Raw genomic sequence first — 64,342 nt, 5'->3', positions numbered from 1 at the left:
TTATATTCATATGTATCTTACAGGATATAAGTATGTATTAATAATCAGTAATATCAACAGGTTATACGTATTGAACAGGTTAATATCAAAGTCAGAAACTTTATGTATACTGATGGTAGGTTATATTAAAGAATTCAAATGTATTTTTCTGTATTCAACTATATTCAGTTGTATTCAGCTGTATTCAGTTGTATTCTTTAATATGTATCTTTCAAATTCAGTTAATACATATTAAAGGATACAAATTCAGATGTATTGAACAAGTTATACGTATTTATTGAAATTGTTATATTATAGCTGAGTATATAGATGTATTTCGATGTATTTTGACTAGTTATCTATATTGAACTCAGACACTGTCTATTATTGTATGTCTAAGTATATGTGGACAAGGTTGTATTCGACTGTATTCAAATTAATACTGCAACTAACTGTATACAGAATCTAATCATGTTATATATATTCAACCTATGTTTTATAATATAGCTGACTATATAGTTGTATTCAGATGTATTTTGACTAGTTATATATATAACTCAGGCACTGTCTATAATAAATTGTCAAAGTATATGTGGACAAGGTTGTATTCTAATGTATCCAACACATTACTGCAACTAAATGCATCCAGAATCTATTCACGAAAGGCATTTTAGAAATTATTACTTGACAATGAGAATCATAATTATTGACAAATCGTTGAAGCACCAATACATATCAGAGTGTCAACTAAATGCTACCTGGAGCATTTCTACACATTCGCTTGTTATGTCCTCCCTGCCCACATATGCTACATGAATGTTGATTTTTCGGCTGCAACAACTCACTTAGAGATTTATCGCGCTTCTTCTTTGGCCTTCCAGGAGGTCTTTTCCATTTGGGTGGTAGTATAACCCCCTCTGCAACATGTGCTGGTATGTTCTAATCATTTTTGTCCGGTAGCGGGTACACAGGCACATCGTATGTCATTACAACAGTATTTGATTTGTAATAGTTAGAGCAATATTCTTCTGGCATTAGAAACTTACTCTTCAATACAACCCAAACATATGAGCATGGTAATTCATCAACTTGGAACCTCCCACAAACACATTTTCTCTCTAACAGGCAGACTGTGTAATGCCTCCCTCCATCGTTAACCGTATGTAAGTATTCAGTTGATGGTACCACCTACATTTAAAAATAGAAATATAAGTTTTGAGAACATACAATTGAATTACCATATGTATAATGCTGAATTACACAGTTACATACAACTGAAATATTTGCATACATAAGAATACATCATATATTTAGACCGGCAGACTATAAACTATAATTACGTCTTATCTTATGAATACTATTACATACATCAAAAATCGGTTGTACTTTAGGCAACTGAAGTGTAACAAAAACATTAGAAGGCTGCGGCATGACAATACATATTAAAATTATGTATAATACAGATTTGTTAGTTGTATTCTGATGTATTCGAATAGTTTTGAAGCATGTTTTTAGTTGTATTAAGTTGTATTCAATTCAGATCTTCGATAAAATATGTCTTGTATGTGTTTGAATTTAGTTGTATTCATATGTATTTATGGCAGTTGTATTATAAAAAATGTTTGTATTCATATGTATTCATGTCAGTTATTTCAGAAAACAATTAAGCTATATAATATAATGATTAAAATAAAACTTACAGTCATGCGTGTAGACATTGCCTCATTCAAAGTCAGCATCTCCTGGAATTTTTTTTCCAAGCATTGTGTATGTTTGTGTAGCTTCTTTGCGGTTACTACAATTCCAACATCCAAACATCTTCCTAACTTCTTCGAGGAAGGTGTATATTGGCAATTCCCTTGCTGACACTAGTGCGACATTGATTGACTCAGCAATATTTGACGTCATTGTCCATCCCCTGTTAACAGGGGCATACAACCTAGCCTACTTTTTGTATCCAGCTAACTCTAAGTATTCTTTCACCCTAATATCTACCTTCTCCACCTTCTCCATCAGACTGTCAAATTCAGCTTGTATGTATGTTTTTGCCATCGAGAAGTATATCTCGCTCAACTTGGCATGGCTCTTTTTGAATTTCTTATATACGTTGTTCCATAGATGCCATATACAAGAAAAATGCGGTACATTTGGATACACTCTCGATACAAATTTAATGATACTCTCATTTCTATCTGAAACGATGCACTTGTTTTCCCTGTCACCGTATGCTATCTTGAATTGCTCAAAGAACCACGTCCAAGCAACATCGTTCTCTGAATCAATAACACAATATGCTAGTGGCAATATATGACCTATAAAGACAATTGAATACATATTTTTAAAACATGTATTTCAATCTTTAAAATATTAACAGATTGTATTATAATTCAAGTACTCACCTGCACCATCCAACGTGCTTGCCGAAACAAATGTCCCGGTGTAGTAAGATTTTAGGTGACTTCCATCCACAACAACAATGGGTCTACAATGATCAAACCCCTTTATAAAGGCATACAAAGATATATACACGTACATGAATTCATTTTTGGGCGATTTTACCATCCTGATGTGGGAACCTGGATATGTCATATCCATTGTATATAAGTATCCTGGTAATTTTTTGTATGAATCAGCCGGTTTACCTCTCAAAAAATTCATTTCCTTTTCTTTAGCCCTCCACGCCAACATATCGCTAACATCTACACCTAAATCTGATTTCACATCATCAATAATATCCTTTGGGGTGTATTTCCTCTTATGATTAGTAAGCTTAGGCCTAATCATACCACCTATAAGGCTGCTACTTGCCTGTCGCTGCTCATACACCTTGTCCTTCAGCGGACATGTATGGTTATCAATGAACTCTCTCACTTTGAATAGTTCTAATTTGTTAAAGCTTGAAGCCTTAAACCTCCATTCACAATATTCTGAAATACATAATAATGCATAGCTGCAAAGAATTAATCATTGTACATATGATTAGCATAAATATTTACAAAAAAATGCACTCATATACACACGAATACAATCTGACATAGATACATTCTGACATCTATATATATAAATTTTTATACTACTGAATTCAATTATAGTTATATGCATTTAAATACAATGAATACAATTGAATACAATTGTGGGTATATGCATACACTTAAAACCACAGTAGACAAAATAAGAAAATAATTAGAGACACTATAATGTAATTATACCAGTAAAATACATATGAATACATGTATTTAAGGACCATAAACAAACATATGTTAACGACATCAGTGATAATCAAGAGGAAATCCACAAATACGCATAAATACAACAACGTTAAACTTACAGCTCGAACCAATAATAGAAAATACAAAAAAAAAAATACATGCAAACCTGACAGCATTAGACCTATCAACCCGGAATTGAAACCTTTGAGATATAGAATAATTCTCCATTACCTCTTTCAATGTAGCCTTATCATTATACATTTGTCCAGCCATAACCTCCCTTTGATTAGTTTTTGAAATTATCAAATTCTTGTCCAGTTCGAACACCCCAATTGCTTCTCCTGAATTGACAAAATCTAGAGCCAGTGTATCATCTGTATCGGAATCGTACCTTTGAACTGCTTCGTCTATTTGCACAATGTCGCCTTGATTTAAACTACCTCCGGATACAAGTTCTTTTTCAATAGTTGTTATGCACAAAGGATACATCCTGAATTCTTTGTTCTCTTTTTTCAACTCTACATACACTCTGTAACCCATATCATTGTGTATTTCCATTGGCGTGCAATTTCTTTCTACTTTGTATTGAATTTTAATGGACTTTGAGCTCAAATCTATGCCCAGTTGATTAGAAATTGAAGCAACCAAATCATTAAAGGACACATACTCTTTTATCAGTATTCCCTCAATTGAAAAATCGACGTAATTGCACTCATCGTTCCACTTGCCAGAATGACGCAACAACACTATTAAATTTGCCATATGTATGAAGGAACTATACCGTATTTTGTATATAATTTGTATCAATCTAATTTTCCGTGGTTGAATTGATATCTGCAAATAGAGAAAAAGGAGAACTGAATGGAAGAACTACGAACAGATGTTGCTCTTGATTTCACTACTTTTTTTTTTTGAATCGTGTATGGAAGAATACAGATTAATGAGTAATAGTTTTTGTTCATTGAGTTAAATTAGGAGAATATCATGTTATTTGATTTCCTTTCCGTTTTTAACTAGTTTAACCTTCCAGATTTTACGCAGATACATTACCGTATTCACGATAAGACCGCGTGAATATAGTTAAATACATATCAACCTTAGCTAGAATTCCCCTTTTAACGCCTATTTTTTCTATTGTATTAATGAATACAATAGCTTAAATACACCAAATACATTGTATAAAAACATAAAAGGTATCTATAACACGTAATATAACAAAAGGTATCTATAAATGGCTAATTAGACCTAAAAGATGGTGCTTTTAGTCAGCTCAGGATTGAGATATCATTGTTATTGTTGTAACATGGTCTAATTAAATTGATGCTAGATCAGCGAAATAAAGTTTTTTAGCTATCTCAAAAATCCCATAAAATCTTTGGGATATTTACAAAGAGCTCAAGACATCAAATATTGTCTTTCTTAAAGCGGAAATAATCAAGAGATGTTATTCCTCATTACCAACTCGAAATACTGTCTGACTTTCATGGAGATCAAATATGTCCACTAAGATCCGCATTATTATACGTTTGAGAAACACGCTGCTCTAGCCCTCAAATCGCGAAAACAATCAAAGAGAAGATTAAGGAAACAAACAGGATTGTATAGAAACACGCTGCTCTAGCCCTCAAATCACAAAAAACAATCAAAGAGAAGGATTAAGGAAACACACAAAATTGTACTCACAATTGATTAATAATTTTTTTTAAAAGCATTTTATCTTGAGAAAGGGAGAATATTATGAAAGTTAAGTTGTGCAATAAAATTTAAGCCTAAGGAGAAATAGTAAGGACATCTCCAACCTTTACCCCATTTTTGGTCCCCAAAATGGAGATTTTCCCATTTTGGGGATAACTTACTCCAACCATTCCCCCATTTTTTCCTTCAAACTTTTTTATATTCTTCTCTCTCTTCTATATTATATTATTATCTTTCATTTCAATTTTATTAATTTTCATTAAACAAATTCCATCTTTTATTTTCATTAAAATAATTCCATAAAATTTTAAATAATATAATTTGTAAGCAATTATTATATATTAACAAATAATTCAATTAAAAGTGAAATCACTGTGATACAAGATTAATTAAATACATATTACATAATGATAAAATTTATTCGAAATACTATTATAGATTAATGTATTTTCATTTAATGTATTTTCAATTTTCACTTTTCAATTTTAGCAACAACTAATATTTTATATTTGCACCTTTCAATTTTAGTAACATCTAATATTTTATATTTGCACCATTCATTCTTTGAGATGATTATATATTTTTTGTACAAATATAACTTATAATAAAATTAACTTACAATTTTACATAAAAAAATAAATGCACGAAAATTAATTTATCAAAATTATACGCCAAAGTTAAGATGTAAAATTAATATTATAAAGATATTATATAAACACAATTAGGTATATATAGAGAGATAAATTAAAAGATTAAATAATAAAATATAGAAGAATAGTAATTGGGGAGATGAATAGTGTACTCCCATATTTGAGGGAACACTATTCATCCCCCATTTTAGGGGCAAAAATGAGGGAGGGTTGGAGCTTCATAATTCAAGCAATTTGAAGTTAAGCATTGCAATTAATTTTAAGTCTAAGGAAAAATAGTACTCCAAACAATTTTTAGGCATTCTACGGGATAAATTTCCAAGCAATCGTGAAAAAAGGAAAGAAAGGAAAAAATAAAATTAAACTGCCTCAATTGAGAGCTAGGTTGCTGAGATAACTTATGCATTATGTGTGATGACCTAGGTCATCACTTGTTTTTAAAATAAATTCTATGTTCCGAGACCCTAAAAAACCTCTTTTAGCATCACCTCGATTTGTGTGCGCAGCCCTAACGTGTAGCCGGAAACCCTATGTGTGAAAGTTGGTTAAAATGATAAATTTTGATTATTAAATGAATTAATTTGACTTCGGTCAACGTTTTAGGTAAACGGACCTGGACCCGCGATTTGACGGTCCCGGAGGGTCCGTAGGAAAACATGGGACTTGGGCTTATGCCCGGAATCGAATTTCGAGGTCCCAAGCCCGAGAAATGAATTTTTGAAAGAAATTATTTTCTATAAAATATAAAGGTTTTTGAAAGTGAAATGTTATGTGAAACCTGTGGTTTTGGGCCCGTGTTATGGTTCCGGAGCCCGGTACAGGTTCAATATGATTTATATGTATTGATGGTAAAGTTTGGTAAGAAACGGAATCCATTCGACGTGATTCGGACCTTAAATGCAAAATTTGATGTTTAAAGAAGTTTTAAGAAATTTCAATGATCTTGAGGTTTAATTCGATGTTCATGATGTTATTTTGGTGATTTGATTATACGAATAAGTCCGTAGGATATTTTTGAGGTAGTGTGCATGTTTGGTTTGGAGCCCCGAGGGCTCGGCTGAGTTTTGAATAGGCCACGGGGTGCATTTTGGACTTAGAAAAATTCCAGATTTTCAGCTGTGCATAGCAGGCCTACAGGCTTCGCATGCGAGTGGCTGATCGCAATTGCGAAGGAACCTAGGTCAACTCCAGTCTCGCAAATACGAGGCTCCTTTAGCAAATGTGAAACTCCCCTGTTCAGCCTTGAGTCGCAAATGCGACCCTGTCTTCGCAATTCCTATCTCGCAATTGCGAGACCCTTTTCACATTTCCCAACCTAGCAGAGGTCGGGGTTCGCAATTGCAAACCTGTGACGATCCAAAGAGTCATCACCTGTTTTTTTACTCATTATGTGCTTCCGAGGCCTTGAAAACCTCATTTAGAGTCGCTTCGATTTGTGTGCGCAGTCCGGGCGCGTAGCTGGAAAACTTAAATATGAAATTCTGTGAAAAATGTTAAGTCTTGACTTTAAAATGAATAAATTTGACTTCGGTCAATATTTTGGGTAAACAAACCCGGACCCGTGATTTGATGGTCCCGGAGGGTCCGTAGGAAAATATGGGACTTGAGCGTATGCCCAGAATCGGAATCCGAGGTCCCTAGCCCGAGAAATAAATTTTTAAGTGAAATTGTTTTCAGAAATTGTTTAAGGAAATTTGAAGTGAAAACTGATTAGAAAGCAATTGTATCGAGCCCGTATTTTGGTTCCGGCGCCCGGTACAGGTCTTATATATGATTTGAGTCATTCCTGTGAAATTTGGTTAAAAACGGACGTCGTTTGACGTGATCCGAACCTTAATTGAGAAATTTGATGTTTAAAAGAGTTTAAGAAATTTTATTGATCTCGAGGTTTAATTCGATGCTCGTGATGTTATTTTGGCCATTTAAGTACACGAATATGTTCGTAAGATGTTTTTGAGGTTGTGTGTATACTTGGGTTGGAGTTTCGAGGGCTCGGGTGAGTTTCGAGTAGGCTCCGGAATGCCTTAGGCTTAGAAAGTCAGATGTTGCAGGTTTAGGAAGTTGCAGTCTCTTAACCCTCTAGTGCGGTCCGCGAGAAATCGCGTGCGACCGCGGAGGGGCCAGCGCTGCCGCGGTTGCCTTTGTGTGGTCCGCCCAGGGTGCTGAACTGCAGGTCTTCAGGGAGGGGCCAGCGCGGCCGCAGTCGCCTTTGTGCGGTCCGCGGTGGAGGCTGTGCGGCCGCAGTCCATTTGATGCGGTGTGCACTGGGGGTCTGAGAGGGGTATAAATAAACGAGAATTTCAGTTATTTTTTCACTTTTCAAAACCCCAAAACATAAGAGGCAATTTTTCAAACAACCTTTCTTCTCCAAAACGTTGGTAAGTGATTTCTAACTCATTTTCTTCACTCCTTAACATCTTTTAACATGATTTCAACTTCAAATCAAAGATTTTCATGGGAAAAATTGGGTGTTTGGGTAGAACCTAGATTTTCTAAAATTGGGGATTTGGACCTCAATTTGAGGTCCGATTTCCAAAAAAATTATATATTTGGATTCGTGGGAGAATGGGTAATCGGGTTTTGGTCCGAACCTTGGATTTCGACCAGTTTCGACCACATGGGCCCGGGGGGTGATTTCTGACTTTTGGGTAAAACTTTAGAAAACTCATTTTCATGCATTGGGGTTGATTCATTTAGCACTTATTGATGTAATTAAGTAACTTGTGACTAGATTCGAGCGGATTGGTGGTGGAATCAAGGGGTAAAGCTATAGTTGAGACTTGAGTGGTGATCAAGGCATCGAGATAAGTGTTTGGTCTAACCCTAGCTTGAGGGATTAGGAGTTGAGTCATACTTGCTACTTGCTTCTTGTTAAGTACGACGTATAGGCATGGTGACGAGTATCTATACGTTGGTGTCAAGCATGACCGTGAGTCTTAAATTGAAAGTTGTTGTGTTCTTAAATGACACTTGGGTGTTTTACTTAATGATCTTCTATGATTGAGCATTTTCAATAATTGAACTGAATATAAGTTGAGTTGAGGTTGGTTATAGCTGATTCTCCCTTGCCGGGATGACTAATTCAATATTGTTGTTCCCTTGCCGGTAAAATTATAACATTGTTGTGTTCCCTTGCCGGAAAGTTATTATATTATTTATGTTCCCTTGCCGGGATTTCTTGTGATTGTGTGATGAAATGTAAAAAGGAGTGTTTGGTACGCCTACCACGAGATATAATGAAATGGGAGCAGGTGGTATGCCTACCACGACATATAATGAAATGGGAGCGGGTGGTACGCCTACCACGAGATATAATAAAATGGGAGCGGGTGGTACGCCTACCACGAGATATAATGAAATGGGAGCGGGTGGTACGCCTACCATGAGATATAATGAAATGAGAGCGGGTGGTACGCCTACCATAAGATATACTGAAATGGGAGCGGGTGGTACGCCTACCACAAGATATGAGAAATGGGATCGGGTTGCATGCCTGCAACAAGATGGAAATGAAAGTGAAAGTTGCCTTATTTTTCCTTACTATTCTTTAGTATTCTGTTTTATCTGCTACCCCCGGAGCATGTTCCCCCTTTACCAGCTTTGATTGCTTATTACCTGTTTACTTTTCCGCCATATAGTATATAACTGCACATGTTTATCTGGAGTTTGGTCCTAGCCTCGTCACTATCTCGCCGGGGTTAGGCCAGACACTTACCAGCACAAGAGGTCAGTTATGCTGATACTACACTCTGTGCTCTTTTGCATAGATCCAGGTCTTGGACAGTAGCAGTAGTGCGGGAGCCAGCTTTCAGTCCAGTGAGACACCGAGGTAGCCTTGCAAGCGTCCGCAGGCCCGACGTCTCCTCTCTCTTTATTTTAGTCTATTATCTCATGTATTCGAGACAAATATTTTGTATTTTTCTTTCAAACAGTTATATTTAGTACTCTTAGAAGTTCGTGAGTAATGTGACACCAGTTCTTGGGTAGAGGCATATGTTGATTTCCGTATTATTGTTCAGTTTCTTTAATTTAAGTCTTCTGTACATTTACTAAATTCCACTGTTTTTATGTTATCACTGATAATCGTTAAAAGAAGTGATTTGTTAATGAAGTAAGCTGTTATGGATTGACTTGCCTAGCTCACATTAGTAGGCGCCATAACGAATTCCAAGGGTGGAAAATCCGGGTCGTGACAAGTTGGTATCAGAGCTCTAGGTTACATCGGTCTCACAACTCACGGACAAGCTCAGTAGAGTCTGAGGGATCGGTACAGAGACGTCTGTACTTATCCCCAGAGGCTATAGAGTTAGGAAAATTTCACACTTATTCTTTCTTGTCGTGCGGATTTGTTTCTCAAATGCTAATTGGGTTTCTACTCTGTTCTTTCGCAGATGGCGAGAACACGCGCTTTCTCATCTAGCGCTCAACAGCCTGAGCCCCCAGCAACAGCTCCCACTAGGGGCAGAGGCCGAGGTAGGGACAGAGTTCAGCCCCGAGCAGCAGCACCAGTGGTGGAGCCTCAGGTTGATTTTGAGGAGGAGGTTCCGACCCCAGCAGTTCTGATGGGCCCAGCTCAGGTCCTAGAGGGTTTTATTGCTACCCCAGTTCTTCAGGACGCTCTGGTCCGATTGGTGGGACTCATGGAGAGTGTCACCCGAGCAGGTTTGCTTCCTGTAGCCCCAGCCACTTCTCAAGCTGGAGGAGGGGCTCAAACTCCTGCTATACGCACTCCGGAGTAGGTAGCTCCTTAGATTCAGACTCTAGCGGTTTAGCCAGTTGGAGCAGTCCAGCCGGGTGTAGTAGCTCAGATCGGTGATGGAGCGGATATGTTTGCCTATGATTTGTGGAGGCTGGATAGGTTTACCAAGCTCTTCACTACTACTTTCAGCGGTGTTTCTTCTGAGGATCCCCAGGATTTTCTATATAGCTGTCATGAGGTTCTCAGGAACATGGGTATTGTTGACACCAATGGGGTCGATTTTGCTACATTCCGCTTGTTTGGATCCGCCAAGACTTGGTGGAGGGATTATTGCTTAGCTAAGCTAGCCGGGTCGCCATCTTTTACTTGGGAGCAGTTTACAGTATTGTTTCTGGAGAAGTTTCTCCCCATTACTCAGAGAGAGGCCTATCGGAGGCAGTTCGAGCGCCTCCAGCAGGGTTCCAAGGTGGTCACCCAGTATGAGACCAGGTTTATCGACTTAGCTCGCCATGCTCTTGTCATACTTCCTACCGAGAGAGAGAGGGTGAGGAGGTTTATCGACGGTCTTATTCAGCCGATTCGTCTTCAAATGGCCAAGGAGGCCGGGAGTGAGATCACTTTTCAAGAGGCGGCCAATGTGGCCTGCAGAGTTGAGATGGTTCTGTCGCAGGGAGGTGGTCAGGGGTCGGATAAGAGGTCACGCCATTCAGGAAGATTTAGTGGTACCTCGTTTGGAGGTAGGGATTCAGATGATAGAGGCCATCCTCCTAGGACCTTTCAGTCATCTCTTCAGGCTTTTCACGGTACTTCAGGTGGCCATGGTCCTCTAATTCAGTATTCTAATCAGTAGTCCTTCAGTACACCACCAGCACCTATCAGTGCACCTCCGCTTCAGAGTTTTCAGGGTCGTCACGAGGCACATTGCTAAGTATTGCCCTCGGGCTTCGAGCAGTTCTCCGTATCAGGGTTCCCGTGCTTTGGTTCAGGCACCAGATGTTCCATAGCCCGCCCAACCAGCTAGAGGTGGGGGTAGAGGTGCTAGAGGTGGAGGTAGAGGTCCTAGAGGTGGAGCTCTGGCAGCCAGAGGTGGAGGTCAGCCAGCAGCAGGCCGTCCCAAAGAGGTATTTCAGGGTGGTAGGGCCCAACCCCGATGTTATGCTCTCCCAGCCAGGCCCGAGGCTGAGGCTTCAGATGTAGTTATTACATGTACGGTTATGGTTTGTGATAGAGATGCTTCAGTGTTATTTGATCTAGGCTCTACATACTTGTATCTGTCATCTTATTTTGCACCGTATCTGGTCATGCCTAGTGATTCGTTGAGTATTCCTGTTTATGTGTTTATGCTGGTGGGTGATTCTATTGTGGTAAATCGAGTCTATCGCTCTTGTGTAGTTGTGATTGGGGATCTTAAGACTCGTGTGGATTTGTTGCTTCTATACATGGTCGATTTCGATGTCATATTGGGGATGAACTGGCTATCACCTTGCCATGCTATCTTGGACTGTCACGCCAAGACTGTGACTTAGCTTTACCGGGTATGCCTCGTTTAGAGTGGAGAGGACTCCTGGTTATTCTACCCGTAGCGTCATTTCTTATGTGAAGGCTTGGCATATGGTCGAGAAGGGGTGCTTGGCCTATTTAGCTTATGTTCGTGATTCTAGTGCGGAGGTTTCCTCTATTGATTCTGTGCCTGTGGTTCGTGAGTTTCCTGAGGTATTCCCTTCAGACCTACCGGGTATGCCGCCCGACAGGGATATTGACTTTTGCATTGATTTGGCTCCAGGCACTCAGCCCATTTCTATTCTGTCGTATCGCATGGCCCCACCTGAGTTGAAAGAGTTGAAGGAGCAGTTGCAGGACTTGCTTGAGAAGGGTTTCATTAGACCCAGTGTTTCGCCTTGGGGTGCGCCGGTGTTGTTTGTTAAGAAAAAGGATGGTTCGATGAGAATGTGCATTGATTACCGATAATTGTACAAGGTTACCATCAAGAATAAGTATCCACTACCGAGGATCAATGATTTGTTCAATCAGCTTCAAGGTGCCAAGGTATTTTCAAAGATCGACTTGAGATCTGGCTACCATTAGTTGAGAATTACGGCATCCGATGTTCCTAAGACAGCTTTCCGCACTCGGTACGGGCATAATGAGTTATTGGTTATGTCATTTGGGTTGACAAATGCTCCAGTGGCTTTTATGGATTTGATGAACCGAGTGTTCAGGCCTTATTTGGACTCGTTCGTGATAGTCTTCATTGATGATATTTTGATATATTCCCGCAGTCAGGAGGAGCACGAGCAACATCTCAGAGTGGTTCTTCAAACTCTGAAAGATAGTCAGTTATATGCTAAGTTCTCGAAGTGTGAGTTCTGGCTGAGTTCAGTTACATTTCTGGGTCATATTGTATCAACAGAGGGTATTCAGGTTGATCCGAAGAAGATTGAGGCAGTCAAGAACTGGCCTAGACCAACATCATCTACAGAGATTCGGAGTTTCTTGGGATTGGCAGGCTACTATCGTCAGTTTGTGGAGGGGTTCTCATCTATCGCAGCCCCGATGACTAGGTTGACCCAGAAGGGTGCCCAATTCAGATGGTCGGACGAGTGTGAGGCGAACTTTCAGAAGCTCAAGACAAATCTGACTACCTCACCGGTGTTGGTTTTGCCCACAGGTTTAGGGCCTTACACTGTTATTGCAATGCTTCCCGTATTGGGCTTGGTGTAGTGTTGATGCAGGATGGCAAGGTCATTGCCTATGCTTCGAGGTAGTTGAAGATTCATGAGAAGAACTATCCGGTCCATGATTTAGAGTTAGCAGCCATTGTTCACGCATTGAAGATTTGGAGGCATTATCTGTATGGCGTGGCATGTGAGGTGTTCACTGATCACACGAGCCTTCAGTATTTGTTCAAGCAAAAGGAGTTGAATTTGAGGCAGAGGATATGGTTGGAGTTGTTGAAGGATTATGATATCACTATCTTATATCACCCGGGAAAGGCCAATGTGGTGGCCGATGCTCTAAGTAGAAAGTCAGCCAGCATGGGCAGTCTTGCTTATATTCCGGTCGGTGAGAGGCCGCTTTCATTGGATGTTCAGGCTTTGGCCACTAAATTTGTGAGATTGGATATCTCTGAGCCTAGCCGAGTATTAGCTTGTACGCTCGCTCGATCTTCATTATTGGAGCGTATCCGTGATCAACAGTTTGATGATCCCCATTTGTGTGTCCTTAGAGACACGGTGCAGCATGGAGGTGCCAAGCAGGTTACCTTCGGTGATGATGGAGTTTAGAGATTGCAGGGGCGAGTTTGTGTGCCTAAGATAGATGGGCTTCGAGAGTTGATTTTAGAGAAGGCCCATAGTTCCTGGTACTCTATTCATCCAGGCGCCGCGAAGATGCATCAGGATTTGCGGCAGCATTATTGGTGGCGCAGAATGAAGAAGGATATTGTTGCATATGTGGCTCGATGTTTGAATTGTTAGTAGGTTAAGTATGAGCATTAGAGGCCTGGTAGATTGTTTCAAAGGATTGAGCTTCCCGAGTGGAAGTGGGAGCGGATCACTATGGACTTCGTTACTGGACTTCTGCTGACTCGGAAGAAGTTCGACGCAGTTTGGGTCATTGTTGATAGGCTGACCAAGTCAGCACATTTCATTCCTATGGCAGTCTCCTATTCATCCGAGATGTTAGCTAAGATCTATATCCGAGAGATTGTTCGCCTTCATGGTGTGCCTGTGTCTATCATTTCGGACCGAGGTACGCAGTTTGCCTCGCATTTCTAGAGAGCAGTTCAACGAGAGTTGGACACTCAGGTGGAGTTGAGTACAACCTTTCATCCCCAGACGGACGGCCAGTCTGAGCGGACTATTCAGATTTTGGAGGATAAGCTCCGAGCTTGTGTCATTGATTTTGGAGGTTCGTGGGATCGGTTTTTGCCTTTAGCAGAGTTTGCCTACAACAACAACTACCAGTCGAGTATCCAAATGGCTCCTTATGAGGCTTTGTATGGTAGGCGATGTCTATCTCTAGTTGGATGTTTGAGCTGGGGGAGGCTCGGTTGTTGGGTATGGATCTGGTTCATGAGGCCTTGGACAATGTCAGGATCATTCAAGAGAGGCTTCGTACGGCTCAGTCCAGGCAAAAGAGTTATGCAGACCGCAAAGTTTGAGATATGGCTTTTATGGTTGGTGAGCGGGTATTGCTCCGAGTGTCGCCTATGAAGGGCGTGATGAGATTCGGGAAGAAGGGCAAGCTTAGCCCTAGGTTCATTGGTCCATTTGAGATTCTTGATCGAGTGGGAGAGGTGGCTTATATACTTGCATTGCCGCCTAGCTTATCAGTCGTGCATCCAGTATTTCATGTGTCCATGCTTCGAAAGTATCACGGCGATCCATCCCACGTGTTAGATTTCAGTACTGTCCAGTTGGACAAGGACTTGTCTTATAAGGAGGAGCTGGTGGCTATTCTAGAATGCCAGGTCCGTCAGTTGAGGTCGAAGAGTTTTCCTTCGGTTTGTGTTCAGTGGAGAGGTCAGCCTCCCGAGGCATCGACCTGGGAGTTCGAGTTCGATATGCGGAGCCGTTATCCTCATTTATTCCCCGACTCAGGTACTTCCTTCTTCTGTCTGTTCGAGGACGAACAATTGTTTTAGAGGTGAAGAATGTGACGACCCAAAGGGTCATCACCTATTTTCTTACCCATTATGTGCTTTCGAGGCCTTGAAAACCTAATTTAGAGTCGCTTCGATTTGCGTACGCAGTCTGGGCGCGTAGCCGGAAAGCATAAATATGAAATTCTGCGAAAAATGTTAAGTCTTGATTTTAAAATGAATAAATTTGACTTCGGTCAATATTTTGGGTAAACAAACCCGGACCCATGATTTGACAGTCCTGGAGGGTCCGTAGGAAAATATGGGACTTGGGCGTATGCCCGGAATCGGAATCCGAGGTCCCTAGCCCGAGAAATAAATTTTTAAGTGAAATTGTTTTCAGAAATAGTTTAAGGAAATTTGAAGTGAAAACTGATTAGAAAGCAATGATATCGGGCCCCTATTTTGGTTCCGGCGCTCGGTATAGGTCTTATATATGACTTGAGTCATTCCTGTGAAATTTGGTTAAAAACGGACGTCGTTTGACGTGATCAGGACCTTAATTGAGAAATTTGATGTTTAAAAGAGTTTGGAGAAATTTTATTGATCTCGAGGTTTAATTCGATGCTCGTGATGTTATTTTGGTCATTTGAGTACATGAATATATCCGTAGGATGTTTTTGAGGTTGTGTGTATACTTGGGTTGGAGTTTCGAGGGCTCGGGTGAGTTTCAAGTGGGCTCCAGAATGCCTTAGGCATAGAAAGTCAGATGTTGCAGGTTCAGGAAGTTGCAGTGTCTGAACCCTCTAGTGCGGTCCGCGAGAAATCACGTGCGACCGCAGAGGTGCCAGCACGGCCGCGGTGGAGGCTGTGTGGCCGCAGTCGCCTTTATGCGGTCCGCCCAGGGTGCTGAACTGCAGGTCTTCAGGGAGGGGCCAGCGCGGCCGCGGTCGCCTTTGTGCGGTCCGCGCTGGAGGCTATGCGGCCGCGGTCTATTTGATGCGGTCCGCACTGGAGGTCTTAGAGGGGTATAAATAAATGAGAATTTCAGTTATTTTTTCACTTTTCAAAACCCCAAAACATAAGAGGCGATTTTTCAAACAACCTTTATTCTCCAAAACGTTGGTAAGTGATTTCTAACTCATTTTCTTCACTCCTTAACATCTTTTAACATGATTTCAATTTCAAATCAAATATTTTCATGGGGGAAAATTGGGTGTTTTGGGTAGAACCTAGATTTTCTAAAATTGGGGATTTGGACCTCAATTTGAGGTCTAATTTCAAAACAAATTATATATTTGGATTCGTGGGGAAATGGCTAATCGGGTTTTGGTCCGAACCTCGGGTTTCGACCACGTTGGCCCGGGGTTGATTTCTGACTTTTGGGTAAAACTTTAGAAAACTCATTTTCATGCATTGGGATTGATTCATTTAGCACTTATTGATGTAATTAAGTAACTTGTGACTAGATTCGAGCAGATTGGTGGTGGAATCAAGGGGTAAAGCTATAGTTGAGACTTGAGTGGTGATCAAGGCATCGAGGTAAGTGTTTGGTCTAACCTTATCTTGAGGGATTAGGAGTTGAGTCATACTTGCTACTTGCTTCTTGTTGAGTACGACGTATAGGCATGGTGACATGCGTTGGTGTCAAGCATGACTGTGAGTCTTAAATTGAAAGTTGTTGTGTTCTTAAATAACACTTGGGTGCTTTACTTAATGATCTTATATGATTGAGCATTTTCAATAATTGAACTGAGTATAAGTTGAGTTAAGTTTGGTTATAGCTGATTCTCCCTTGCCGGGATGACTAATTCAATATTGTTGTTCCCTTGCCGGGAAAATTATAACATTGTTGTGTTCCGTTGCCGGGAAGTTGTTATATTATTTATGTTCCCTTGCCGGGATTTCTTGTGATTGTGTGATGAAATAATGAAATGGGAGCGGGTGGTACGCCTACCACGAGATATAATGAAATGGGAGCGGGTGGTACGCCTACCACGAGATATAATGAAATGGGAGCGGGTGGTACGCCTACCACAAGATATACTGAAATGGGAGCGGGTGGTACGCCTACCACGAGATATAATGAAATGGGAGCGGGTGGTACGCCTACCACAAGATATACTGAAATGGGAGCGGGTGGTACGCCTACCACAAGATATGAGAAATGGGATTGGGTTGCACGCCTGCAACAAGATGAAAGTGAAAGTGAAAGTTGCCTTATTTCTCTTTATCCGTGTTAGAAGTTAAATTGTAGTTTCCTTACTATTCTTTGGTATTCTGTTTTATCTGCTACCCCCGGAGCATGTTTCCCATTTCCCAACTTTGATTGCTTATTACCTGTTTACTTTTCTGCCATATAGTATATAATTGCACAGGTTTATCTGGAGTCTGGTCCTTGCCTCGTCACTACCTCGCCGGGGTTAGGCCAGACACTTACCAGCACATTAGGTCGGTTGTGCTGATACTACACTCTGTGCTCTTTTGCACAGATCCAGGTCTTGGACAGCAGCAGTAGCGCGGGAGCCAGCTTTCAGTCCAGTGAGACACCGAGGTAGCCTTGCAAGCGTCCGCAAGCCCGGCGTCTTCTCTCTCTTTATTTCAGTCTGTTATCTCATGTTTCAAGACAAACAATTTATATTTTTCTTTCAAACGGTTGTATTTAGTACTCTTAGAAGTTCGTGACTAATGTGACACCAGTTCTTGGTTAGAGGCATATGTTGATTTCCGTATTATTGTTCAATTTCTTTAATTTAAGTTTTCCGTACATTTACTAAATTCTGCTATTTTCATGTTATCACTGATAATCATTTTACAGAAGTGATTTGTTAATGAAGTAAGCTGTTAAGGATTGGCTTGCCTAGCTCACATTAGTAGGCGCCATCACGACTTCCGAGAGTGGGAAATCTGGGTCGTGACAGAACCCCTGTTCGCAATTCCCACATCTGAGACCTGCAACTTTTATACTTAGACGAATTTTAACCCATTTTCACATCTTTTCAAAACACAAACTCCTTAGGGCGATTTTTCAAGAACAACTCGTCTTCCAAATCGATTGTAAGTTAATTTTAACTTATTTCCTTCAATCATTAACCTCTTCTAACATGATTTCAACTCAAAATCAATGATTTTTAATGGGGGAAATTGGGTGTTTTGGGTAGAACCTAGGTTTTTCAAAAATTGGGGATTTGGACATCAATTTGAGGTCCGATTTCAAAATAAATTACATATTTGGGTTCGTGGGGGAATGGATAATCGGGTTTTGGTTCGAATCTCGGGTTTTGGCCATGTGGGCCCGGGGGCAATTTTTGACTTTTTGGGTAAAACTTTGGGAAATTCATTTTCATGCATTCAAATTGATTTATTTAGCATTTATTGATGTAATTAAGTAACTTGTGACTAGATACGAGTGAATTGGTGGTGGAATCAAGGGGTAAATCTATAATTGAATCATGAATTGTGTTCGCGGCATCGAGGTAAGTGTTTGGTCTAACTTTAGCTTGAGGGATTATGAGTCGAGTCCTATTTGCTATGCGGTAATTGTTGAGTACGACGTACAGACATGGTGACGAGTATCTATACGTTGGTGTCTAGCATGCCCGTGAGTCTTTATATTGTGATTATCATGACTTCGTGGTATCTCTCATGCCTTGGTAATGGTTTTTATTTGTTGTATAAAGTTTGTGGAAGGAATTGTGACCTATGAACATTGAGGAGCGTTGGCTCAAGTTGTATAACGAATTGTGAAGGTATAAGTGATAGTTGAACCTCTAGAGCATTGGCTCGAGCTGTGAAGTGAATTGTGAAGTAAAAGTGAGAAAGAGAAGAGATCATTATGTTGCCACCCTTGCCGGGTTATTGTTGCTTTATTTGTTATCTCCCTTGCCGGGATATTGATATTATTGATGTTGTTTCCTTGCTGAGACTAAATTGTTGAATTGTTGTTCCCTTGCCGGAATTCTTATTATAATTTCATTTATTTCCCTTGCCCTATTTTTTGTGATTGTTGTTTGGGTGAGAAAGAGAGTTAAAGCACGAAAGGTGATGTCGTGCATTATTTTTGTGAGGAAAGAGTGTAAAGCACGAAGGGTGATGCCATGTATGATTGTGAGGAAAGAGTGTAAAGCACGAAGGGTGATGCCGTGCCGCACGATGTACCATTCCGTGCCGATTATATTGATTATATGGTGAGGAAAGAGAGTAAAAGCACGAAGGGTGATGCAGTGCATATTTTTATTATATGATTGCTTTGGTGAGGACAAGAGTAAAAGCACGAAGGGTGATGCCGTGCATTTATTGATTTCTAATTCTTTGTTGATACCCGAGTTATATTGTTTCTTTCGTTTACTTGATGTCTTTCTATTCGGAATTGATATCTCCCCCGCAGCATGCTCCCCCTCCCATACTTGACTGTTTATTTATGTACTTCTTTTCCGTTATATATATTGAATTGCACAGGTTATTTGGTAGTTTGGTCCTAGCCTCGTCACTACTTCGCCGAGGTTAGGCTAGACACTTACCAGCACATGGGGTCGGTTGTGCTGATACTACACTCTGCACTATGTGCAGATCCCGAAGCAGCTCTTGGATCGTAGTTTGGAGGCTACCTTCAGTCCACGCGGAAATCCAAGGTAGACCTGCAGGCATCCGCAGGGCCTGGCATTTCCCTCTATCCCTTATTCCCTGTTTCATTTTCCTTACTTCAAAAATAGTGTACTGTTATTTCTTCAAACTTTGTATGTAGCAATTTTAGACCGTCTGTGACACTAGGTTTTGGGTGATTAAGGCTTAAGTAGTTGTAATAAATGCAGATTCCAGATATTTCATTGTTTTCTTTCGCTTAAATTTAAACTTTTGTTATTCATGCGTTATCGCCTTATGTTTGTTAAAGAGAAATAAAATTGGTAAAAAGGTAATTGTTTGATAATTGACTTGCCTAGCTCCCATTAATAGACGTCATCACAATTTTCGAGGATGGGGAATCCGGGTCGTGACATTATGTCACTAGTTGGCCTGATTTTCCTAACATATGTGGATTTTACCTATTACTTGAAGGAATACTAAAAGTAGGATCATTCAATCTTATGAATTTACGTCGCGATTGCCAGCTGAAAGATATAGATCTTTCTTTTTCAGGTGACCTTGTTTGGTTGGAAATTAGACATAATACTCTTATAAATTATATAAAGTAGGATATCATGGTAATTATCCGTGGAGTATTTACAATTGAAGTATTATCTGAAAGTCTATCTTACTTAGATAAGTACAAATTATTATTTTGCCAATCCGAAAGCTTGAGGGATAACTAGAGCATAAGCTCTTTCCTGGAAGGGGCATGAACCTCCATTGACCAAGAGTTATAATAGGTCAATTACCATCTTTTGTACGTTCTAATAGTGTAAATATTATTTACATAAAACTTCAATTCTATCAAAAATGCAACAGAATGAACTTTCCAAGTTGAGTTGCCCAACATTCATACTTCATACCTTTCGATTTGGAACCTAATTACCTTTCTCTTTGCTTGTGAGGTGTTTCCCCTTCCCAATATCTATAAGTGGCAACTTTAATTCAAGATAAATTTCTTTTCTTGACTAGAACTAGCTGATTCTTTTATCTTTAGAACATGAAATTGAGACAAGTAGCTCATATAGTTTGCATGACTTTATGTTTAAGGCACATAACATGATTAAGGCAGGCATTCTTTACCAGGCAGAGAAGTTAGTTTAGTTTATAGCCTTTTCTTTTCGTAGGGAATTTGTTTTGTCAGAAAAGAAAATCCTTACTCTGTGACATGTCTGTTTCCCAAATGATGGAAATTTCCCACTTGATATATGTATTGGGAAAAAAACTAAATTTATATTAAAAATGATGTGGCATGACACGTGGATTAGTTGAATGGTCAAAGAACAACAATTGACTAAGAGGCACGGTGAAAACAACCACGGGAAGAAGAATTTAAATAAGCACGAGACGACGTATAGATACGAGTCTCGTACCAATTTAAATTATTTGCAGCCAACGGATTAGAAGGCATTGAAAGCAAGGATCAGATGACAGAAAGGAGTCCAAATTCATTATTAAATGTCTGATACATTATAAAGTTGGTATTTAATAGGAATGATTGTATAACGGCTTATTTAATGTCATTTATTGCTCATGATTATGTCATTAAAATTGATGCTTTATTCCTTTACCTAGAATGATCTATAAAAGGAAGAAGTATCATCATTTGTAAGGACACGAGATACTATTGAGAATACACTGAAATACTTATCTATTTACCCTCTACCATTGTTCTCAAAAGTATTTTATTTTTTGTCTCCTGATTATCAGTAACCCGAATTTTTCTTTTAGCTTTGACCAAGGACTCAGATTTTTGGTTAAACAAATTGGTTCCGTTACCGGGAATCTGATAATCTTTCCTTTTAAGCTATACCTTATCTATTATTGTCACCATGTCAAACAATAACGCCGACAACAACAGTAACAACACATTGGGAAGCCATGAAAATCAAATACATCAAAATCAAGATACCGTGGTTCCCTCTCCTTTAAATTCACCACGTCAATCTCGTGAAGGCACTCCTGTTACTGAATCCCGTGCTGATCAACAAGAGCAATCTGAACATTTTGAAGGAGTTACAACTGAAGCTTTGCAAAAGCTAATCGATGCACAAGTCGGCAAAGCTCTTCAGGCACTTGTTAGTCGATTGCCTGCTGCGCCACCTACGCCGACTCCTAATAATAATACATTGGAGAACCCCCGTTCTGGTCTTGATAATTCTGGAAACGGAGCAACCCCCAGTGAACCACAAGAAGGGGGACCAGGTAATTTAAATAATTCATATTTGCAAAATTTAGTACTAACCTTGCAGAAACAACTGAAGGAACAAAATGAGCGAATAGAGCAAATCCCTGGAGTTCCACCTATAATAAAAGGAGTAGACATGGACAAATACTCACAACAACCATGGAAGCCTAGTGCTGCTCCCCTTCCAATTCCGAAAAAATTCAAAATGCCTGACATCCCAAAATATGATGGTACTACAGACCCACGTGACCACGTGACTGCATTTACAACTGGCGTGAAAGGCAACGACTTGACCAAACAAGAAATTGAATCAGTATTGGTCAAGAAATTTGGAGAAACACTCACCAAGGGTGCATTAACCTGGTATTCTCTTTTATCTGAAAATTCTATTAATTCTTTTGCTGAGCTTGCAGATTCTTTTATTAAAGCACATTCGGGAGCACAAAAAGTTGAGAAAAGGATGGAAGATATCTTCAAAATCAAACAAGGGGATTCAGAGTTGCTTAGAAACTTCGTTGATAGGTTCCAACGTGAAAGAATGACTCTACCTCGTGTGCCTGACAATTGGGCTGCTATAGCTTTTGCAAGTAATTTAAATGACAAAAGTTCTGAAGCCACGAGACGACTCAAAGAAAGTCTTCGAGAATTTCCTGCAACCAGATGGAATGATGTTTACAATAGGTATAGCACGAAGCTGCGAATCGAAGAAGATACCGTACCTAAGCTCCATCATGAAGAAAGAGGCGGCACCCGAAGGTCAGATTCCGAAAAAAGATCAGGTAAAAACAGGTACGATCCATATATGGGACCCGCAGGAAAGGACCCACGGTCGAAGCAAGATAACCAACAATACGATCAAAAGTCAAGGAACCGGGATTCTAGCTCTTCTTCAAAGTTCAGGAATGATAGGAATAGACAAGAATCACGTGATGATGACAGGAGTTTACAGGCACGATTCGGTGGATATAATTTCAACGTCTCTACCTCCGAGCTCGTAGCTGTTTTAAGAAGCATGGGAGATAAGGTACGGTGGCCGAAAGAAATGCGGTCAAACCCAAGTAGACGCAATCCGGACCATTGGTGCGAATTTCACAACGATCACGGACACAAAACTTCAGAATGCAGATTCCTGCAAAGTGAAGTAGATCATCAATTAAAGCAAGGATATCTCACTGAGTTATTTAGTGAGAAAGGAAAACAAGCTTATATGAAGAACATACAAGAACCACCACAACCTCCTTCACCCAAAAGGACAGTGAATGTCATAAGCGGGGGAGAAGATATTCATGGCATAACTTACACAGCTTCAAACAAGGTTTCTAAGGTAACAATTACGCACGGAAAACGGGTGCGACAGGTCCTTGACAATGAAAGCATTTCGTTCGATGACGCAGATAACGAAGGAGTGACAACTCCACATAATGATGCACTGGTAATATCTTTACTTGTATATGATACTAATGTAAAGCGAGTTTTGATTGATCCAGGAAGTTCTGTAAATATTATATTACTAAGGGTACTGCGGGAAATGCAAGCTGAAGACAAAATGTTACCCAAGGCGCACACTTTGTCAGGTTTCGACAACTCAAGTGTAGTAACAAAAGGTGAGGTAATACTAACAACTTTTGCTATGGGTGTTGTGAAGGAAACTAAATTTCAGGTAGTTGATATGAAAATGGCCTACAATATGATCATGGGAAGGCCATGGATACACGATATAGATGCTGTCCCATCAACCCTGCATCAAGTTATCAAATTCCCATCACCATGGGGAGTTTGTCAAATACATGGGGATCAGCAGATGGCCAGAAATGTCAACGCTGTAACAAGTACGAGCACCGTAAATAAAGCAAAATAGCAATTACAGGAAACAGTTGAAAGTAAAAGAGATCAAACTTCAACTGAACAAGAGAAAACAGATTTGGACTCAAGGCCTGACACAATTCAAGAACCTGAAGAGAACGAAAGCATCAAAACGATGATTGAAGAGCTTGATGCAGTGACGTTATTTGATCAACAGCCTGAACGGAAGGTTTATATCGGGGCTAATTTAGACACGAACATGCGAGGTATGATAATCGAATTTTTAAAAGCTAACTTAGATTGCTTTGCTTGGTCCCACGCTGATATGATAGGGATACCTCCAAATGTGATGACTCACAAACTCAACGAGGACCCTTCTTTCACACCAGTAAAGCAAAAGAAACGGAAACAAGGTGCTTTCAAGAACCAGGTGATTCAGGATGAAATCCAAAAATTATTAAAAATCGGATCAATCCGTGAGGTAAAATATCCAACTTGGTTAGCTAATACGGTGGTTGTACCCAAGAAAAATGGTAAGTGGCGTGTTTGTATAGATTATACTGATTTAAATAAAGCATGTCCAAAAGATTCCTTTCCCTTACCACATATAGATCAACTAATTGATGCGACCGCAGGTCATGAACTTTTAATTTTTCAGATGCATACTCATGATATAATCAAATCAAAATGGATCCTGGTGATGAATAAAAAACTTCTTTCATCACAGAAAGGGGGACTTATTGTTATAAAGTAATGCCCTTTGGTCTCAAAAATGTTGGGGCAACCTATCAAAGGTTGGTCACCAAAATGTTCCAAGAACATTTAGGGAAAACAATGGAGGTATATATAGACGATATGCTCGTCAAAACCCAACAATCTCATGATCATATTTCTCATCTATCTATTACTTTTGAAATTTTGCGAAAATTTAATATGAAACTCAACCCAGAAAAATGTGCATTTGGAGTTGCATCAGGTAAGTTTTTGGGGTTTCTTGTTTCTAACCGTGGTATTGAGGTGAATCCTTCTCAGATCAAAGCAATAGAAGAAATTCCGGATATCCTTACTAATAAAAAGGAAGTACAACGATTAACGGGAAGAATTGCAGCTTTGGGGAGATTCATTTCCAAATCCTCAGAAAGGTGTTTTAAGTTTTTCTCTGCACTTAAAAAGCAAGATCATTTTGAATGGAATGAAGATTGTCAGCAAGCCCTTAGAAATTTGAAAACTTATTTGTCAAAACCATCGTTGTTGGCAAAACCAAAGGCAGGGGAAAAACTTCTTATTTATTTGGCCGTATCTGAAGTCGCGGTTTAGAATTGGCATGAGAACTCGGCATAACACAGATTATAATCAAGAGTGATTCTCAACTCGTGGTTAATCAGATGCTGGGGACTTACACAGCCAGAGAGTCACGAATGCAAGAATACCTCGCAAAGGTACGGGAGTTAGTAAAGCAATTCCAAACTTGGAAAGTAGTGCAAGTCCCAAGAGATGAGAATGCAGAGGCAGATGCTTTAGCAAACCTTGCATCCCCAGCAGACGTGGCAAACAATACAGATGCTTCAGTCATACATCTATTTCATTCCGTTCTCGAACCTGACAAAAACGAGGTAAATTTTAATCATCTAACATGGGATTGGAGAAATGAAATTGTTGCCTTTTTACAGCACGGAACCGTGCCTAATGACAAAGGAAAGGCTTTCGCGCTTCGCAAAAGAGCTGCACGATATTGTTTATATCAAGGTAATCTTTATCGAAAGATGTTCAGCGGACCACTAGCAAGGTGTCTCGGCCCTTCTCAAACCGAATATGTCATGAGAGAAGTACATGAAGGACATTGTGGGAATCACGCAGGAGGACGGTCACTGGTAAGAACGTTAATTCGCACAGGATATTATTGGCCTAAGATGGAAGAAGAGGCAACCATTTTCGTGTCCAAATGAGATAAATGTCAAAGGTACGACAATAATATGCACAGACCAGCTGAGTTACTACATACTGTTTTAGTCCCTTGGCCCTTTATGAAATGGGGAATGGATATCGTAGGTCCACTTCCACAAGCGAAAGGTCAGGTAAAATTTCTACTCGTACTTACAGATTATTTCACTAAATGGGTAGAAGCAGGGGCATTTAAACAGGTACGAGAAAAAGAAGTTAAAGACTTCATATGGCGCAATATAATATGCCGCTTTGGAGTACCAAAGGAGATCGTATGTGACAATGGACCACAATTCATTGGAGCACAAGTTACAGAATTTTTTCAAAGTTGGCAGATCAAAAGAATAACATCTACGCCATACCATCCAGTGGGAAATGGACAAGCGGAATCAACTAACAAAGTTATTATCAATAACTTGAAAAAGAGGTTACAAGATTCAAAAGGTAATTGGCCTGAGGTGTTACCCGGAGTACTATGGGCTTATCGTACAACGACCAAAACAGGCACTGGAGAAACACCATTTTCGATGGTTTATGGTACGGAAGCCTTAATACCAGTTGAAATAGGTGAGCCAAGCACACAGTACGATCAGGCAACGGAGGAATCTAATAATGAAGAGATGCGGGTTAGCCTAGATTTACTTGAAGGAAGAAGAGAGGCTGCTTTGATAAGGATGGCAGCACAAAAGCAAGTAAATAGAACGATATTACAACATGAAAGCACGCCTCAGATTTTTCAAAATTGGGGACTTTGTGCTTAAAAAGGTTTTCCAATCTACAAAAGCTGTTAACTCAGGAAAGCTAAGTCCAACATGGGAAGGACCATACAAAGTTCGTGGCATTGCGGGAAAAGGAGCATACCAGTTGGAAACAATGGATGGTAAAGTTTTACCCTCACATTGGAATGCTGTCCACTTAAAAAGATATTACTTTTAAGAAAGTACCTACGGTCAGGTATCATCATGTAAAAATTCTTCTCTTGATTTTTTAATATTTTACTAACGATTTTAGATGCTAGGCTAAATATCCTAACTCGTGCCAAATGGTGAGTCACAACCTGCAAGGCAAAATGGAGTATGCATAAATTCCTAGCCCAGGGTTACAATTAATCTGATGGAAATACACACGAGTTAGGCAGTCTTCATCTATAATCACATAGTCGAGTCCCGTATGTCTTTCTGTTTCAGGAAAAGGGCCAAAGTAAAAAGAAATAAACAAGTGTTCGAGGCTTCATACTTCACCGCTCAAACACTTGGGGGACTACATATTATACACAGATAGGTGCAAAGAAACAGATACGAGTATCGAATAAAAGTCGGCCAAACTGAAGCAAGTGTTGAGAAGAAGTTACGAAGTCTTCAGCATTCATGAGAACAACAGAGTCATCTCTCAAACTCATAAACAAAGTCACCTATCAAACCCTTCTTAACATGTAAAGATAGGGTCATGACTATGTACTGAAACAGGTTATAAAAAAACCTTGTTTAGTTTATGTTATTTACAAATCTGTTACAAGAAAAACAGTTACGAGAAAAGTTGTAGATGTATTGTAATACATGTAACAGTCAAACACTTGTTAAAAGTTTATGAATGAAAACTTGCCAAAGTTGTTTCATACAAAACGTGTGTTTTCCTATTACTTTCATCGTATTTTAACACCATTATGAAGTTGAGACGTCTTCTTTATTAAGTGTCGATAAAATAAAAGGACCCTCTTTTATAAGCCTCATGTCAATAAGTCATGGGAGAATCATAAAGCATTTTCAAAGGATAAAAATGTTAAACTATTCTATAAGTCCTAAATAAGTAAAGAAAAGGCAAGAGTAGAACACATTGAAGTTTTAACAAACTTCTTGATCTAATTAAAAAAAAAAAAAACTAAGTAGAAAATTAGTCAATAAAAGTTTATACAATTGCCCCATTATGATAACTGGGGACTTTCACCAAAAAATCCCTTAAAAACTAAGGGATAAAATCATCATTCAATTGAAGGGGTTAGTACATCAGAAGTTGCAATATGAATTTCACTTTCAGCCACAGGCACGGTGGCAACTTCTGAAGAAGCAGCAACAGGAATGGTTTCAGCTGAGCTTGAGGGGATTGTCACGGAAGTTTCAACTTCCATAGACTGGGTTGTAGAAGTTTCACCCTCTGAAGCTGGAATAACAACATTTTCAGGAACTTCAAGGGCAGGAGAAGGAGTATCAGTAGACTGTTGGCTTTTCTCGATGGTGTCTATGACTTTAGCCAGTTCAGACTGCAAGTCAAAACCCTCTTGAGCAGCTTCCATCAAAGCATCACGACGAGAATTCAGAAAAGCCCAACTCACTTCTATGTTGAAATTTTCCTCTAGAAGTCCATATTCCTTTTCCCACATAGCAAGATCGTTTTTTAAAATTTGATTTTCAGCTAAATGGGAATCAAGGGAAGCTTCAAGAGAAGCATGAGAACTCTTCAAGGCTTGAATCTCGACAGAAGAAGTCTGTAAGTCAGCCTGAGCTTGAGTTAAGTTTTGCACTAACTCTCCTGCATATTCTTCCTTTTTAGCCAAAAGTGCCTTCAGCTCTCTAACTTCTTCACTAGCTCTGGATAATTGTTCTGATAAAGAGCATTCCAAAAGCTCTTTATCTCTTTTCAATTGTCTTGAAGAAGCTTTGACTGTTGCCAGCTCAGAAGTTAAACCACGGTTTTGCAGCTCTAGGAGGTTTTTATTTTCTTGCAACTCTTCTATAGCCCCTTGAGCATTTTCGAACTGCTCCTTCCAGTTGGTTGCTTCAAGTTGGGCACCCCTAGCAATTTCCTCAGCCTCGTGGACAGACTTCTCAGACTCACGAGCTTTTCTTTCCAGTGAGGAAATTCTTCTCATTAATTCCGTGCTAATAAGGTTAGCCTACAGAGGTAAGTCATGGAAATGAGAAATTGAAGATAATTTTTAAAAAAAAAAGAGAAAAAAACTTGTTGGTTGAAATACCTTCAAAGTAGAATGAACTACGTCGTTCATCAAAGTTAAGCAGCTATGACTCTCCATCTTCTTCTTCTCGATATCACCAATGAGAGGTTCAAGCCAAACATCGGCTCTGCCAGTCTTCCTCAGGAGGCTATGATTGACAGGAACTTCCAAAGTAACACTTCTCATTGACATATTTCTGCTGCTAGAACCTGTCTCTGTATGATGAACAGAGGGAAGAGGAGCAGCGGAGGGAATAGAAGGAATGGAGGGAAAAGATGTCGAAACCAACACCGGAGCAGAAGCAGGTGCGGTTGAAGTAGCCAAGGGAATAGATATAGGAGCAGTAGAAATTGGCAAACAAATGGAAGGTGTTAAAGCTGGTAAAGAAACACTTACGGTAGGCAGAGGAATGGAGGAAATAGGAACAAGTGAGGAAAGAGGAGCTTCGTCAAAAATAGGTCCGAGCTCGCCACTCTCGAAACCACTGTCAAAAAGGTGCTGAATTGATTCATTATTATCTCTTGGTTCGGCATCCTCATCAGATTGAATCAAAACAGGCTCGGTGGCGGAGGTACGAGCAGGAGTGTTTTCAATTTCATCATCAATGACTATTCGTCTCCTGGCCCTTGGCCTGGTAATTAGGGAGGTACCCTCCTCTTCTTCTTCAGAACTTTCCTTTGTAGCTTTTCTTTTAGGCAACAAGGCTCGAGCCTTATCTAAATCCAGAGCAGCATTCGCAGACATGCGAATGGCCATAGCTACTTCAGCTGTCATTCCTCTAATGCCAAATCCTGATTAAAAAATGGATATACATGATTAAAGTTGAGGAAAAAGTGCTTAACATGTAAAACAAAACTTTGTAAAAGAGGGGATACCGTGTGTTTTGACTTTCCAGCCATGTAAGGAAGAAATTGATTTCCAAGTTCTTTGCTCCCTAGTAGCAATTTTCAAAAGTGAGTCTACCCAACCACGAAAGTTGGGAATAGGTTCCACATCTCCCATGGTTGCTACAAAAAACCAAGAAGGGACGAGGTTAAAAAACAACATTCTTTTGAAATTCTCAAAAGTAGGTACGGTAAATAAGAGAAAACTTACGTTCAAAATTCCACTTCTCATGAAAGGGAATATTTGTTTCACCAATCAAATCCACTGTACGGACAACAACATAACGGATATACCATCCACGATCTCTGTCATCCTCAGGGTTTACCAAAACTTTTTTGCTCCTTGCAGTTAAGGTGAAAACCCCATGACGTATTAAGTTGGGATGGTATAGATGAATGAGATGAGAAAAGGTGAAATTGACATTGGCCTTGGATGATAAATATCTCAAACAAGCCACTGTTCTCCACACCAATGGACCAATTTGGGCCAAACAAATGGTAAAGAAACGACAAAAATCGAGAATAACTGGATCAATCGGAGGATTAAAACCTAAAGTGAAGGGGTAAGTGTAAACAGAAGAATACCCATTTCTAAAAGAAGAAATTCTTTGATTTGGGGAAGGAATTGACATTCGAAGACTATCCTTCCAATTACAATCTCTTCTTATAGTGGGGATTGTAAGCTCGGTTACTAATGTTGGGTAAGTATCGGCTCTTTCTAAATTTTTAATTTGTTTTTGAAGAGACGTTTTGTCACTTTCAAAAGACAAATCACTGGGAACTATATCATCAACTGAGGGTTCTTGAGAAGTATCAAGAATTTCCCTACTCTTAGAAGAAGGGGCTTTTGGAACAAAACTCCTTGAAGAAGAACCAGAGGAACCGCCTCGCGTAGATTCTAACCCTGTTCGAGGCCTACTTCCTCCGCCTCTTCTATGTCTAATAGGGGCGTTGGGGAACTGATCTAGAATTAGAACTTTTTTACGGTTAGGGTTTGAAGAAGACATTGTCAAGAAGAAGGTATGTGTCGAAGATTAGTGAAGAAGACAAAGGAAGACAAAGTTATGTGTAAAATGGGAACCGTCAACTTTTTAAGTATAATGATGAAAAGCCTATAATAAAGGCAGCTATCACTTCGTAAATAGTGAGAATGAAGAAGTCTCGAAGAAAGGAATGAATAGCGGAATCAATTATAAAATGACACATGGACAGAGCATTAAATGGAAAAGACTGCTGAGACGTTAGTACTGTCATGAGCATTAATTGTGGCAAAAGTTCTTTTTACATGAAGATCCACTTCCCAATTATTTAATTGATAAAAAAATGGAAAGTGGGGGGACTATCTGTATTGGGAAAAAACTGAATTTATATTAAAAATGATGTGGCATGACACGTGGATTAGTTGAATGGTCAAAGAACAACAATTGACTAAGAGGCACGGTGAAAACAACCACGGGAAGAAGAATTTAAATAAGCACGAGACGACGTATAGATACGAGTCTCGTACCAATTTAAATTATTTGCAGCCAACGGATTAGAAGGCATTGAAAGCAAGGATCAGATGACAGAAAGGAGTCCAAATTCATTATTAAATGTCTGATACGTTATAAAGTTGGTATTTAATAGGAATGATTGTATAACGGCTTATTTAATGTCATTTATTGCTCATGATTATGTCATTAAAATTGATGCTTTATTCCTTTACCTAGAATGATCTATAAAAGGAAGAAGTATCATCATTTGTAAGGACACGAGATACTATTGAGAATACACTGAAATACTTATCTATTTACCCTCTACCATTGTTCTCAAAAGTATTTTATTTTTTGTCTCCTGATTATCAGTAACCCGAATTTTTCTTTTAGCTTTGACCAAGGACTCAGATTTTTGGTTAAACAATATAAAAAATGGCAATCAGTAACGAAGATTCCTATGTGCAATCAAGTTCCAATTCTTCTTGAATAAATACGTAAAGATTAAACTGTCTAACATTGTACACTAGTAATCTTCATGTTGGAATTTGAAACACCATCTGTCTGCAATCCCAGAAAAGGGAAAAAGAAGGGGAAAAAGACAAAAGAAAACTTTGAACACACACCCCAAACTACAAACATCAGTAGGCAGTTTGTTGTTTGAAGTCAAAACAAACATAACTAAGCAGCAGCCAACTTGATGAATTTGAAACAGCAGATCTACAAGACTCAATCCTTTTAGCTTCTTTTTCAGTTTAAAAAGAGGCGTGGAAGGGAGATTTAGACAGGTTTCGATCATTTCTTTGACAAGATTTTCAATGAAAGCTGAGAATGGCCCTAACATACTCCTAATAGCAAGTCTCGCGCCTTAAAGATATCCTTCCCTCCTCCCTCCTTTTTGTGTTTTAATATCCATATCTAGTATAGTTGAAATGCCTCACACTTTATTTCTTTCTGGGAAAGTTTATGGAGACAATGCAAATCAATCACACTTGTATTAATTTCAAGAAATCAATCTACTTACAGGGGCACCGTGTGAGAGCAAAGACGAATAAATACTTTTAGTTTTCTAACTTTGGCCTGTATAGTGGAGGATCTTCCCCAAGCACGAGCGATTTCAAGACAGCTTCACACACTGCCCTGTCATACACAAGCAAGTGACCTCCATCAGGAACTTCATGATAACGAATCCAGGGGAGCCTTTGTGAGACATGTCTTTGTAATTGAACAGGCACAACTTTGTCTTCGTGGCCTTGCCAGATATGAACTGAGCTTTCATTTTGTGGGTACGGGTTACTCAGCTCCAATGGATTAAAATCCCATTTTCCAAAAGCCACAATGCAGTCACTACAAAGGGAGTCGAATACATTTCGGTCCTTTAGGCCATCCTGTTAAAGAAAGTAAAGCATCTGATTAAAATTTTCAATCTTTACACAAAATGTTCTTTTTTTTTTTTTTAAATTATTTTGGCTGAATTGCAGAATGCTACCTGAGTGAACAATTGATATCCTGGTGTGTTCTTCAAGGCATCCAAATCTTTGTCGCAGAAAAATTGAGGGTTTCCATCAAGAACAGAAGCTGATGGGAAAATATTTTGAGTCAACCACCAATGTAATAGCCCCCTAGCATAACGTGTGATCCAAATTACCCACCGGCAGAGTTGTTTCCTGTAATCATCCTTTGTCAGATCCTTAGGCAGTGTCTGCCATTTATAATTGACAAAGGGAACAACTAGAGCCACACCTGCAAGCCTGCAATGCATTATATTCACAATAGTAAAATCTAATAGGCCTAAACCTTAACTAGTAAAGCCAACAAGCTAAAACTGTCAAGTTAGTTCTGTTACCTTGCAGGAATGTGCTTGATACAACTCCAAGCCGGGTAACATCCCAACGACACGCCTATTATGTAGAATCTGGATCCTAATTGCAACAGATCAGCTAGTTCCTCAATATCAGATGCTTCACTTTTAAGCGACCTCTTTTGATTTATAGAACTCTCTCCATATCCAGCTCTATCGTAGATCAAAAGGTATATCCCCAATTCATCCAGAAGTTCCTGGGGAACTAGAGCACTATTAGATCATTCTAAACTAGAGATTTTTTGCATGCTATTCAAGAATAACATCTCTTTAGCACAAAAGAAAACACTTTCCAGCTCCCTACAATAAATTCTAACCTAAAGAAAAGGATCTAAATATGATAAACCACAAAACAGAAGGGAATTTCAATAACTTATTTTGACTTGAACTCAATTCAATTATCAGTGGAAATAGTAGTTCTAACTAGGCAATGTCAAGTTTAATTGTTCTGGAAAAAGAAAAAAGAATTTATGGATCTATTAATTTCAACACTTTCTCCTCAAATCTGTGCTATTGATACTCGATTATCAATTCTCTAGCAGTTTGATGATAAAGAATTCACTTTCAAACAGTGGGAAGTGAGGTTCAAAATCAAGAAATAATGGACATCCGAAACTTAAAAAGAGGAACAGAATCTACATACGTCAGAAGCCATAAAGCTCATTTCTTTGGAGCTGCCAAAGCCATGAACAATAATAATTCTGTATGTGGAAATGTTCTTGGGCACTCCTCTTTCCCTGTAAGCCAAGTATCTGCCATCACCTAGTTTGACTCTAGGTGAAGTCACAACAACAGATTCATCTACAAGTGGCTTTGATTCAGCTTTCTCAGGAGAAGAAGATGGTTCTGTGGGCTGACCAGCACATCCCAGACAACCCATCATCATTACTACAAGTTTCTTGAAAACCATTAATTTTCTGAAAGAAACAAATTAATCATCAAAATAACTGGTGAGCAAATTGAAAGAAAATTCAGTTTTATGGGTTTGATTTGAGCTTACAAGATAGACAAATTCTCTGCAAAAATATCTAAGAATTACTAGCCTTAGATGCTAGGTAGATGAGGGGCATGGGTACATGTACCTTTTTCCTCCTTTACCCTTTTGACTTACTTAAGATGGCTGTTTGAGTTGTTAATGTTAATACTATGTATGAGGACTAAAATGGCAGCTTGTCCTATGAGCAAATGGGGTTGGCCGCTTGGCTACAAGAAGCAATCCATGTTTGGAAAGAATAATTTTTATTTTGTCCTAATGCGTAGTATTTTGCAGGTTTGAACATTGTGGTCAAACTCTGCTTTAGATTTTAAGGTTGCTGATCTCATTTTTATGGTTTTGTATTTCAATGAAGCAATCTCTCTGTCCTAAAATGCTCACACTTTTTTTTTGGCCACGTAAAATTCGAATTAACTGAATTTGACTGATATTGGAAAATGTATTATTTTATAAATTCTTATATGAGAAAAGGTTGTCCGTTATTATTTTATGTATAGTTACTAGTATAGATTAATTCACGGCAGAAAATACTTGAACACTTATTCATAATACACATACTAAATCGGCAAGTGTATGACATCGCATAAGTTTTTATTATTTAATCTTAATTAATTGATTAATTATATACATTTTAACCATAATTTATTGCTACGTAATCATGATAAGTAATGAAAACTTATGTACTATATTTTACTTACTTAAAAGTGTTCTGCTTCTCACTGCCAGGGTGCCACTGCCAGCACATGTTGCCAATTTATGACAGGGAATTAATCAGGTATATATTGACACGTGGAATAATGTTACTCTACTTTATCTTACTTGTTTTGCTCATGTTTACAGACTTTACACCAACTTTATTCGGTAGCAATAACCCCTTATGATAGATTCTGAAGGTTTTCGGATTGATAGATCCCGATGTCAACCGAAGATTTTATCTTCGGTCTTGGTTTTCAATCCCCTTATTTTTCGTCCGTCTCCGGTTCCACATATCATGTAATCATTTAATCATTTATAAATTAATTTTACCTTATATAGATAGCCCCCCTTCTTTTCGATGACATATTTTTGTGTCATTAGAAAGTTGGTGAAGATTCCTTTCTTGGTGGAAAATTTTATGAACCCTTCTGAAAAGTTTCTGGCGCTTGATAAGACGCATATCTCCTCGTATTTAATACTCCGAACATGTGTTACCTCATGATTTAGCAATATTTTTACTGGTTCTTGAGGTAATCATGATCACGATTTTAGCCGCCTATACCTTTACTTATACGCCTCATTCTTTTTCTTTCACTTCTAACAACTTCATAAGCTTTCTTAACTTCTTTGTACTAAACTCTCTTCTGCTTGTATCTCTCTTTGTTCTTCTTCAAAAAACTTTATCAACTCCTTATCATTATGACTTCCTCTAAATTTTTCAAGAACTCTGATCTTCTCTTCGGTGGGGGTCCGAAGAGGAGTAAAGATAAAGAAGTTGATGTTGATGCTGATCCTCCTACGGTGCGCACCATTATACCCAAACATCTGAACATTGCCAAAGATTTCAAAGAAAAATTCCCTACTTCAAACCCTCATACTTGAGTTGTTGGTAGATACCCTTCTTTTATTCGCCCTTCCAGTATTTCTGCCGTGAAGGAAGATTGTGACTGTCATGCCCTAAATATCATTGCTCCTGACCTAGTGGAATGGGTGACCTTCACTAAGAAGGTTTTTATGTACATTTACACGTATGCCTTCACTTTGGGTCTGTTTTCTTTGAGCAGGGACTTGACCCCGTGATTTTGAAGTTGTGCCACCGGTACCAGGTCTGTTTGGCTAAGGTAGGCCCTTCGGTGTAGCGATCAGTGGCTTGTCTGCGGCGGCCATGCCTGGAAACAATGGAGCCCCTCGCCCTAGCACATATGATGAACATCTACTCCCCTAAAATCTTCCATGATGGAGTAATAAACTTCAGTAAGCATGGCCACCATGCTTTGCTTACCAGCATGGACGATGACAATGACCGTGGATAGATGGAGCGGTTTGGCATCATTGCTATCAGAATATTATCCTGGCCATAACTCCATCTTACCCCGAATCCTGGAATCGCTCACGTAAGCTCAAAATTTACTTCCTTCTCCGTAAAAGGTTGTCCCATGCCATTATTAACCCTTTTTCTTTCATTATTTTAGCTACTTGGTAGACACCATTACGGGTTGAAGTCCTGGACCGATGGGTTCAAAAGATTCTTGACATCACTACACCAGAAACCCGCCGGTGGAAAGAGTTAGCCCTAAAATACAGGTCGAGGGCCAAGAGCCATGGTAAATTGACTCTTCTTTCATTCCACCTTTGCAAATAAGAAAACATGCTAACCCTACCTTTTTGTTTGATTCAGGTCTCCAGCAGGGTTCTATTTCCTGCCCTGAGGAGGATATTTTAGTTGATCTCGCAGAAGCTATGAGGTTATTGCAAGAGGCTCTCACCCGGACCGGTTCCCTCGGGTTTGCTTCTGGTGCATGTGCTTTCTCTTGAAGTCCTCGGCTAGTGAACATGCAACCAAAAAAGTGGTGTTCCTCCTCAGACGTGGGTAAAAATAAGAAAGTGAAGAAAGCCATGCCCGAGCCAGCCACAGTCACTATGGTTATTGATGATGATGGGAAAGCTAGTGATGAAAAGACTTCCCATTAAATGAGACAACGATCTTCATCAGCTCAATAGAATGCTCAATCTAGAGATCTTAGAATCCTAACTGAGGGCGAGGTCCGAGCACTCTGGGGAGAATTGGATTTAGTGGAGAATACTGATTCTCCCTTTTCGGTCCCAATCGTTGCTTCTGGTCCAATGAGGTCGGGTACCGGGCCCCTTTTGCTTTTGGTTGGTGAGCAACCAATAAATAGCACCGCCTCTGCCGTAGCTGCTTCTCAACCTTCACACCATCAACTTAATCTTCCTCTACACCAGTTGTGTCTTCATTACCAGCAACTGCTACATCTCCTCCACCGGTCGTAGACGTCCAAGAGGAGGATGTCCCTCCTCCCCTGTCCCCCAGCCATGGGAATTTGGGGTACAACTATTCTACCCCTTCTGCAGATCACCAAGGGACGAGGATCATTTCTCTCTCGGTCTTAAAGGAGTGACATTTGCTATCCAGGCCGGTGGAACTTGCCAACTATCTGAAGTCGCTGGCTTCAGAGAACGATAAGAAGAAAATACACTATCTTTCGGGGGAATTTATGTTGAATAATTCCATGCACAATGCAGCAACGATATCGTACTTGCTTTCTTTATTGCTTGTCTTTACTTGACTTGTTTCAACAGGGTTTCTGACTTCAATATTTGTTTTATAGGCCAACTTCCTCGCTTCCGAGGGCCTTCAGATATTGATCTTGACAGAGAAGAACTTATGTTAGAGTGGGATCAACTGTTGGCCGAGAGGAACCAACTCGCGGCGCGCCTCCCGGTGCTAAAAGCGAAGGCTACTAAAGCTGCCGAGCTTGAAGATCGGTTGTACCAGAGTGAGCACGAGGTAATGGCTCAACGTCAAGAAGCCACTCAGCTACATGCACAACTTCAAGATGCAAAGGCTAAGTGATATGAGTCTCAAAATGTTGCTCTTGCTACTACCAAGCGCAAGTCTGCCTTCATTTAACGAGCAAATAATTTGGAGGCAACTTTGATATCCAAATCTAAAGAGGTTGTTGCTGCCGAGGAGAAGAGGGTCCGAATGGAAGATAGGTATAAGAAGATCATAGATCAAAATAAGTTTCACATATCCACAATCCGTGATCTCGATCTTAGCCTCAGCGCCATGAGGTCCGAACAGGATGGCCTTTTGACCGAGGTTGATAGGCTCAAAGCAAAACTTCAGCACCAAGGGGATTCCCTCATTATTAAAAAAACATACTCTATGTACAACATGAAGAGGAAAACCATGGAAGAGGCCATAGCGGGCGTTTTGATATCAACGATGAGATTGCCAAGGCCCGAACGCTAGAGTTAACTACTCGAGAACATCTCCAGGCTTAGCCTGATGCAACTGATTCTTCTAATCTTGGTTCCAAGTTTTCGAGAAACGAGGAGGAACTCGAAGAGAATGATGATGAAGTCCAAGATCCTGCATCGGCGGCAGATCTGCCTACTTCTCCTGGGGCTGTATATGCCTATTTTCCTCCGAGTTCTAGTGGTGGCGAAGTTTAGCCTTTTTGCTTTCATTTTCTTTCGTTGTTTACCTTTTGTATTTTTGTACTTATGCCGCTTGGCATGTATAAATAAAAGGACCTTTTGTTTAAGTGTTGCATAACGTTCATTCTTTTTGTGTCGAATTAAATAAGGTTTTGGGTGTTTTTTCTTCCAATAGCTTTTAGGTTCCGGGCATAAACTCTTCCAAAACTACCCTTTACTATGAGGGTTTCATAAAAGAGGCCCCTCTTATGTTTACGGTGCTCTTGAAGTGGACGTCTCATGTTCATTCCGGCACTAGCATTTGAAGTTTTTAGTTAACTTTCAAATGATAAATATAATTCATCGTTTGGACAAGAAACAAGATAAAAATAAAAGGACTTCATTTTATTTATTCTATCTTCAAAATCACATAAGCATTCATTCGCTGAAAGAAAAGAAATTACCAATACATGTGGCTAATTTTTACAACTTGTTTCGACGGGGCTAGTGTGCAGTTCCCGATCCCGATGAGACATTATTGTTTCTGGGTCTCGCAGTCCCAGTTTTCATGGAAATCAAGTTTCTGTATTCTCATATTATCTCCCCTAGTGTTCGAATGCGAAGAATGCGAATTGCAACACTGAGAATCTTGCACCTTTGAGGATCCCACTAATGTGAGGGTTGAATAATCTTTGGTTCGATAGCAAGCTTTGTTTCCCCTTAGGAATTTTGCCATCGAGCCAAAGATTATCTAACCATCCCCTAGTGGCTTGTTGTTTCAGTGCCTTCTCATTTAAAAAGGTCTTAATCTGATGATGCTCCTTCCGTAGTATGCTTTTCGTTGCTTCCTCATTAATAACCTTGCCAGGAAAACCCATTTGGGACAAAAATTGGCCGACGGAAAAAAGAGTCCAGCACATACCTTCAGTATAAGCAGGATCCATCAGCAGTAATACCTTTTGAGGTGAGTCAAGTTCCAGTTGCTTGGCAATTTGACTCGATGTTGATTGTATAGTTCATATGATCCCTTCCTGGTGATGGCTAAAACCCGATAGGGTCCTTCCCATGTCGAACCCAGCTTTCCTACATTGAGCTCTGGGGTGTTCTAAGTCACTTTCCTCAAAACCAAGTCTCCCACTTTAAAATAGCGGAGATTGGTCCTCCGGTTATAGTATCTTTCCATCCTTTGTTTCTGAGCTACCATTCTTATATGGTCCAAGTCCCTGCGTTCGTCAAGCAACTCCAGTTTGACTAGCAATGCCTTATTATCTGCCCTGAAGTACCACAAAGTCAGTTCTCCAACTTCTACCGAGATCAGAGCTTCTGCTCCGTATACGAGAGAAAAAGGTTTCTCCCTCGTGCTCGACTTGGCCATCTATAGTATGCCTATAGTACTCCCGGTAACTCTTCGGGCCACTTGACCTTGGCATTTCCAACCTCTTTTTGAGGCTTTGAATAATTACCTTATTGAGTGACTTCGCCAGCCCATTTGTGCTCGGATGGTATGGTGAAGATGTGATTCTTTAAATTTTTATGTCTTTAAGAAATTTTATGGCTTTGAAGCCTATGAATTTTGGTCCGTTATTGCAGGAAATCTCCTTTCGTATTCTGAACCGGCAAATTATGTTTTCCCAATGGAATTCGACCACTTCACACTCACCGATCTTTTGGTAGGGACCTGCCTCAACCCATTTAGTGAAGTAATTAGTTAAAATTAAAAGAAACCTTACCTTCCCTTCATCACCGTGGATGAACCCAAATTGGCCAGCGCATCCACTTCTACGTTTTGTTCTCGCGAGATGTGGGTGATCGACCACTCCCTGAACTGCGTGAGCAAAGTTTGAACTTTAATCACATACTGTTGCATGTGTTCCTCCTTTGTCTCAAAGATTCCATATACTCGATTTACTACTAGTGGCGAATCACATGTTATCTCTATGACCTCGGAATCAAGTTCTCGGGCCAATTCGAGTCGTGCAATCAGTGCCTCATACTCGGCTTCATTGTTAGCAAAAGGAACAACTTTTATAGCCTGCCTCGGGATTTCTCTCGAGGGCATGATTAAAACCACCCCAAGCCCGGACCCTTTCACATTAGAAGCTCCGTCCATGAACAAGGTTCAAACTCTTGATGTCGTTTCCGACACCATCACCACTTCTTTTGCAGGCAGGAAACCCGGGACTGAAATCGACCACAAAGTCGGCCAAAACCTGTGACTTAATTGCAATCCTAGGCTTATGTTGAATATCAAATTCACTTTTCGCAGGGGAAACATTGTCACCATGGCTATTGGGTGACATTGAAAATTAAGGCCTAAGCTTTCAAGAGGCGACTACGAGAGCTAAGGCCAGTTTTTCGAGGTGCGGATAACGAGTTTCCACACGCAAAATATTTGGTGTTTGGTGTTATTTTGAGCGTTCCGAAGGTTGGAATAAGTTTGAATGATGTTATGGGATATGTTGGCATGTTTGGTTGAGGACCCGAGGGCCTCAGGTGAGTTTTTGGGTGGTTAAACGGATCATTTCATGTTGAAGAAAATTGAAGAAAAACTATTGTTGGTGTTGCAGGTTTTTGACCTTCGCATTCGTGATGGATGTCTCACGATCGCGAAGGGTTAGGATGTGAGCAGTGGAATTGGCCTTCGCGTTCGCGAAGGTGGTCCCGCATTAGCGAAGGGTTGAGGCTCGTGGTTATTGTGTTCACGAGGGTTTAGCCACGTTCGCGTGGAGGAAAGGTGAGCATCTGGGTCCAGCTCGATTTGTTATCCGCATTCGCGAGTGGGAAGTCGCGTTCGCGATGAGTTGGGAAGCTAAGCCTTCTTGTTCACGTACAAAGAGTCGCGATCGCGATGAAGGAAAAAGTGGTAAACTCAGGTTTGTGCTTCGCGAATGTGAGGCGTTGACCGCGTTCGTGAAGAAGGATTTTGAATAGCTGGGAAGAATGTCATATCCGCGATTTTGGGTCTAAGTTTCACCATTGTTGGGCGATTTTGGAGTTTTTTGAGGAGGATTGAAGAGGGAATCAAGGGGAAACACTTGGAGGTAAGATTTATGGACTTAATACTCAATCCTAATGTGATTTATACCTAATTAATCATGGAATTTGTGGAATTTACGCCTAAAAAATGGAAGTTAGGGCTTGGAATTTGGAGACCTAAATCTAGGGATTTGAAGGGTCATTAATGGTCAGATTTTGATGTATTTGATATGTATAAACTCGTTAGAGTGTAAGGATTCTAGTTTTGTGATTTTTACCAGAATCTGAGACGTGGGCCCGGGGGTCGGGTTTGGCCAATTTCGGGATTTGTGATGTAAATTGGTTATTTTCGAGTGGGCTTTGTTCCCTTAGCGTATTTTGATGGTATAAATCTATTTTTGGATAGCTTTGGAGCATCCGGAGGCCGATTCGAGAGGCAAAGACATTGCGGGCTAGAGTTTGGATCGGATAGAGGTAAGTAATAATTGTAAATGTTGTCTTGAGGGTATGAAACCCCGAATTTCACATCGTTGTGCTACTTTGAGGTGACGTGCACGCTAGATGACGAGCGTGAGGTTGTGCACCGTTGGAGATTTTGACTTAGTCCGTACCGTATGATTGTTTAACTGCGTATTTGATTGAAAACTGTTTGCTATCATCATGTTTTGGACTGAATGCCATATTTGGGCCTCATGCCAACTGTTTTGGACCCTTAGCGGATTTTTACTACTATTTCTCACTGTTTTGACTTCATATTTGTTCTCAGTCATGCTGTATTCTACTGTTTTCATAACTCAGCTATATTTACTCTGTTTTGACATCTTAAATAATATTTTGGGCTGAGCATTATATTTTATTGTGCCCAAGTGGCTTTGAGAGATTTCTTACTGAGTGAGGCCGATGGCTTGTGTTGTGAGATGATTATGGGAATGGGTAGCGCACCGCAACGGTATTGTGCTAATTCATGATTATGAGGCCGAGTGACTGAATTGTTACGCCACGAGGTGGTTTGATATGAGGCTGGGAGCCTGTTTGATTATGCCACGAGATGGCTTGTTATTACGCTTGGGCCGTAAGGGGCCCCTCCTAAAGTCTGTACACTCCCAGTGAGCGCAGGTACCTAGTGTGAGATGTGCTATAGCCCGAGGGGCTGATGTTGTTCCATGTTATTGCCCAAAGGGCTAATACGAGTGATTGTGAGATAGCCCGAGGGGCCGATTCTGTTGGTATATTTCCCGAGGGGCTGATTTATGTATCTATCTTTTCTCGCTATTTTCATTCACTCATTTAAACTGCTAAAAGATGTTTTAAAGAGGTTTTTACTGAACTAAGGTGTTTCTACGAGCTTTTACTGTTTTATTGCATTGCTCTAGTTTTATACTGCCTAGTTGTAACATTTTGTTGTGTTTTACGTGTTTTCTTATCGCTCAGCTACCTTTACTTTTATTACTTACTGAGTTGGCGTACTCACATTACTCCCTGCACCCTGTGTGCAGATTCAAGAGTCTTAGGCTACGCTAGCGAGGGCTAATTTGCTTCCACCGCAGGCTTATTCGGAGTTGACTTGGTAGCTGCTCGGCGTTTGCAGCACAGTGCTTCTCCTTCCTATCTTTACTTTCTTTGTACTAGCTTTGTACTAGACTGTGTAGTCTTTTCATACTCTTAGATGGATGTTTAGATGCTCATGACTGGTGACACCACGATGCCAGGCTGTGTTATTTCCGTAATTGTTCTATTTTACTCTTTATTTTGGGATTTATAGTTTATTTATGACTTAAAATCAATTATTATAACTGTCTTAAATGGTTAGAGGGTTTGTGTCGGCTGGCCTTGTTTCACGCTAGGCGCTATCACGATCAGGTTCGGTTTGGGGTCGTGATAACTTGGTATCAAAGCCTAGGTTACACCGGTCTCACGAGTCATGAGCAGGTTTAGTAGAGTCTCGCGGATCGTTACAGAGACGTCTGTATTTATCCTCGGGAGGCTACAGAACCTTTAGGAAAACTTCATATTCTTGAAATTCTTATCGTGTGAATCTGTTGATCCTAGTACTAAATTTTTGTTATTCTATTCTTTCACAGATGGTGAGGACACGTGCTACCGGTCAGGATGGATGACCACCAGTACCACCAGTTGGGGCCACTAGTGGCCGAGGACGCGGTCGGGGCATGGGTGTAGCCCGCATAGCAACTAGGGCAGCACCTACAAATCTACCAGTCGCCCTAGTTCAGGATCAGGTCACAGTTGTGGACGCTCCAGCAGCATCAGCTTAGGCACCAACTGTGCCCATTGTGATTCCAGTTCTTCAGGAGGCCTTGGCTTAGATTCTATTAGTATGCACTGGCCTAGCTCAGGCAGTCTCAGTTAATCCAGCCGCATCTACTTCTCAAGCTGGGGAGGCACTCAGACTTCCGCCGCTCACACACCTGAGCAGGTCGTGCAGGGGCTTCAGACACGGGGGCACCTCCAGCCCAGCCGGTTGCAACTGTTCAGGACTATGTATCTCCTGCTATGCCAGAGGACGAGCAGCGTAGGTTGGAGAGGTTTGGTAGACTTCAGCCTCCGACTTTCAGTGGTATAGAGGGCAAGGATGCCTAAGGTTTCTTGGACAAGTGTTAGAGGATTCTTCATACAACGAATATTCTGGAGACCAGCGGGTCGTATTTACTACTTTTCAGTTTTCTGGAGCTGCCTTCGCTTGGTGGGAGGCTTATGAGAGGCGTAGACTTGTTGGTGCAGCACCCCTTACCTAGCACCAGTTCTTCGTTCTCTTTTGGGAGAAGTATGTGCCACAGTCTCGTAGAGTGGAGCTGTGCAGGCAGTTCAAGTGGTTGCATCAGGGAGATACGACTGTGATGCAGTATGAGATGAGGTCAGAGTTAGCTCGTCATGCTGTTTGGTTGGTTCATACAGAGAGAGAGAGAGGATTAGGAGGTTCGTTGATGGCCTTACGTATCAGCTTCGGATTCTCATGATTGGGGAGAGGGTGTCTGGGGATACTTTTGAGGAGGTTGTTGACATTGCTCGCGAGATTGAGTCAGTTCATCGCCAGGAGCGAGAGGAAAGGAAGGCTAAGAGGCCTCGGGGATCTAGTAGTTATGGTGGTGCTCCTTCGAGGGGTCAGTTTCAGCACGGCAAAGGCTGTCCATTCAGACATGCTCAGTCAGCTCACCAAGGTTATCGTGGGGCATCATCGGGTCATGGTTCTCACAGTTCTCATCAGGGCTATTCATCACTCAGTGCCCTTCCAACCTAGAGTTTGTCCCGTGCTTCATCAGTTCAGGGCTCTTCTATGCTAGGTGCATCTAATAGTCATTCCGGTGCTAGGGGTTCCCTTCAGTTATCGTCTCCAGCACCCGAGAGTTGCTATAAGTGTGGAGAGTTGGGTCATATATGGAGGCAGTGTCCTCGTCGTCTTGGAGGTTTATCTCGGCAGAGGAGTCAGCCATCGGCTTCAGCGCCAGTTACTTCACCACTACCCGCCCAACCAGCTAGGGGTGGAGGTTAGTCAGCTAGGGGTTGCCCTAGAAGGGGAGGTCGATCAGGTGGTGGTCAGACCCATTTCTATGCACTTCCAGCTAGACCCGATGCTATTGCTTCAAATGCTATGATTACAGGTATTGTCTCAGTCTGCCACAGAGACGCCTCTGTGTTATTTGATCTCGGTTCCACTTTTTCATATGTGTCATCATATTTTGCTTGTTATTTAGATACGCCCCGTGAGTCTCTTATTTCATCTGTTCGTGTATCTACTCTGGTAGTGATACTATTATTGTGGACCGTGTGTACCGGTCGTGTGTGGTGACTATTGGGGGTCTGGAGATCTGAGTGGACTTGTTATTGCTTTGTATGATGGACTTTGATGTGATATTGGGCATGGATTGGCTATCTTCGTGTTGTGCTATTTTGGACTGTCATGATAAGACAGTGACATTGGCTATGCTGGGTTCCACAGATTGAGTGGCGAGGTTTGACTAATTTTGTCCCTAGTAGGGTAATTTCATTCTTGAAGGCCCAGTGGATGGTTGAGAAGGGTTGTCTTTCATATCTGGCCTTTGTGAGTGTTGTCGGTACATAGACTCCTAGTATTGATTCTGTTCCTATTGTGAGGGATTTTCCCGATGTGTTTCTTGCAGACCTACCGGGCATGCCACCGGACAGGGATATTGATTTTGGTATTGATCTAGTGCTGGGAACTCAACCCATTTCTATTCCACCGTATCGTATGGCACTAGAGGATTTGAAGGAGTTAAAGGAGCAGCTTCAGGAACTTCTTGATAAAGGGGTTTATTTGGCCTAGTGTGTCGCCTTGGGGTGCGCATGTTCTATTTGTAAAGAAGAAGGATGACACGATGAGGATGTGCACTGATTACAGGCAGTTGAACAAAGAAACAATCAAGAACAAGTATCCTTTGCCTCGTATCGATGATTTGTTTGACCAGCTTCATGGAGCGAGAGTGTTCTCCAAGATTGATCTCCGTTCAGGTTATCACCAATTGAAGATTAGAGACTCGGATATTCTTAAGATAGCTTTTAGGGCCCGATATAGTCATTATGAGTTCCTGGTGATATCTTTTGGGCTGACCAATGCCCCATCAACGTTCATGCTTTTGATGAACAACATGTTTTGGCCTTATCTCGACTCTTTTTTCATAGTTTTCATTGATGATATTCTGGTGTACTCCCGTAGTCAGGAGGAGCACGTAGAGCATTTGAGAGTTGTGTTGCAGAGATTGAGGAAGGAGAAGCTTTATGCAAATTTCTCCAAGTGTGAGTTTTGGCTCAGTTCAGTGGCTTTCTTGGGGCACGTGGTGTCCAGCGAGGGTATTCAGGTTGATTCAAAGAAAATAGAGGCAGTTCAGAGTTGTCCCAGACCATCCTCAGCCACAGAGATTCGCAACTTTCTTGGTTTGGTGGGTTATTACCGCTGGTTTGTTCAGGGATTCTCATATATCGCATTGCCCTTGACCAAGTTGACTCAAAAGGGTGCTCCATTCAGGTGGTCGGATGAGTGTGAGGAGAGCTTTCAGAAGCTCAAGACTGCCTTGACCACAGCTCTAGTGTTAGTTTTCCCATCAGCTTCAGGTTCCTATACCATGCATTTTGATGCTTCGAGAGTTGGTATTGGGTGTGTGTTGATGCAGGAGGATAGAGTTATTGCTTATGCTTCTCGTCAGTTAAAGCCCCATGAGAAGAACTACCCTGTTCATGATTTGGAGTTGGCTGCCATTGTTTATGCGTTGAAGATTTGGAGGCATTATTTGTATGGTGTGTCTTGTGAGGTTTTTACTGATCATCGTAGCCTCCAACACTTGTTCAAGCATAAGGATCTCAATTTAAGACAGCGGAGATGGTTGGAACTGCTAAAGGACTATGATATCACTATTTTGTACCATCCGGGGAAGGCCAATGTGGTGGCCGACGCTTTGAGTAGGAAGGCGGTGAGTATAGGGAGTTTGGCGTACATTCCAGTTGGGGAGAGACCTCTTGTAGTTGATGTTCAGGCCTTGGTCAATCGGTTCGTGAGGTTAGATATTTTGGAGCCTAGTCGGGTATTGGCTTGTGTGATTTCTCGGCCTTCCTTATTTGATCACATCAGAGAGCGCCAGTATGATGATCCTCATTTGCTTGTTCTTAAGGACAGGGTTTAGCACGACGTTGCCAGAGACGTGACTATTGGTGATGATGGGGTGTTAAGGATGCAGGGCTGGATATATGTGCCCAATGCAGATGAACTTCAGGAGTTAATTCTGGAGGAGGCCCATAGCTCACGGTATTCCATTCATCTAGGTGCCGCGAAGATGTATCAAGATCAGAGACATCATTATTGGTGGAGGAGAATGAAGAAGGACATTATGGGATTTGTAGCTCGGTGTCTCAATTGTCAGCAGGTGAAATATGAGTATCAGAGACCGGGTGACTTGCTTCAGTAGATGGATATTCTAGAATGGAAGTGGGAGCAAATCACCATGGACTTTGTAGTTGGGCTCCCACGAACTTTGAAGAAGTTCAACCTATTTGGGTGATTGTGGATCGGCTGACCAAGTCCACGCACTTCATACCTGTGTGTACTACCTATTCTTCAGAGAGGTTGGTAAAGATCTATATCCGGGAGATTGTTCGTTTGCATTGTGTCCCAGTTTCCATCATTTCAGATAGGGGCACTCAGTTTACATCACAGTTTTGGAGGTCTGTGCAGTGAAAGTTGGGTACTTAGGTTGAGTTGAGCACAACTTATCACTCTCAGACGGACGGGCAGTCCGAATGCATTATTTAGATATTTGAGGACATGTTGCGCGCTTGTGTCATTGATTTTTAAGGGTCATGGGATCCATTTCTATCGCTCGCAAATTTTTCTTATAACAACAGTTACCAATTGAGTATTCAGATGGATCCATATGAGGCTTTGTATGGGAGGCGATGTAGATCTTCAGTTGGTTGGCTTGAGCCGGGTGAGGCTAGGCTATTGGGTACAGACTTGGTGCAGGATGCTTTAGACAAGGTGAAGGTGATTCAGGAGAGGTTTCGTACAGCGCAGTCGAGATAAAAGAGTTATGCTGACAGGATGGTTCAGGATGTGTCCTACATGGTTGGTGAGAAGGTTCTGTTGAAGGTTTTACCCATGAAGGGTGTTATAAGATTTGGGAAGAAGGGTAAATTGAGTCCTCAGTTCATTGGACCTTTTAAGGTACTTCGGAGGATTGGGGAGGTGGCTTATGAGCTTGCTTAGCCATCCAGCTTGTCGAGTGTGCATCTAGTATTTCATATTTCTATGCTTCAGAAGTATATTGGCGATCCGTCTCATGTTTTGGATTTTATCGCATTTCAGTTAGATGATGATTTGACTTATGATGTGGAGCCAGTAGCCATTTTGGAGCGTCAGGTTCGAAAGTTGAGGTCAAAGGATATAACTTCAATGAAAGTGCAATGGAGAGGTCGGCCCATGGAGGAGGCTACCTGGGAGACCGAGCGAGAGATGCAGAGTAGATATCCTCACATGTTTGAGGCTTCAGGTATGTTTCTTGACTCATTCAAGGGCAAATGTTTGTTTAAGAGGGGAGGATGTAACGACCCGACAGGTCGTTTCATGAGTTACCGCTCCGTTTCCCCCATTTCTACTTCTTATTATCTTGTTCAGCTGTATTATGTGTTATCGGGTTGGTTGGCTCGGGTTCGGAGAGGTTTTGGTAAGGTTTGAGATACGTAGTCTCTTTTGAGTAAGCTTAAGTTGGAAAAGTCAACCGGATGTTGACTTATGTAAAAAATGCTCGGATGTGAATTCCGATGGTTTGGATAGCTTCGGGAGGTGATTTGGGACTTAGGAGCATGATCAGAATGTATTTTGTAGGTCCAGAGTAGATTTAGGCTTGAATTGGCGAAATTGGAATTTTGGCGTTTTCTGGCTGATAGGTGAGATTTTGATATAGGGGCCGGAATAGAATTCCGTAAGTTAGAGTAGGTCCGTTGTGTCATTTGTGACGTGTGTGCAAAATTTCAGGTCATTCGGATGAGGTTTAATAGACTTTTTGATCGAAAGTGGAATTTTGAAGTTTTTGGAATTCTTAGGCTTGAATCCGATGTGAATTTGGTGTTTTGATGTTGTTTTTAGCGTTCCGAAGGTTAGAACAAGTTTGAATGATGTTATGGGATATGTTGGCATGTTTGGTTAAGGTCCCGAGGGCCTCGGGTCAGTTTCGGGTGGTTAAACGGTTCATTTCATGTTGAAGGAAATTGCAGAAAAACTGTTGTTGGTGTTGCAGGTTTTTGACCTTCGCATTCGTGATGGATGTCCCGCGATCGTGAAGGGTTAGGATGTGAGGCAGTGGAATTCTCCTTCGAAGGGCTGAGGCTCGTGGTCATCGCATTCGCGAGGGTTTATCCGCGTTCGAATAAAGTAAAAGTGAGCAGCTGGGTCCAAGTCGATTTGTTCTCCGCGTTCGCGATGAGTTGGGAAGCTAAGCCTTCACGTTCGCGTACAGGGAGTCGTGACGATGAAGGAAAAAGTGGTCAACTCAAGTTCGTGCTTCGCAAACATGAGGCGTTGACCGAGTTCGCGAAGAAGGATTTTGAATAGCTGGGCAGAATGTTTTAAAAGGCCATATCCGTGATTTTGGGTCTAAGTTTCACCATTGTTGGGCGATTTTGGAGCTTTTTGAGGAGGATTGAAGAGGGAATCAAGGGAAAACACTTGGAGGTAAGATTTATGGACTTTATACTCAATCGTAATGTGATTTCTACCTAATTAATCATGGAATTTGTAGAATATAAGCCTAAAAATTGGAAGTTAAGGCTTGGAATTTAGAGACCTAAATCTAGGGATTTGAGGGGTCATTTGTGGTCGGATTTTGATGTATTTGATATGTATGAACTCGTGAGAGTGTAAGGATTCTAGTTTTGTGATTTTTATCGGATCCGAGACTTGGGTCCGGGGGTCGGGTTTGGCCAATTTCGGGATTTGTGATGTAAATTGGTTATTTTTGAGTGGGCTTTGTTACCTTAGCATATTTTGATGGTATAAATATGTTTTTGGATAGATTTGGAGCATCCGGAGGCCGATTCGAGAGGCAAAGGCATCTCGGGCTAGAGTTTGGACCAGATAAAGATTAGTAATGATTGTAAATGCTGTCCTGAGGGTATGAAACCCCGGATTTCACATCGTTGTGATTGTTTAAGGTGACACACATGCTAGATGACGAGCGTGTGGTTGTGCACCATTGGAGATTGTGACTTAGTCCTTTCCGTATGATTGTTTAACCGCATATTTAATTGAAAGCTATTTGTTATCATCATGTTTTGGGCTGAATGCCATATTTGGGCCTCGTGCCAACTGTTTTGGACCCTTACAGGATTTTTACTACTATTTCTCACTGTTTTGACTTCATATTTGTACTCAGTCACACTGTATTCTACTGTTTTCACAACTTAGCCATATTTACTCTATTTTGACATCTTAAATGATATTTTGGGCCGAGCATCATATTTTACTATACCCAAGTGGCTTTGAGAGATTTCTGACTGAGTGAGGCCGAGGGCCTGTGTTGTCACGACTCCCCCTCCGTGAACTGTCGTGACGACACCTAATCTCTACGACTAGGTAAGCCTAACACATGCGGAAAATAAACGAAACTTGCAGAAGAAATAATCAAAAGCCAAAAATAACCGGATGAAAACAGTATATAAAATGTCGCTCGGCATATACAACACAACTTCTCAGAATCTAATACGCTATCCCAAAACTTGGAAACTCACAGAAACACAAGCCTTTGAATATCTAACAGTCTAACTCCAGAATATCTAACAAGGAAAGAAATACAGAAGGGCAATGTTTAATAGTTAGAATAGAAAGGGACTCCTCGGTCTGCGGACGCAGAAGATGTACCTCGAAGTCTTTAGTGCAGTCGCCTCGCCTCACGGGTGGTAGGACTGAGTCAATGTACCTGGATCTGCACATGAAAAACATGCGCAGAAAGGGCATGAGTACACCACAACAGTACTTAGTAAGTGGCAAGCCTAACCTCGGCCGGGTAGTGACGAAGAAGGTCAAGGCCCTACTGAGGTTAAATAAAAATATAAAGTTCAACAATATAAAACAGAATAGTATAAATAAGTACAACAGTGAAAATAACACAGAATATAAATGACAGCAACAACTATACAGAAGCAAGGTAAAAACGGAAGGAAATACAGCTCATCACCAGTAATAACAAATCGGGGATCTCCCATGATACTGTCCTGTAGTCCCAAATACACTTATCCGATAAGTCTTCCGGGATACCGTCCCGAAGTCCAACTCATAGTGCATGGGGATATACCGGAATCCCGTTCCGTAGTCCCAAATGTATATACCCAGTATTGGTGGAATCTACCGGGTGCATTCCCGTAGTTCCATATAACTGTGCAGGGAGGTCTACCAGAATCCCACATCCGTAGTCCCAAATTAAACAGACCAGGGGGAGCTACCGGAATCCCACATCCATAGTCCCAAAATAAATACGCAACAGCAACAGGAAAATATACAAAAATGGCAAATTTCCCATTAAGGTAAACAAGTGATTCTAACCTAACATGCTGCATAGAATTCTGGTAAGGCAGGTTGAACAAATAAAATAATTAAGTCACTTAGACATGCTTTCCTAGGCTAACAGCAGGCTTAATAATGCAAGTAATAAAAACAGGAAAAGAAACATACTAGTAAATACTTAATGGAAACCGGATTTCCAACAATTAGCACAAGTACGCACTCGTCACCTTACGTACAAGGCATTTCAATTATCAATAATACCAAATCCTAAGGGGAAGATCCCTCACACAAGGTTAGACAAACCACTTACCTCGAACAGGCTCAAAATCAACCCGAGACCACGTTCTTGCCATGAGTACTCGACTCCAAATGGCCCAAATCTATTCAATTCAATTTCATAATGTAAATAACACTTCAAGTAACTGATTCTACAATTAAATTCTAAGCAAATACACAAATTTAGGTAAATTGACCAAAACTCCCCTCAAGCCCACGTCTCGGAATCGGGTAAAATTTATATTTTCAGAATCCTCACACTCTCACGAGTCTAACCATATCAAAATTATCCTAATCCAATGTCAAATCCCTTATCAAAACTCAATTTCTTAGTCTAAGAACTTTTTCCCCAATTTCCACCAAAATTTCCAAATTAAAGCATCGATTTAAGTGTTGATTCATGGAAATTAGTCTAAATCGAGTAGTAATTACTTACCCAAATTTCCCAGGTGAAAATCTCTTTAAAAATCGCAATCTCCCGAGCTCCCAAGTCCAAAATATGAATTATGGCTTAAACCCTCGATTTTGGGTTTTAAAATCTGCCCAAACAATTCCTTAATCACGAACGAGGTCAAGTTTCGCGTTAGCAAATCACAAATTGACGTTGACCATTTTTCCTTCTTCGCGAATGCGAAGGCTCAGCTCCCAGCCCATCGCGAACGTGGCTCCTTTATCACGAACGCATAGTTTAAGACCCCAGCCCTTCGCGAACGCAGGACTTCCCTCGCGAACGCGAAGGTCAAACCTTCAGCTCCACATCCTAACCCTTCGCGAACGCGAAGAACAATTGGTCTGCAACACAGCAGCAGTTTTATGCAACTTCAAACATCAAGAAATGGTACTATTGACCACCCGAAACTCATCCGAGGACCTCGAGACCTCAACCAAACATACCAACATGTCCTATAACCTCATTCAAACTTTCTCCAACCTTCGGAACGCACAAAACAACATCAAAACACCTATTTCGCATCGGATTCAAGCCTAAAAATTTCAAAATCTTCTAAATTAAGCTTTTGATCAAAAGTCTATCAAACCTTGTCTGAATGACCTGAAATGTTTCACACACGTCACATTCAACACTACGGAGCTACTTCAGCTTTCGGAATTCCATTACGACCCTCGGATCAAAACCTCACTATCGAACCGGAAACTTCAAAAATTCAACTTTCGGCATTTCAAGCCTAAATTAGCTGCGAACCTTCAAAACACAATCCGAACATGTCCCTAAGCCCGAAATCACCCAACGCAGCTAACAGAACTATCAGATTTCAATTCCGAGGCCATCTTCACACTGTTTCACTACAACCAACTTTCCAATACTTAAACTCTTATTTAGTGACTAAGTGTCCCAAAACTCTCCGAAACTTAAAATTGAACGTCCCGGCAAATTGAAATAGCAGAAATAAACTCGGGGAAAGCAGTTAATAGGGGATCAGGGCATTAATTCTTAAGACGACTGGCCCGGTCATCACATGTGTTTTGAGGTTATTATGGGATCGGGTTGTGCGCCACAATGGTATTGTGCTGATTCATAATTATAAGGCCAGATGGCTTGCTATGAGGCCGAGAGCCTGTTTGATTATGCCATGAGATGACTTGTTATTACACTTGGGCCGTAAGGAGCACCTCCCGAGTCTGTACACCCCCAGTGAGCGCGGGTACCCAGTGTGAGATGTGTTATAGCCCAAGTGGCTGATGTTGTTCCATGTTATTGCCTGAGGGGCTGATACGAGTGATTGCGAGATAGCTCGAGGGGCTGATTCTATTGGTATTTTGCCCGAGGGGCTGATTTATGTATCTATCTTTTCTCCCTATTTTCATTTACTCGTTTAAACTGTTAAAAGATGTTTTAAAGAGGTTTTTACTGAACTAAGGTGTTTCTATGAGCTTTTACTATTTTATTGCATTGTTCTAGTTTTATACTGCCTCGTTGTAGCATTTTACTTTGTTTTACGTGTTTTCTTATCGCTCAGCTGCCTTTACTTTTATTACTTACTGAGTTGGCGTACTCACATTATTCCCTGCACCCTATGTGCAGATTCAGGAGTCTTAGGCCACGCTAGCGAGGGCTGATTTGCTTCCACCGTAGGCTTATTCGGAGTTGACTAGGTAGCTGCTCGGCTTTCGCAGCCCAGTGCTTCTCCTTCCTATCTTTACTTTCCTTGTACTAGCTTTGTACTAGACTATTTAGTCTTTTCATACTCTTAGACGGATGTTTAGATGCTCATGACTGGTGACACCCCAATGTCGGTCTGTGTTGTTTCTGCAATTGTTCTATTTCACTCTTTATTTTGGGATTTATAGTTTATTTATGACTTAAAATCAATTATTATAACTGTCTTAAATGGTTTGGCGGTTTGTGTCAGCTGGCCTTGTTTCACGAGAGACGCTATCATGACCGGGTCCGGTTTGGGGTCATGACAAAGATGGTGTTTTAGCTTTACATAATAGTACTATTCGATAGTACCAACGCCCCTTTTGCCGGGGGCACTACATCTTTAAATGGATGTAGGTGGTTCCATAGCAGACAATGTTGATCGCAACTAGTGGTGCATCCTCTTCTCAGCGGTTTTGGTGAGCCCCATTTCATCTCGGGGTCATCTATTGTATCTCTTGTTCATATTTTTACCACGTTTTGAGGTATGGTTGGGGCCTTGTCGCCAGAATTATCATAACTATCTTTTGTATCTTTAGAGGCTCCGTAGACATTATGTGGGTTGTGTATGGGTTTTAGAAAGGTCAGACGGATTATGTTGTGTTATGGACTCTTGTTTCACTAAGTTGTAAAGTGTATGTATTTTGGGAACTTAACAATGATGTAGCAAAATGAAATGAATTAGTAATGTTTATATATATGATCATTCTACTGTTAAACTAATGGAAACACGCCTTCTTTTGGTCATAAGTGAGTTGGGTAGAAAGTGTCTAACATGCTTGCTCAACCGGGTCCACTCGGTTGAGCAGCGGTCGCACTTCCCCAGTTTGGCGCGTAGCCCCCACAAATAAAAGCAATTAGTAATTTAAAACACTTATGGGGTAAATTCCCTCTTACAAGGTTAGGCAAGAGACTTACCTCATCTCAAAGCTCGCTTTCCAGCCTACAAATTAGTTCTAAAGCCTAAACTTGGTGCCAAACAATCCGAAGCTAGCTAAATATTATATAAATTAATCAATATATGCTCACAAGTTCATAACTTAGCTATTAGAATAATTACCCAACCCAAATTGGAAGATTCCTAAAATTTATCCCTGGCCCACAGGTCTGGATTCAGAAATTTCCGAAGATAAATGTTACCCATAAACTCAATAACTCAAATATATAATTTTCACTCAATTCCAAAATTATTTTCGTGGTTAAATCCCATTTTTATCAAAACCTAGTTTTTTCAACTAAACCCATAATTTTCTTTATATGTTAAAATTTACCCATAATCTATGTATTAAACTCACATTGGGTAGGAATTACTTACCTTCAATAGCTAGGTGAAACTCCTCTCCAAGAAGCTCCAAAATCAGCTAAGGAAATGAAAAATGGCCTAAGTCACATTTTTAAAACATTATGCCTAGGTTTGTGCCTTAATCACGATCGCGAACAAGCCTACACGATCGCGAAGGCTAAACTGTAAGACCCAGGAAAATAACTCTACGTGATCGCAAGAAGGAACTCGCGAACGTGGTGCACTAAGCAGCCCACTAATCGCAAACGCGGGCCTCCCCTCACAAACATGAAAGGAAATGGAGGTTCCCAAGACCAGGCCCAGGTTTCCACGCGAACGCGACTTGTCAGTTGCGAATGCAAAGGCCAAGGATTCCAACCCTCTGCGAATGCGGCCCCACTTTCGCGAACGCGAAGAGAAAAAGCTTCCAGTCCCCAAATCCTTCATCGTGAACGTGAGGGTCCTTTCTCGTTCACGAAGAAGGAAACTAGAACCAGCACACAAGTAGTTTTGGACTTAGCTCCGGGTGATCCAAAATACACTTGAGCCCTCCGAGACCTAGGAGTGGCAAGAAGTGCGGGGCGGTGCGGGTGCTGATCGGTTTCAATCTGAACCTGTGAAATTTAAACCCACCCCGCCCCGCTCTCCTCCTGCGTTCACCCGTCCTGCCCTGCACCCGCAATTTTTTTTTATTTATAAAAATTCTTTCTTTTTTAGAAAGTTAGACTTAAATTTGATGTTTTTAACAAAAAAATTAATTATATCCAAATTGTTCTTTAATTCCCATCTTTTGCCTCTAAATCTAGTGATTTTACCTATAGAACAAGTGAATTCCACCCTCAACTACAATTCTGATTGTGTTTTTCTCAAATCTCTACGTCTATTTATGATTCCGCAAAGTAAAGCAATTGAGAGCAAAAGATTAGTTTTCAGAAGATGTTGGAAATTTTTAGCAACAATACTTTAAAACTAATTTAAAAAGTTGATTGCAAATACATCTGATAGCATCAATTTGAGGTTCCATTCCTGCTATTATACTCATCTCTACCGCAATCTTTCTAACAATATTCAACAGATTAATCTTTCCCATGTGGGAAAATTAACAAGCCAACCTGTCACGCCCTTCAAACAACATAAATACAAATTTTCTTTTCTTGACATTAAAATGGATCCCCTCCAAAACTAAGATCAAATTAAGCACAACTTAGAACAGATCAACAATATCATAACTAACACTCAACCATGAGTATTAATAGCTTCCCAGACTAGATTTTTCAGAATAGGCTTCGTTAAATCCCGCGCTTGCAAAGCTGTAGTTTTGGAATGTCAATGCATTAGCCTTCAAGAATGATGCCCAAGGTAAACCGTATTGTTTGTAGAGTTCCTTCACAAAGGGAGATATTGGTAATCTTGGAAACAAATGATGTTCAGCTTGAGACTGCAATCCACAAAATGAAACCAATCCATCTAACCAGGACATGCTATATAGAAAGTGCCACTAGTTTGCTTCTCAAACCGAAAATTTCCTTTTGGTGGTCCAACATAAATCTCGAATGAAAAATGGTTCAAACAGAGTTGAACATACTGAATTCTTGTCATAGTGAAACTAGCAACAACAAACATGATACATTCACCCCATCTAGGCAAACAAGAAACAAGCAGTAGATACGAAATCCAAAAAACAAGCAGCCTGAGAAGGTCCTGAATTCGATTAGGAACATTTTTCTTGGACACCAACAATATGAAATTATGGATGATGGTGCAAACAAAACAACCATATATACTCACAGTGAAACCAGGAAACCAAGAAAAAGCAAAGCATCAATTAGGTTGAACATTAAGTAAAACAGGTTTAGAAACATCAGAATAAACTCTACATTTATCGACACAGGTCCCATTGAGCAGGCTGCTGTGGGAGTATCAATTGTTATATTCAATCAAGCATCAAAGATTGCAATAAAAGCAAGGAATAGAATAAAAGAGATGCTGAAGCAATGGATACGGAATTAGAACTCAATGCCAGAACCAACAACGTTGGACCATAGACCATAGTGTTGAAGCAAAAACATATCTAAAGAGGCATAGGAGCAGTAGCTTTAACAAACTACAAAGTCTGTTCAGCAAGACAACAAGGTCTAATGGTATATACTCAACAAAATCTATCAACAAATGACATTCTCTTCCTCTTCTATCGACCACTTGAACCCGGCTCTTCCTCTTCTTCAAGTAATGTTGGACATGAAACTTTGTCGACCGTTGAAGCCAAACCTAAATAGAAACATATATAGTATTAAAAATTGAAAATCACTATTAACATTACAAATTATTGAAAAAATCACTTACCATTTATTTCATTCCATAACCAAGTGTGAGTATACATTAAAGCCTCCAAAGTAGTAGGATGAAGTCTACTACGATGCAGACTAATCAATCTCCCTCTAGTACTAAATGCAGATTCTGAAGCAACGGTAGAGACAGGAATGGGTAAGAGGTCACGAGCCATTTTTTGTAAAGTAGGAAATTTTAATACGTTTGTTTTCCGCCAACTTAAAGTGTCAAATGATGGCGTGTGGGGTAGCACATTTTCTTCTAAATAAGAATCCAATTCTGATCTTGTATCCACGTTCGAGCTACTAGACGCGATAAACCTTTCAAAACTTGACAGTCGGTCATCCTCAACATGACCAACAACTTCACTAGAACTAGATGCTTGGGATGACTCAGCTCCTCTACTCTTATATTCTTGAAAGAGATCAACACAATAGTTTTGAACTTCTTAAATTTTATTTGAAGCAGCTTCTCCACCATAAATATGTGTAAGATAGAACTCCACCAACCTCATCTTCTACCTCGGATCTAAGATAGCAGCTACACCTATCAAATTATGTACTTCATCCCAATATTTCTTAAATTTCAACAACATTGATGATGTCATAGATCTAATCAAAGGATTTAAACTTTTCACCAATGCTTCCAATTCTAGCTTAATATTACAAACTTTAGATAAGTATTGAGTAGAAGTGGGATATTGAGTCCTTGAGAATTCTTCAGTGATATGGTAGAAAAGTTTTAATGTATCACAAACTTCTTTTGCTGCACTCCATTGCCCTGCGGTTGGAAAACAATGATAACTAAGCTCACTTAGGCTCAACTTCATAAACACATCTTTGTATTCCAAAGCTGTTCTCAATATTAGATATGTTGAGTTCCACCGAATAAGGCAATCATACTCTAATATTTTGGGGCAATCATACTCTAACTTTTTGTTACAAGAAATATGTAGCAATCGTGCAGCTTCTTCAAACCTTTCGATTCTGCCTGAAGACCCTATCCAATATAAGACACTGTCACGCACATTATTAATACTATCTTGTATCACCTTTAGTCCTTCTTGCACAATCAAATTCAAGATATGTGTGGCACATCGCACATGTATAAAATAAGCTAAATTAATATTATCAGACATTTCTAAGTGCACATGGAAAATGAAAAGAGTCAATTAAGCAGCTTATGACAGAAACTATATGCAGCCCAAAGCAGTTTATGATAGATACATGGAAATACAACAAAATCCAAAGAAGGAATAAAGAACAAGTTTCGAAACATTTCATTCAACTTTATGAAACAAGCCAATATTAGAAGATAACAACATATATGAATCTGCAACAGAGCTTGCAGTTTGACTAGCAGTATTAGTGAATGAAATAAAACAGAACTATGCAACTATTTTACTGAGGCATGTATTGTAAAACTAGTGCCACTCATCAATGGAAAAAGTCATATACAAAAGAAAACCTTTTCTTTGTAAGGAGTACTGATTGACTAGCTATAAGCATATATACATCAGTCATCTTTATATCAAATATAATTTTAATTATACTCATCTTTATATCAAAAAATATGGTGCAACAGAAACATGTTGAATTAGTGAACAAGTTCCACATTCCTAAATTCAATGACCCAAGTTCAGAGAAATATCAATTCCATTGGCTTTATACAAATGGTCTACTTGGATTTATATTTATCTTGGCCTTCTCTACACAACCTTAAAGAAGGAAATGTCAGTCTTTATCACTAATGCCCATAATGTATTTGATATAATTTCTCATAGAAAAATAAAAAATGCAAAGTTTTAACCCAAAATTAAATAGGAATTTCACAACAAAGATAAAGCCCAAAAACTTAATTCAAAATTACTAGAACCAGAAAATGGAGCTATAGTGAGAAATATAATTCAAAGATGAAAAGGGACTCACAATCCTTGATAAACCACAGAATAATGACCTTCACAATTGAAAGTTGCCGTAAATTTCTCTGATTATCGAGCAAGACTGAGAGAGGACTAAAGAGAGTCTGAGAGAGATGAGCCGTAAGAGACTAAGAGAGAGAAATTTGGACTAGGGTTTTAATATTTAGTCTTTATGTCTATTAGTTTAAAAAAATTAAATCCCAACCCGCGGCCCGCCCTGCCATGCATTTTTTTAATTAAAAGATTGAACCCACCCCGTAACCGCAAATTCTCAAACCTGCACCGCCCCACCAACATTCAAACATGCCCCGTCCCGCCCCGCACCGGCCCATTGCCATCCCTACCGAGACCCTGTCCAACTACACCAACAAGTTCATAAACATAATACGGACCTTCTCGAACTCTCGAAAATCATAAAACAAAATCAAAACTAAAAATAGCATCCCAAAACCAAATTGAATCAAATTATGAACTTCAAGTTTTCAACTTGTTCCGGACGCACCGAATCATACTTAGACTACTCGAAATGACACCAAATTTTGCGTGTAAGTATTAAATCACCATACAAAACTATTCCCAAGCTTGGAATCCCAATTGGATCTTGATAACACCAAATCCTACTTCAAACCAAATTTAAAGAACTTAAAAATCTTTAAATGCGCTAACTTTCAATATTAAGTGTCAAAATGCTCTCGGATCATCTGAAACCCGATCCGAACATATGCCCAAGTCCAAAATCATCATACAAACCTATTGGAATCGTCAAATCCCATTTCCAAGGTCATTTACTCAAATCATTGACTCAAGTAAAACTTAACCATTTTAAGCTAATAATAAGGAAGTAGTGTTCCATTTCCAACTCGAACCCTTCAAAACCCAAACTAACCATCCCCACAAGTCATAAAACAGTAAAAGCACATATGAAAAATCTTAATTAGGGAAACAAGAATCTAGAAAGCAAAACAACCGGTCGGGTCATTACATTATCCACTTCTTAAACAAACGTTCATCCTCGAACGGGTCCAGAAGCGTACCTGGAGTGCCGAATAAGTGTGGATATCTTCTCCGTATGTTCTCATTGGTCTCCCAAGTTGCCTCTTCGACTGGTTGACCCCTCCACTAGACCTTTACTGTAGAAATCTTCTTGGACCTCAACTGGCGAACCTGCTTGTCAACAATGGCAACTAGCTCCTCCTCAAAACCCGGGCTCTCATTTAGCTAAACCGTGCTGTAGTCTAACACATATGACCTATCGACATGATACTTTTTGAGCATAGACACGTGGAAAACCGGATGAACTCCCGATAGATTGGGAGGAAAAGGAAGCTCATAAGCAACCTCCCCAACTCACTTCAATACCTCAAATAGACCTATAAACCTTGTTCTCAACTTTCCCTTCTTCCCAAACCTCATGATTCCCTTCATCGGCGAGACTTTCAAGAGAAATTTCTCGCCCACCATAAATGATAAATCACACGCCTTCTGATCCGTGTAAATCTTCTGTCTAGACTGTGCTGTGTGAAGTAGCTCCTGAATCAACTTTACCTTTTCCAAGGCATCCTTCATCAAATCAGTACCATATAACTTAGCCTCTCCGGGCTCAAGCCATCCAATTGGTGAACGACATTGCCGACCATATAAAGCCTCAAATAGAGCCATCTCGATGCTGGGCTAATAACTATTATTATAAGCAAACTCAGCCAAAGGCAAGAATCGATCCCACTACCCTCCAAAGTAAATCACAGATGCTCTGAGCATATCCTCCAAGATCTGAACCGTCTGCTCTGACTGCCCATCGGTCTATAGATGAAAGGTTGTGCTAATCTCTACCTAGGTCCTCAAATCACTCTGTACTGCTCTCCAGAAATGCAAAGTAAACTGAGGGTCTCTATCTAATATGATGGAAACAGGAACACCATGCAGCTGAACAATCTCCTAAATGTAAATCTGGGCCAATATCTTTGAATAATACGTAGTTACAACTAGAATGAAGTGTGCCGAACACCTTTAGTAACACATAGACGACCCTGGAGTCGCAGAATACCATCCTCACCGATAGTAATATCCTTGGAACCACCCTGTAGTACTGTCTCTATGAGAACCAACAAGTGCGAATTATCGAACTGATGAGCCTTGATCTACTCGAATAATGAAGACTGATCGACGATGAATGCAAGAACTCGGTTGGGCTCTGAAATATACAACCTCACAAGTCTGTTAGCCAAGGACTAAATGTCTAAAGCTAATGGCCTCTCCTCTACTAAAATGAATGCCAAACTACCCATACTCTCCGCCTTTATGCTCAAAGCATCCGCAACAACGCTCGCCTTGCCTGGATAATAAAGGATGGTAATATCATAACCTTTTAGTAACTCAAGCCACCTGCGTTGCCTCAAATTGAGATCCCTCAGCTTGAACAAATGATGCAAGTTGTGATGATTGGCGTAAATCTCACAGGACACCCCATAAAGATAATGCCTCCAGATCTTGAGAGCATGAATTATCACGGCCAACTCCAAAGCATGCACGAGGTAATTCTTCTCGTGGGGATTCAGTTGATGTGAAGTATATGCAATAACTCGCCCCTCTTGCATTAACACACAACCTAAGCCAACACGTGAAGCGTCGCAAGACCTAGTATATATCCCTGAAGCGGAAGGTAATACTAACACCGATGCTGTAGTTAATACGGTCTTGAGCTTATGAAAGCTCACCTCACAACCATCAGACCACCGGAACAGAGCACCCTTCTGGGTCAATCTAGTCAAAGGTGCTGCAACAGATGAGAAGCCCTCCACAAACCGGCGATAATAACCTGCTAACCCTAAAAAGCTCTTGATCTCAGTCGTCGTGGTAGGACGAGGCCAACTCTAAACTACCTCGATCTTCCTAGGATCTACCTTAATGTCCTCGCCTGATACAACATGCCCCAAGAATGCCACAAAATCTAACTAGAACTCGCACTTGGAGAACTTCTCATATAACTTTCTCGCAATGTTTGAAGCACCACTCTCAAATGCTGCTCCTGCTCCTCCATGCTACTTGAGTAGATCAATATGTCATCTATGAAGACAATGACAAACGAGTCAATACATGGCCTGAACACACATTTCATCAAATCCATAAATGCCATCAGGGCGTTAGTCAAGTCGAAGGACATCACAGAAATTCATAGTGGTCATATCTAGTCCGAAAAGTCATCTTCGGAACATTCGAATAACGAATCTTCAACTGATGATACCCCGATCTCAAGTCAATCTTAGCAAACACCCTGCAATTGGTCAAACAAATGATCAATACACAGTAACGATTACTTGTTCTTAATGGTAACTTTGCTCATCTGGAGGTAATAAATGCACATCCGCATAGTCCCATATTTCTTCTTCACGAACAACACCGGTGCACCCTAAGGCGACACACTCGGTCTAACGAACCCCTTTGCTAGCAACTCCTCAAGCTTTTCTTTTAATTCCTTCAACTCTTTCAGAGCCATACAGTACAGTGGAATAGAGATAGGCTGGGTACCTGGAGCCAAATCAATACAAAAATCAATATCACGATCTAGAGGCATGCTTGGTAGATCAGAAGGAAACACATCATAGAACTCCCGTACCACGAGCACTGAATCAATCACTAGATTCTCTATAGTAGTATCCCGAACATACGCTAGATACATCAAACAACCCTTCTCAACCATGTGTTAATCCTTCATTAAAGATATAATCTGACTAGATGCACTAACAAATGAACCTTTCCACTCCAATCTAAAAAACTCTAGCATTGCCAAGGTAACAACCTTGGCATAGCAATCAAGGATGTCATGATATGGAAACAACCAGTTCATACCCAGGATGACCTTAAAGCCGGTTATATCGAGTAATAGAAGATTCTCTCTAGTATCATATCCATAAAAAGTCATGATACATGACTAGTAGATCCGATCTACAACAATAGAATTGCCCACTAACGTGGACACATATACATGAGTACCCAAGGACTCACGAGGAACACCCAAAAATGAGAAAACAGAGATAAAACATATGAATATGTAGACCATGGGTTGAATAGTACCGAAACATCCCTACTGCAGACAGAAATAATACCTATGATCATGGCATCTGAGTCTACTTCATCTAGTCTAGCTGGAAAGGCATAAAACCTGACTAGAGCGCCACCTAACTGGCCTCCACCTCTAGGACGACCCCTACTTGCCTACCCCCCGCCTCTGGGCAGCCAGACGATTGGTGTAGTAGCTGGTGCTATAATCATAGGTTGAGGACCCTGACCCTGCTATACTACCTTGCCCCGAACCCTAGGGTAGAACCTCCTCACATGACCAAGATCCCTGCACTCGAAACAACCTCTCAACGATGGACTACTGACCTGATTTCTGACCTTGATGGACTAAATACCCACTAGAAAAACCCTGAATAGTTGGTAGATGGTAGAAGCTCTCTGGAATGGCACTGAAATAAGGCCGCACTAGAGTACCACGAGGAGGTGGCAGTGTTGGATACGTGGGCCTGCTAGATTGACCCTTCACAAACTAACCTCTGCCCTCAGCCGGAACACCGCTGAACCCTCTAAAATATCGAAATCACTTGTCCTTCGACACCTGCTCTCAGCTCCGCTAACGAACACCCTCGTTTCTTTGACCTATCTCCATAACCAACCCGTAAAAGGTCCCTATCTCAACCTCTCAGGACATAGTGCCCTGGATACTAGAGTGCAAACCTGCAACAAACCTCTGCACTCTCTCTGCATCGGTAGGGAGTATCATAAGTGCATGGTGAGACGATTCATAGAATATCGGCTCATAGTAAGTCACCGACATCTAACCCTATTGAAGCTGCTTGAACTAAAATCACAGCTCTTCCCTCGAAGAGGGTGAAATATAACTATCCAAAAAGAGGCATGGGAATTGGTCCCACGATAAGGGAGGAGAACCGGATGGCCCGCCAAGAAGATCGGACTACCGCTATCTACGGGCCCTGCCCTCCAGTTGAAAGGTGGTAAAGTCCACCCCGTGGGACTCTAATATCCTCATGTTGTGCAGTCTTTCCCTGCAACAATCATAAAGTCTTGAGGGTCCTCATATAGCTCACCTCCAAAGACCAGAGGATATAGCCTGGTCCATCTATCCAGTAGCTTGTGTGGCTCGCCGACCGCAATTGGTCTGGGCTCTGGTATAGTTGCTGCAACTGGCTGAGCTCCACCCATGGGTGCGCTCAGGGTCTGATATACAGTAGCAACGTGCCCTGAAGCCTGAGCGGTAGGGGTCTATGCTCCCCCTCCCGCTTGAGATATAGCTAGGTCTTGTGGAAATAAACCAGCCTAAGTCATGGAATCCATGAACAATAGCAGATGGCCCATGACCTCCTGGAATGTTGGTGCAGACATGAAATCCGTTGGGATTGGCTGCGCTGCACGCACCTGATGCTGCTCCTGAATAACAGGATCCTCCAGTGGATCCACTGGTGGCACACCTTGAGTAACTCTAGGACACCTTCGTACTTTGACACGAGTTGAAGCCCTCCCTCTGCCTCTGCCTTGGCCTTTAGCAACAAAAGGAGCAAGTCCTCCACGGTCGGGTACATCTACTGTGTGCATTCTCACTATCTGTGAGAGAATAAGAGAAAGACATTTAGCACAACATCAACTGCACGATAGGAGATGAAGAAAGAGTAGTTTCCTAACACCATATAGC

The 64,342-nt window shown here is 40.7% G+C and overlaps 3 protein-coding genes and 1 long non-coding RNA gene across 6 annotated transcripts; all 4 read right to left on the bottom strand.

Moving 5' to 3' along the window:
- Positions 1 to 918: 918 nt before the first annotated feature.
- Positions 919 to 3,950, bottom strand: LOC107811219 (uncharacterized). Its single transcript, XM_075220456.1, has 5 exons — positions 3,355 to 3,950; positions 2,379 to 2,929; positions 1,975 to 2,291; positions 1,348 to 1,401; positions 919 to 1,167 (listed from the first exon to the last, which is right to left on the bottom strand). The coding sequence occupies exons 1-5, from the start codon at positions 3,948 to 3,950 to the stop codon at positions 919 to 921; spliced, it is 1,767 nt and encodes a 588-aa protein (XP_075076557.1).
- Positions 3,951 to 26,887: 22,937 nt separating this feature from the next.
- Positions 26,888 to 30,545, bottom strand: LOC107822599 (uncharacterized). The gene is made up of 4 exons (XM_075219456.1): positions 29,418 to 30,545; positions 29,198 to 29,329; positions 28,344 to 29,113; positions 26,888 to 28,262 (listed from the first exon to the last, which is right to left on the bottom strand). The coding sequence occupies exons 1-4, from the start codon at positions 30,211 to 30,213 to the stop codon at positions 27,351 to 27,353; spliced, it is 2,610 nt and encodes an 869-aa protein (XP_075075557.1). The 5' UTR covers positions 30,214 to 30,545; the 3' UTR covers positions 26,888 to 27,350.
- Positions 30,546 to 31,602: 1,057 nt separating this feature from the next.
- On the bottom strand, positions 31,603 to 33,833 carry LOC107767117 (uncharacterized). Of its 3 annotated transcripts, none has more exons than XM_016586040.2 (5): positions 33,622 to 33,833; positions 33,183 to 33,456; positions 32,525 to 32,736; positions 32,168 to 32,429; positions 31,603 to 32,066 (listed from the first exon to the last, which is right to left on the bottom strand). In XM_016586040.2, exons 2-5 carry the CDS (start codon positions 33,447 to 33,449, stop codon positions 31,740 to 31,742), a joined length of 1,068 nt encoding a protein of 355 aa, XP_016441526.1. In that variant the 5' UTR covers positions 33,450 to 33,456; positions 33,622 to 33,833; the 3' UTR covers positions 31,603 to 31,739. The 3 variants fall into 3 exon arrangements, with proteins under 3 accessions (XP_016441526.1, XP_016441525.1, XP_075075558.1); XM_016586039.2 differs by having other exon boundaries at positions 33,540 to 33,807; XM_075219457.1 differs by lacking the exon at positions 33,622 to 33,833 and having other exon boundaries at positions 33,183 to 33,596.
- Positions 33,834 to 56,454: 22,621 nt separating this feature from the next.
- LOC107767118 (uncharacterized) lies at positions 56,455 to 58,782 on the bottom strand. The gene is made up of 3 exons (XR_012694121.1): positions 58,643 to 58,782; positions 56,730 to 57,494; positions 56,455 to 56,654 (listed from the first exon to the last, which is right to left on the bottom strand). It is a non-coding gene; the product is annotated as an uncharacterized LOC107767118 (long non-coding RNA).
- Between the last annotated feature and the right edge of the window lie 5,560 nt (positions 58,783 to 64,342).

Source organism: Nicotiana tabacum, chromosome 8 (assembly GCF_000715075.1).
Source record: "Nicotiana tabacum cultivar K326 chromosome 8, ASM71507v2, whole genome shotgun sequence".
Taxonomy (NCBI): domain Eukaryota; kingdom Viridiplantae; phylum Streptophyta; class Magnoliopsida; order Solanales; family Solanaceae; genus Nicotiana; species Nicotiana tabacum.
This window is presented reverse-complemented; position numbering and strand designations above follow the sequence as displayed.

Coding starts and splice junctions, on each gene's coding strand:
- LOC107811219 (XM_075220456.1), bottom strand. CDS start 3,950: ATGGCAAATTTAATAGTGTTGTTGCGTCATTCTGGCAAGTGGAACGAT. Junction 2,930..3,354: donor GATAGGTCTAATGCTGTCAG/GTTTGCATGTAT, acceptor AATTCTTTGCAG/CTATGCATTATTATGTATTT. Junction 1,168..1,347: donor AAGTACAACCGATTTTTGAT/GTATGTAATAGT, acceptor TTTTAAATGTAG/GTGGTACCATCAACTGAATA.
- LOC107822599 (XM_075219456.1), bottom strand. CDS start 30,213: ATGTCTTCTTCAAACCCTAACCGTAAAAAAGTTCTAATTCTAGATCAG. Junction 29,114..29,197: donor CTGGAAAGTCAAAACACACG/GTATCCCCTCTT, acceptor TTTTTTAATCAG/GATTTGGCATTAGAGGAATG. Junction 28,263..28,343: donor TAGTTCATTCTACTTTGAAG/GTATTTCAACCA, acceptor TTACCTCTGTAG/GCTAACCTTATTAGCACGGA.
- LOC107767117 (XM_016586040.2), bottom strand. CDS start 33,449: ATGGTTTTCAAGAAACTTGTAGTAATGATGATGGGTTGTCTGGGATGT. Junction 32,430..32,524: donor ATCAAGCACATTCCTGCAAG/GTAACAGAACTA, acceptor AATGCATTGCAG/GCTTGCAGGTGTGGCTCTAG. Junction 32,067..32,167: donor GATATCAATTGTTCACTCAG/GTAGCATTCTGC, acceptor TTTCTTTAACAG/GATGGCCTAAAGGACCGAAA.